This window comes from Megalobrama amblycephala, linkage group LG3 (genome assembly GCF_018812025.1).
Source record: "Megalobrama amblycephala isolate DHTTF-2021 linkage group LG3, ASM1881202v1, whole genome shotgun sequence".
NCBI lineage: Eukaryota > Metazoa > Chordata > Actinopteri > Cypriniformes > Xenocyprididae > Megalobrama > Megalobrama amblycephala.
The window spans coordinates 41,858,224-41,928,152 of NC_063046.1; the positions used below are offsets into that span (position 1 = coordinate 41,858,224).

Consider the following 69,929-nt stretch of genomic DNA (forward strand, 5'->3'; position numbering starts at 1 on the left):
AAAGGAAGCTAACGCCCCGTCCAGATAAAGATCCTTGACTGTGCGGATACCCAATTCTTTCCATTGATTAAAGGTTGTATCCAACCTTGAAGGGGGAAATGATGGGTTATTTGCAATTGGAATTAAGAGAGAGAGTGATTTTATCTTAAGGTATTCTCTTATCTGTCTCCAAACACGTAATTGATTCTTAATGACAATACTATTAACTGCTGTTTGATCTAGTATCACTGGAGAGAGTAACACCGATATCATAAGGATGACAGTAATCTCGCTCTATCTGAAGCCAATCTGGGGCAATAGCCGACTGCTCCAACCATAGTGCAAAAACTTGTAAGTGAGTAGCCCAATAGTAAAGGCGAAAATCCGGCAAAGCCAAACCCCCCTCATGTTTGGGTTTACAAAGATGATTTTTTTTTATTCTGTGACTCTTATAATTCCATAGAAATGAAAGAATGATCGAGTCTAAATGTTTAAAGAAGGACTTGGGCAAAAGTATTGGAATATTACGAAATAAATATAATATTTGAGGAAGAAATATAATTTTTATCGCATTTATTCTGCCAATTAGAGAGATTGGGAGAGTCCTCCAATACTGTATACAATTCTGTAACTTAGATAATAAGGGGTTAAAATTAGCTTTGAAGAGCAGAGAGTATTTACACGTAACCACAATTCCCAAGTATACAATTTTTTCTGTGGAAACCTTAAATGGGGAAGAATGTATTACGGACAAATCCTTTAAACCAATGGGCATGAGTTCACTTTTTTCAAAATTAACTTTAAAGCCAGAAAATTTCCCAAAGGTAGTGATAATCTTGAGTACCACAGGGAGGCTCACCTGTGGTTGAGTAATATAAAGGAAAATATCGTCCGCATACAGTGATATTTTATTAATGGTATTTGAAGTATTGAAGCCGTGTATGCAAGAGTTAGATCGAATGGTTTCTGCAAGGGGCTCTACAGTTAACGCAAACAAAAGAGGGGAGAGGGGACAACCCTGTCTAGTTCCTCTTTTAAGAAAGAAAGAGTCTGAAATTGTTTTATTTGTTAAAACCCGTGCTGATGGACTACTGTATAAAATTTTAATCCAAGTTATAAACTCATCTCCCATATCAAATTTCTCAAGGACAGCAAACAAATAACGCCACTCCACTCGGTCGAACGCCTTTTCGGCATCCAACGAGATTACAATCAAATTGTCTCGGGTTGCCTTATGATGATAAATTATATTAAATAGTTGTCTAATATTCTGCATAGTGCTTCTTCCTGGAATGAATCCATTCTGATCTGTGTTAACATATTGATTAATTAATTTACAGAGTCTATTAGCAAGTGTCTTGGATAATACTTTTTGATCAACGTTTAGTTGGGAGTTTTCCCGCTCTTCAAAGTATTTATTGTGTTCTTTAATTCCTCTAAAGTAATGTCGTTATTAAGAGATGCCCGATCTTCAGGAGATAACGTGGGGAGTTTACAATTATGTAAAAATGTGTCCATTACTTGTGGGTCCAACTCAGAGTCTGAAGAGTATAACTTTAAATAAAATTCCTTAAAACACTGGTTTATCTCTTTAGTTGCGATACAGTGTGTCCCACCTTTGGTTTTTATTTTATGAATTGTCCTTTCACTATCTATTTTACGCAATTGTCTGGCTAGTAATTTATGGGGCTTCTCTCCAAATTCAAAGTATTTCTGTTTAATGAAATGAAAAGTTCTATTAATTTTAGTAGAGACTATATTATTGTATTCGTACCTTAACTGTAAAATTTTCTTACAAGTATCTAATGAGGGGTTTAGTGCATTTTCAATATCTAGCTGATGAATTTGTTTCTCTAAATCAACTAATTTTGTTTTGTATAATTTATTCCGATACCCTTGATATGATAAAACACAACCTCTTATAAATGCTTTTAACGTTTCCCAGAGCAGTCCTGATGATGTCTCTGGCTTATCATTGCTATCGAAAAAAATTTCCAATTGCGAACTCATGAAATCAATGAATTTAGGATCGTCGATTAATTGAGGATCCATCCTCCATAAAGGGCGGATAAGAGATGTTTGATCGAAAACAACTTCAAATGAGACTGGGGCATGGTCTGAAATCAGTATATCATGAATTTTAGAGTTTAGGATATTGGAAATAAGGTTGCTGTCCACTAAAAAAAAATCAATATGGGTGTATACATTATGTACATGTGAGTGAAATGTATAATCTCTTTCGGTTGGGTACATAAGTCTCCATATGTCTACCAAATTAGAATTATTAATAAAAGCATTCAAAAAATTTCTTGAATTAGATTGCGGAGAAATTTTGAGCGATGATCTATCAAGATATGCGTCAAGGACGCAATTAAAGTCCCCACCTATAACAAGATTTGTTTGAGACAATTTAGGAATGAGAGAAAAGATCTTTCTAAAAAATTCTGGTTCGTCATAATTTGGACCGTACACATTTATTAACGTAATCGGGAAACCATAAATCTCACCAGATAGAATAATATAACGACCCTCCCTATCCGTTTTCAGAGTGTTTTGTTTAAATGGAACCCCTTTTCGAAATAAAATAGCAACCCCCCTAGATTTAACTGAAAAATTTGATTGATAGATCTGTCCTATCCAACTACCCTTTAGTTTATCTTTAGAGTCCTCTTTGAGATGAGTTTCCTGCAGAAAGATTATATCTGAGGAAAGAGATTTTAGATGTGATAATGTCTTGCTTCTCTTAACCGGATGGTTTAATCCTTTAACATTCCACGAGATGAATTTGAGACCTTTTCTGTTACTTTGAGTTGTTATTTTTTGCTTGAATAGAAATCAGGCCAATCATCTTCACTGCATGTATATTACTTTGAGGTATTTTAAACAGGCCTCCATCCCACATTCCCCAAAACGTAAACATTAATCCCGTCATCTAACCGACCAACTAGAACTTGCGGCGCGATACGAAATTACACAAAAAGTAAAGAAAAATATAATAACAAATGATATAAAAGATACAGTCAAATAAAACCTAACAGATACCTTCAAAAAGTGTCAAACCTTAAACTTCCAAAAACTCGTAACAGCACAGCTCCGTAATAAGGAGTTCAAAGGGAGCATCTCAATATAACATAACACAACAAAAGTCACTTAAAGAGTCATGTGAAGAGTCAGTGTTTAACATTAAAGATCAGCAGTCACATTATTCTTATCTTACTTGACTCAGTCCAACGACATCCTTTACACTGGTTCAGAAACTTCAAAGTTACTTTCAGCAAACCTGACCGCTTTATCTGGATCAGTAAAGTAGAACTCTTTGCTGTTGTACGAGACCCTCAGTTTAGCAGGGTATTGCAATCCGTATTTGACTCCGGGTTTATCCTTCAGCAACCCCTCGCGCGTTTGAAAAGTGCGCGTTGCTTTACCACCGCAGGCGGATAGTCCGGAAAGATGTTGATTCTTTGGCCCCTGAAGACAATCTGCTGCATCCTGGCCGCCTTTTGCATTATTTCTTCCATCTCGTGGACATAATGCAAGGGCAGAATGAAGGCACGAGGTGGTTCATCACTTCCAGGACGGGCGCGTAGAGCTCTGTGGGCTCGGTCAACGTGCGGAGGTTTCTCTAACGACAAGGCCTCTTTTAGGAGTTGGGCAACGAAATCTCTAGGCTTCACTCCGGATTCAGCGCCCTCTTTAATGTTCAGTATGCGGATATTTTGTCTTCTGCTGCGGCTTTCGAGATCTATGCATTTTTCAGTAAGTTGCTCCACGGTACGCTTTAGCTTTCCCAAATCTTGTTCTATCTTGACCACTGTGTCAGAAGAAGTGGAAGCGTAATTTTCCAGGCTTGTTAATTTCGCAGCATGGTCATCCATCGTAACCTTAATCTCTGAAATTGCTGCGCTGGCCTCATTTTTAAATGCTGACAGTTCTCCTCTGATAGCGACAGCGAGCTGTTCGATCTTTGAGTCTATAATTTCCCCAATGTCTGATTTGATTGAAATAAGTTCCGCGCGAAGGGAAGAGATCGCGTTGAGGATGGCTGAACTACCCGCCTCTGGAGCATCTTCCTCAGGCGTTTCTTCCACACTAGAGCCGGAGGCTATCACGGCCTGGTCTGGGGTTTTCCGAGATTTGGCCGGCATGTTTAGAGAACTGGACAAGTTAAATCCTGAAGTCGGCTAGTAGTTTCTAGAATGTAAGACTATAATTTTATCAGAACTCAAAATAACTGAAAAGATGTTCTGACAAAGTTATAATTAGATTTTTTACGGAGCCGTCGTCAAATGCGTGCTACTCTCTCATATCGAAACCGGAAGTCCCCGGGTTTTAACCTTTTTAAAGTGTACAGGATTAGAGCATATAGGATATAGTCTTAGTGGCGCTTATACCCATCTTGGTGAGAGAGGAGTCCATTGTGGAAGCTGGAGGAGCTGAACATGCAGTGCTAGCTGAAGCATGGGCTCTGATTCTCTGGGGTTGGTGGGGCACTATATACAAAACAACAACAACAACAAACCAACACAATACAGAAACATCACCCATGTAAGTTAGTAAGTTATACAGTAGGTGGCGGTAATACTCTTAAGGAATGAACGACCATTTAACAAGAAGAAGAAGAAGAAAATGAAACAACAGGCTTATGTTTCCACAGAATCTGCATTCATTCATTCGTTTTTTTCAGGTGAGTGGTAAAACGAACGGTGGATGTGACTCAATTTCATCTTATACTAGCTCTGATAGATGTTCATTTATTATTTCAAAATAAGCCTAGCCAAACTTGTACAGCTGATTTATTAAGATGGAATATGACATTTTTAATGTAATCTGTTGTATTTGTGAGTTTGTTATTACTCAAACTTTGATAGGGGGAGCACTGATCATTATTTTAATTTGTGTCTTATTCGTTTTATTCGTCTTATTCGTTCACAGGTGGGGTAAAATGCCCCCACTCTGTCAAAACAATTTGCTTTATACATTTACAGCAAGAGTGAGTACAGGCAGTTTTAACTTAAAGCTAAAAATACAAGCCAAAATAATAGTGGATAAATATCAATATTTATTAATGAACATTGCTGAAAGTCAGTCTGACAAACAATCAACATATAAATAGACTATTTGAAAAGTATTGTTAGCTGATGTTAGCTAACTAGCTAGTTGATGTTAATTTGAGGTAAATTTTAAATATTAAGTCCAAATACTTTTATTCAACACCACAAACAGCATTACCAGCTTCACTTATTACTAACCAGATTGACTAAATTTTGAGTTATTGTATCATTTAGGCATACAGACATCAAGAATCAGCATATGTATCTCAACAATAATGATACAAAAAAAGCTTCACACTGCAATGCATGCTGGGTATCACCATAGGACAAAACTCCCATCATGCACTGCAGTATGAATTAATGTCATCACTGTTGAGGATTGTATGCCATGTTTTCATGTCTAAGCCTGAGCAGTAATAGTTGTTCATCTTCAGCATTGGCATTTGTATAATGGATTTTTTTTGGCGCAATTTTGTAATAGCTGAATCTCCAAAAGAAACCAAAAAGAGACCTCTTTGTGATATTCATTTGAAATGGCTTTCAAACAGATCTTTTTTTCACATTGCAGCAAAACAGACTTAAAATACTCCGTCATTTTTATGTCTTTTGACATAAGTAATATATCAATTTAAACTATAGAATGTCTTATTTTATTTGTGTACACTCAGAGTAAAAACAAAATGTTGTGCTTTTTGTAAAATAAAGAAAACAAACATGATGCGTGATCTCTCGTCTCCCTCTGAACGAAGTCCAATCTGATAGTCTCAGAAAATGAAGTGTAACTTAGTTAATACTAATCACAAAAGTCAAATCAAAAACAAACATTCTATGTTTATGTAATCTGTATGAAAAGAGAGCCATGTCAGACGCCCTTGATTCAGCTCATTATCCACTAATGCGGCCATGCCCACGGAGCGAGCGCTATTAAGACGCAAATTCTCAAGTCAATACAGGCATACATCGTCTCAATCATGTATTTATTGTCTTGAAAAGTGTTTATCTGGATGTAAAAGCCATGGTTAGCGACCTCTGGAAGACATGCAGTTATGTTCTGGTGTATTTTCTTCTATAGATCAATTTCTTTAGCGCCCTCCGGCTGCAGTATGAATTGAAAACACCATTCATGGAATAGCCTCTTCTTCTTTAGATGAATTTGTGGACTAAAGGTGCACAGAGAGCGCCCTCCGACTGCAAGTATGAATTGAAAACACCAGCGCTCATAGTGATGACAATGAATATTAAATAAATATAACTCCTCTGTATAGAAAATTGACATAAACATATGAGAATCCAATATTTCTCCAAATGTGCATGCTTTTAAACTGAAAGCCTATATTCAGACTCTGTTTGCATCACAGAAATACATTATATTTTAAAGTATAATATAAAAACCATTATTTTATATTGTAATAATATTTTTCTGTATGTTTCATATACCTGTTATGGTACAGAGGGATCGGACACAGAAACAGAAGGGTGGTGAGGCTTGAGCAGTGAAACGTGGAAAGTGGGGTGAATGCGGTAACCTGGTGGAAGTTGGAGTTGGTAGGAGACCGGGTTGATCTGCTTGATGATGGGAAATGGGCCAATGAACCTGGGACTCAGCTTCCTGCAGGGCAGACGCAGCCTGATATCCCGTGTTGACAGCCAAACCTTCTGCCCAGGCTGGTAAACTGGGGGGTCGGAGCGGCGAAGGTCGGCTGTCAACCTGCGTCTGCGCAGGGCTCGTTGCAGCTGATGGTGTGCTGAGTCCCAGACCCTCTCGCTCTCTCGGAACCAGTAGTCCACCGCTGGTACGTTAGATGGTTCCCCGTCCCAGGGGAACAGTGGGGGTTGGTATCCGAGTGCGCACTGGAATGGAGTGAGGCCGGTGGTAGGTTGTCGTAGGGAGTTCTGTGCGTACTCGGCCCAACCCAAGTACTGGTTCCAAGAGTTCTGGTGGTCGTGACAGAAGGTACGGAGGAAGCGGCCGATCTCCTGGATCTTCCTTTCTGTCTGCCCGTTCGACTGTGGGTGGTATCCAGATGTTAAACTGACAGCCACACCTAGGAGCGAGTGGAAAGCCTTCCAGACATGAGAAATGAACTGCGGTCCTCTATCGGACACTATATCCTCAGGAATCCCGAAGTAACGGAACACATGGTTGAATAGCAGTTCAGCCGTTTCCATGGCAGTGGTTAGTCCTTTCAGAGGGATTAGACGACATGACTTGGAGAAACGATCGATGATAACCAGGATGCAAGTGTTCCCATCAGAAGTGGGAAGGTCGGTGATGAAATCAACTCCTAGGTGTGACCAGGGTCGATTTGGAACGGGCAGAGGAAGGAGCTTGTCGGATGGTAGATGGCGTGAGCTCTTTGAGATGGCGCACTCCCTGCAGCCCTGCACGTACCTTCTGACATCTGCCGCCATGTTTGGCCACCAGAAGCGTTCCTTCAGCAACGAGAGGGTTCCATTGACCCCCGGATGACCAGTGCCAAGTGACGTGTGAGCTGAGTGAATAGTCGGAGTGCATCATGATCGGGTGATGAAGAGCAAGCCTGGCGGGCAACCCGGCGGAGGGTTCGTGGAGGCATTGGAGGAGGGGATGGTCTCTTCTGACCACGTGATGGGACTCAAAATGAGGGAATTTGGAATGATCGGTTCAGGTTCTTCGGAACTTTCTTCTGGAGCATGAAGACGGGAGAGGGCGTCGGCTTTCATGTTCTTTGAACCTGGACGGTAGGAGATGGTATAGTGGAAGCGTGAGAAAAACATGGCCCATCGGGCTTGTCTCGGGTCTTTTGGCTGCACGGAGATATTCTAGGTTTTTATGATCAGTGAGGACCAGGAAAGGATGTTTGGCTCCCTCCAACCAATGCCTCCACTCTTCCAGGGCTAGCTCTGTCACCGATGTCATAGTTGACCTCCGCCGGGTTGAGCTTGCGGGAGAAGAAGGCACATGGATGGAGTCGGCTTGGGGTCCCCTGCTGCTGAGAAAGCACCGCTCCCACTCTGGTGGTAGAGGCGTCCACCTCCACGATGAAGGGCAGCTCTGGATCGGGGTGGACGAGGAGGGGAGCGGTGGTGAAGGCTTCCTTGAGGAGGTTGAAAGAGGTGGTGGCAGCTGGGGTCCAGGACAGAGACTTGGGCTTATGGCGTAGGAGGCTAGTGAGAGGATGAGTTATGGAACTGTAGTTTTTGATGAATCGGCGGTAAAAGTTAGCAAATCCCAGAAATCTTTGGAGATCTTTGATGGTAGAGGGTTCTGGCCAGTTCGTGATGGCAATGTTCGGCCAGGCTCCGGGAGTAGATGAGGATGTCATCGATGTCATTGACCAGGCCATACGGCATGACGAGGTACTCGTAGTGGCCGGTGGGCATGATGAAGGCGGTCTTCCACTCGTCCCCCTCGCGTATCCGGATGAGGTTGTACGCGCTGCGGAGGTCCAGCTTCGTGAACACAGTGGCACCACGGAGATGTTCCAAAGCTGCCGGGACGAGAGGAAGGGGATAACGGAATTTCACTGTTACCTTGTTTAGTGAGCGGTAATCGATGCAGGGCCTCAAGCCTCCATCCTTCTTTGCCACGAAGAAGAAGCTTGATGCAGCAGAGGACGTTGATAGACGAATATAGCCTTGACTGAGAGCCTCCTTGATGTACTCCTCCATGGCCTTCTCCTCCGGGATGGAAAGTGGGTAGATCTTACCCTTTGGCACTGGTTCACCCGGAAGCAGATCTATGGCACAGTCCCATGGCCGGTGTGGAGGCAGCTTCGAGGCTCTCTGGGGGCAGAAGACATCACTGAAGGGGGCGTAACACTTAGGGATGTCGATGGAGCGTTTCTCTACTGGACTCTCAATGGAGGTTGCACAGATTGGAAGTTCTTTGGAGGGAGCTCATGGAATGAGAAGTTCAGAGATGCATTGTGAGAAACAGGTTTCGCCCCACTTCAGGATTTCACCCGTTTTCCAGGAGATGGTGGGATTATGCTGCTCCAACCAGGGGCGCCCTAGAACCACGTCAGCGGTGGAATCCTCCAGAACCAGCAGATGAATATCCTCTCTGTGTAGAAGCCGACTTGCAGTTGGATGGGTCCTACCACACGACGGACTTGCTTAAGGCTGAGCGTTTTTCCAGTTATGGAACTGATCTGGTAGATGGTCGGAGACGGAGAGGTCTTGAGGCGGAGTTGCCAGCAGAGGGCGCCGGAGATGAAGTTGCCGGCTGACCCTGAGTCGAGGAGCGCCACCACTGTAAGCGAAGTATCAGCAGCAGTAAGATTGACAATAGTGGTGAGTGGTTTCATTTTCTGAGTTGAAGGAAGAATGGCACTAATCATGGGACGAGGTGGTCGTGTGGGGCATGCGGAGAGGACATGCCCCGGTGTACCACAATACAGGCAGAGGTTCAGGGTCAGCCGACGTTGTCGTTCCGCAGGAGAGAGACGAGAATTCTCCACCTCCATGTGTTCGTTGGCTGGTTCTGGGGAGCTGACGGGTTCGGAACGGCAGAGGAGTGAGGTGGAGAGCGACTGGCCCTGGTGTTCTTGAAGACACGCTTGCATACGAGTGGCGCAGCGGATGGATAGCTGGATGAACTTCTCTAGGCCGATGGAATCCTCGTATGCAGCGAGATGCAGCCGCACCCGAGGTTCCAGTCCTTGGTGATAGGTAGTGATCAAAGCCTGTTCATTCCATCCACTTACGGCAGCCAGCGTTCTAAATTGCAAAGCATAATCATAAATGGACATTGAACCTTGTTTGAGATTATAGAGTTTCTCACCAGCAGATGCATCAGTAACGGGTTTCCCGAAAACCTCCCGGAAGTGGGAAATGAAGGCTGAATATGACTGAGTAATAGCGCCATGTTGTGACCAGATGGAGTCAGCCCACTTTAATGCTTTGCCGCCAAGTTGAGAGATGAGGAACGCTATTTTGGCTGTGTCGTTCGGGTACAGGTGCGGCTGCATCTCCAGGACCAGTTCACACTGCAGCAGAAAACCGCTGCAATCCTCCGCCGATCCTGAGTAGGGCGCTGGTTTGGCCATGGGACTGGCGTAAACAGGTGGAGAAGGAGATGGGACCGTGTTGACGGTTGTGACTGCTGGTGCCGGTGAAGGAGAGATGTTTGTGGATGGCGGTGATGGATTGAGGGTGAGAGTGCGGCATAGTGCATCCACAAGTGCTTGAAAGGGATCCTGTTGGCTCATACTGGTTCAGCTGTTATGGTCCAGTCTTCTGTTATGGTACAGAGGGGTCGGACACAGATGTTACACAGGTAAGTAGTCTTTATTGAAACCAGTGAGCAGAGATAGTAGTGCAGGAGTGAATACGTGGATGGTAGAGATGAATGGTGATAGTTACTGTCCTTTTGTGGTTGCAGGTTGGAGAGTCTTTGGTAATGCTGGAGCTGGAGAACACAGGAGACGTAGGAGCACTCACACGGAGACGAGGAACACACTGGGAGATCGGGAAGCACAGGAGACAGGTAAGTAGCAAGCGGGGAGTCCTTGAGGTAAGCATACATGTGAGTATAGCAAAACGAGACCGGACATCGAGTGCTGGGTGTGAGTGCTCTTTATGCGGGTGTTGATGAAAGTGATAATGACGTGCAGGTGGCGGTGATCAGTATTCGGGTGATTGAGTGCGTTGGGATTGGTGCACGGTGGAGCCTGACGTGTCTGTGACAGTACCATGATGAGCTTGAGACATCACAGAAGGTTTTTTTCACAGCCTACCTGACTGAAAGGCCTCATTAATATGCAAGTCATTTCAGCTCATTATTATGCAATTCTTTTGACTTCTCAGGTGTAAATGACCCATTATTCATGGTGATTCACGCATACTGTGTTTCTTGGCAAAAAGTGTCTTACAAAAACTAAATCAATATATTGTTTTATATGAACAAGTAGGAAGGATAATTTTTACATAATTTTAAAGCAAAAATTCTAGTCTACAACATAGAATACCCTAAAGTATTATAAACACAGATTTAATATACTTTTTTTGGCCTTATTTCAGTGACTTAAGTTTTTGTTTTTTTCAATAACCACGCATAAACGTTATACCTTCAAAAACACATGTACTTACATGTTCCTCACATATTATGGTAGCCTAGTTTGAAATGTCAGGGCATGTCAAAATCCAGGCCCCAAATCAGCCTCAGACTCCAGAGAGTTAACTCAGGGATTTTGCTGTGTACAGACAGTGTTTGGGAAAAAAATATTCTAAAAATGTAAATATATTTTCCTTAAATTACATGTACTTCCTAACTACAGGCCTTAATATTCTCATAACTGTGATGTTCTGCAAAACATCAAGCTTTAAAACACTTTTCTTACTGCTGAAAATTAGATCACTTACCGTGAAATCCATTTTCTCTCAAGTACGTCGTCAGTGAAAGCTTTACAGTAAATACTTCACTCTTGTCAACGTAGTCCATAGCAACAACAAAAATGTATCTTGACTTGATCTAGTGGTTATTTTGGAAAAAACGTTTTACCACAAGGGGACGTTTTTCCCCACTCTACCCTATATCACATAATTCTGACTTTATAACATTCAATTAAATGCACTTAATATTCAGTTATATTTTGCAAAAAGGATAAAACAAGAACAGTAAATGAAATACAGAGGGCCCCAGTGAAGGTTGAAATTTATATTTAATAATAAATGGTAAGTCCATTTTCATACACTAAATTAAAATAGAACATTTTCTGTATGCTATACTGGTAAACCACTAACTTAAAACAAAAATTCAGACATCACAATAACACCAAAAGATATGACACAAAGAGTGAAAACAAAACTGAGACATTCCTTTAATCTACTGAATTCATTTCAATTCACATTTATTTGTATAGCGCTTTTCACAATACATATCGTTTCAAAGAAGCTTTACAGAGAATGCATGTCAAAATTACAATTTAAAGAAGAATGCAGTTAGCAAATAATGTAATAATTTGGGCAATTAATTTACAAACACTGTTAGCATTTAACTTTAAGATAGAAGCAATGAGCTCCTGGAAAAATGAATTAAATATTAATAATAATACTGAAGCCTTATGAAATTTCCAACCTGATCTCACAGCAATTAGTTTTTTGCTAAATCGTAAGTATTTTACAAGTTGCCAAATTCGTATGAATTCATACATATGACCTACCCCTAACCCCGCCCCTAAACCTTGGTCATGAGATACTGTTGGAAATCTCACGGGGGAGAATTCATCACTATTGCCTCAGAATCTTGGACTGAAGCAGAGTGCAGCTGACAAAGACTCTGAGCTATGTAACACGGCAGCGTACACATTGCCTCGTTTCCTCCTCTCAGGGAAGAGAACTTTGTTTCAGTACACAGCAGACCACTGCCCTAAGTTGGGGGGCTTGCTTATAACATGAAGAGTGGGCGACTGAACCTTGAGAAGCAGGGCTATATCCTGAAGGGTTGGGTGAGAGTAATGCGTACACTTAGTCGGCATGAGCCCATTACCAGAATTTCTAAGGTCCATCACTGTTAATGAGGGCAGATGGACTCATGCCGCACCGCTTCCGAGTGGGCATCACCCAGGCAGAAACACAAGGTCCAGAAGGCATCTGAAAGAAAAGTAATACTCACTGGAACGCTGCAGCAATCAAGGCCCCATCTCCTGGATGAGCGTACCTCAACGGCGAGCTGTAGATGGCTTCTTGTAGCTGAAGGAAAAGATTCTGAGGCAATGCCATTCAGCACTGCCTCATAGCGTGGGGGAGCCCATCTCAATTTCACGAGTTTAAACGCCATTGATAGTCTTTCTTAAGATTTCATAAGGCTTCAGTAGTTTCGAGGAAAGAGGTGATAACCCCAAGCGTCAGCTATGATGCAGTGTCGAGAGACAGACTCGAAAGGGAACCAAAAGTGTAAAGCAGGGGGACTTATTTCCATTATTCACAGTATTTGATCATCTTTTTTTTGGGGACATTTTCATACACTGCATCATTCTTCGATTTCTGAAAGGAAACACAAACTCAATCAGGAACCTGCTGATGTGACAGAAAATGAATAGAAGATCTTTCTCTCTGAACCTAACTTTGTTATTATTAACAACGAGACCTTATTAATCTACAAATACTGTAAAATTTGTTCTGTTTTGAAAAAATACTGCTACAGATCAGACTCTAACATGGAGCAGCTAGAGGAAATGACCTCAATCGTGACTTTTTAAACAGTTAAAACTTCAAACAGACTGTTTAAGTTCTGAAGGTTTGTCACGGCAGCCTCTGTGCTGAGAATGATTGTCTTTCACACAGAAGCAACAGCAGAGATGGAGTTGCAACACTTCTACAAAGAAACCAATGGCTGCTAAAGCTGCATTTGAGCTCAGAACAATGATGAACCGCAGAGCAGGCTTCAGCTCAGCTAACAAGAGTTTACAACTCTGTGTCCTACTTTCTTTCCAGTAAAAAATGAATAGTTTAAAATGCACGTAAACCCCTCAAAATTAGCCTATGCATGACAAAATCTAATTTATTTGCATGTATTGGTTTTCTTTTTTCCACACAGATATCTGTGCATTAAAATAAAGTCTTCTTTGTTGTCAGATAAATCCACAAGCCGCTCAAAAATGCCAGGTCAAACATCAACAGGCCCGGTTGTTTCAGTGTCCAAATTCTAAGCATACTTACAAGTTGAGAAAACTATTTTCGGTGGTATAAGTGTTTGTAAATTAATTGCCTAAATTACTACATTATTTGCTAACTGCGTTCTTTAAATTATAATGTTGCATTATTATAATGCATTCTCTGTAAAGCTGCTTTGAAACGATATGTATTGTCAAAAGCGCTATACAAATAAATGTGAATTGAATTGGTATTTTTTTAAAAGCGCGAGGAGGACAATCATTAGAGGAGGACAATCAAGCTCCCCTCATCGCACCACGGCAAACGCAAACGTCTGCTGTTTTCAGTTGGTAAAAATTGTGTAAGAAAAATAGATATCAAAGTAAAAATAGATATGAATTCAGAATATCAGTGACAGAAAGTCACCATTCTCTTTTTTGTATGGGAAAAAAGTGTAAATGGTGCTTCAGGTAACATTCAGCCTAAAACATTATTGAATGAACACTTTGGACCCACTTTATATTAAGTGGCCTTAACTAATATGTACCTACATTTAAATTAATCATTTGATACAATGCACTTATTGTGTACATACATGTTTTTACATTGTACTTATATTTTAAAAAACACCTGCATGTAAATTACATCTGTAATTAATTTCTGTAATTACATTTATAATTACACTGTTGACCCATCCCTTAACCCTTACCCCTACCCTTAAACCTACCCATACCACCAAATCTGTCCCTAACCTTACCTGTATCCAACCTCAATAGCAGCAAAAGTGTTTTGCAATTCAATATGAACCCAATAAGTACATTGTACTTATTTTTTGATGTAAGTACATAGTAGTTAAGGCCACTTAATATAAAGTGGGACCAACACTTTTATGTTTAATAATTTATCAATGATAAAATATTACTGTTACTGAAAAATGCAATTAATTATTATAATTAATTAATTAATACATCTTAAGTGATGTGTTTTTTTTTTTTTTTTTTATGTGACTGGCAAACAGCACACTATACTGCCATAAAAACACATGCTTAAATTACCTTGTTTTTGCTGGTCTATACTAAAGGTACTAATGATGACGGTTGAGTTTTTAATCCACCCACGTCTGTTCACTGACCGTCTGATGCGGCAAACTTCAATCACACTAACTGACTGCAACAACTTCTTTTAACTTCTTACCTTTTGTCGTGTTTTTGGTTTACGCAACGCTGAATCAGTTCCGTCTTCTTTCGGTCTCTGGACTGCATTTATGATAACCACAGATGTGATAAAACAACATATTTTCAATATTTGTGTCTTAGATAAAGATAATTACTTCTACAGATTAATTTCTTGCTCTCCTGACCTGTTTTTCTTTGTTTCCTGCAGATGCAGAAGATCCCAATGACAGCAGCTAGAATCAAGAGAAAACCAGAGGCAGCAGCAGAGATCAACACTATGGGCAATAAAGGTAGGCCATCTGTAATGGATGAAAGGAGACATTAGTGTGAGTGACACACTATCAAACATTAACACTGAGAGTAAATCAGTACTAATATCACACTGATTCTTGAGAAAAGGGACAAAACATGTTTTATAAATGTGTTTTTATTATTTAATGATACATTATTTCTGAAAGGTCTCAGCTAATGAACCATGTAAGGGAACAGGTTTTTTCTGAAATTGTTTTTTTTTTTTTTTCCTAAAAATGTACATTTATTCAATTCTGTACTTAATTTGTGTCAACTACGTCAGATGCATTAAAAAGCATATCCAGTTCCTAAATTCCCTAATTCTAAATAAATAAACTAGATGGCGGAGTTGACATGTTAAAGCTGTGACCGCAGAGACTTCAACATTGTTTGTATAAAATATGAAAAAAATATATAACTTCCAGGACTATGAATTATAAAAAATCCTGATGGAGTTAATGCAAAAAAATATAATATATAATATAATAATATATAATGATATATTACAGATCTCTACCATTTCAAATCAAATTTAAATTGCATTTTTAAACACTTTGTTTGGCAATTTTGCATTGTGACCTCATGCTGAAGGCAGGCTAAATTACATGTATTTCCAAGTACATAGCATGTATTTAAATTTAAATTATTTAAAAATAAAAGCAATGAATGTCCTGAGTATTCACATTTCCTTTAGATGTAACTTTTTAAGTATATTTATTTTGATGAATGTATTTTTAACATAAAGAGGGCTTTTGTGTGTAGGACATGTTTTGTCCCTTATCTCAAGAATCAGTGATCATCATACCTGCACATGTGGGACAGAGTTGAGTGATGTTCAGGTGTCTCGTATGGTTAGCGAATGAATTGTTCAGCACACAGCTGTAGGTGTTTTTATCCTGATATTCCACCTCCAGAGGTAGAGAGAGACTGATGCTGAGATCAGACACACTGATGCTGGACAGTAAACTGTTTCCTTTGTACCAGGAGAGAGTCACATGACTCACATTCACAGCTGAACACACCAATGAACAATTTGATGAAGATGATGATGATGATGAACATTGTGAAGAGTTACTGCTGATGACAGGAACAGGCAGACGAACTGGAAAACATGAATGTGGGTCAATCAACACATCAATCAATTTTTATTTTTGGGTGAAGTAACCACCTCAGTCAACAGCATGTGTTGTGCATTGATTACCACAAAAAATAATTATGACTCGCCACTTGTTTTCTTTAAAGAAAAAGGTTTCAGTGAGATGCCTACAATAGAAATCAATGGGGCCAATCTGTAAACTCTTAAATACTGTTTAGGGGCTGTGTTAAGTTAAATTCTCATTTTACAGGATGCTGATTTAGCCCATAATTTTATTTTCTGCCATAAAATACAGGGATTCTGGTGTGAGGTTTTTAAAGTGCTTTCAGATGTCCTCAATGTAAACTTTGAACCAGACCCAGAGCTCATTATTTTAGGATATGCTTACGATATATATTCGTTGAACAAAAATTTCTTACATATAGTCTGATAGCAGCCAAAAAACTGTTACAACTGTTCTGGAAAAAGGTTGACCCTCCTGTGGCTTGAGGAACTGATGTCTACTCTACACTTGGAACAAACTAGATACCTTTTGAAAGGCAACATTGGACAATTCCACACGATTTGGGACCCTTTCATCTGCTACCTCAGTAGGAATGTTATTCCTTAATGCAGTGTACTGTACGCTAACTGAAGTGTTGTGCATTAATGTCGCTCGATTGTGTATTAACAATCAGGAAACAGGGTGTTGGTTATACTTAATAGATTTAATATTTATTTATTTAATTTCTTAGTTTATTTATTTTGTGCATATAAGAAAATTAATCCTGGAATCTGTAATTATTTCAAGACTATTCAATGTTTGAATAAAAAACAAAACAAAACAAAAAAATCGTATTTTCCAGCTTGGTCGCTCGACAACATAACACAACACTAAAAGGCTGGGAAAAATTATGATTTAAACAGATTTACAGCTCAAAAATACACTAGTTTTGACAGAATATATATATATATTTTTAAATTATAAGCTTCACATTTCTACTTTTATATCTTAAAAAAACTGACCTTGTTGACTTCCACTCTTAGCGCATCGCCGTAACCTTCAAAATTATTTTTGTGGTAATCAAACTTATGCCACAAATGCTGTGGATTAAATTCATTTGTACTGAACCAATGATTCTTTTAATAAAACAAGAATATGCGATTTTGTGGACAAATGCTCTCTACTCACCATAGACAGAAACATTGAAAGTTTTTGTTGTCAGATCCACTCCTCTTATCTCTAGTTCATAACGTCCAGCATGTTCAGTTGTGATGTTTGTGATGGTCAGAGATCCAGTTTGATTGTCCAGCTTCAGTCTGTCTCTGAATCTCCCATCAGGACCATTAGATGTGATGAACAATTTATAATTTCTACTGATTTCAGCTATAATATGCTTTTCAGCTCCATATTTCCACAGTATATTGTCGCCTTTCTGTACTTCAGCAGCATCAATGTATAAAGTGACAGAATCTCCCTCCATTACTGGCACTGATTGTATTTCATTTGTTTCAGCAGCAAACACACCTGAAGAACAGATTTTACCCAGATTATTGTTGTGTGTTTAGAAAGTCTGAAATCAGCTTGTAACCTTTAACAGCAGCAAAGACACCAAACAAAAGGTGACATTCTGTATATGAAAAAACTGATGTGTGTGAATCAATAATCTTTAATGTTTTTTCTGTTTGTAGAAAAAAATAAATATGTCAAGTTGCACACAAGTTAAATACAGCCAAGTAAAACTAGTAGTTGTCTAATTACTTCAGACAGTAGCGGCATCTTTTTTTCTCCAAACGGAAATAAATGAAGATATAAAAATGCATTTATAACTTACCAACCAGACAACACAAACAGAGCAAAACAAGCGTGTGAAACATTTTCTTCTCTTGTTCAGTGAAACTCTGATCTAATAAGACTATCTGCTGATAACAATGAAGCTGGTGTGTGAATCCTCCCACGAAGAGAGTTTGACCACCCTTAGTTCACACGCACACTCTTACACGTGTTATGGATTTGATATATTGATCTGGCTCTTAAGACTTTAAATAAATGGTGGAAAATAATCTGGAAAACATTTGTTAAAAATATAACATTTATAGTTTCTGAAAGGCAGTTTTTGACTGTGTCAAATAGGGTGAATTCAGGTTGATTGGGACACTTTTTCCCCAATCAATCTTAATTCACCCTATGAAGAAGTAGAAGAGTGGTAAATTGGATTAGTCAATCTAAATGTAATGATAACATAAATGCAAATGTTGCTGTTTCACATTATTGCTAGTCTTACTGAAGTGTGACTCGACTCGTGAGCAGCTCCATTTTGGGGTCAAACTGCTGCGGTCGTTTTACTGCAGAAACCTGATGCGAACAGTTGGGTAGACAATTAGCTTGTGCATGATAACGGACCATCTGTTTGATGTATGTTTAGTTTGTAGGTGAAGGGCTTCTTCCTGCCCTGCTGTCATGAACTTGACTCATCTGACTTATCTCCTTCACAGAACACAGTGTTACTTTATCATTTAGTTACGATTCTAAATATATAGTCTTGTAATTTGGTAGAGATGTCTAATATAATGGTTTGTTAAAGGGATCGTTCACCCAAAAATGGAAATTCTGTCATCATTTACTCTGCCTAGTAGTTCCAAGCCTGTATGAATTTCTTTATGTTGAACACAAAGGAAGATATTTAGAAGAACAAAGAGATTCATACAGGTTTGAATAGTCGAGTAAATGATGACAGAATTTTCATTTTTGGGTGAACTATCCCAAAAATCCTAAAAAGGATGTGATGAATAATGCAAGATTTGCTCACTGATTCATTGTTACCCTTTCTGCAGGTTACACAGTTACACCAGTAGGTGGCGACAAATGAGCATCTTATCTTATGAAACCATACGCCCTTGCGATCTTCTCAGAGTCTGCATTTAATTTCACTTATTTATGCCCTTCCCTTGCTAATTTCCCTTCATCTTGTTCATTTATGTTGTGCGAGTGCCCACTACTGGCGGAGAGTACATTTACGTGACGAAGATATACTAAAAACAGAAATGGTTACACAAAATGTAATGTATTATGCTGCCAGGCCAGTAGTTGGTGATGACACTTTGTAAAAAAACACCTAAAGACTGAACAAGTAATACGCATGTGCTTCTCCGTCTTCGCAAATTTGCATTTTTCAGTTTACACAGTGACAGTATCAATTTGAAAACATGCACTTTAAAACACTTTTTCTAAAGTTTGCTTTTTTAGGCCTCTGAAATGCCATTGTTATGTAAATTAATGGCCTTCTTTCATCCACTTGATGAAATTCAAACACTTCAGAATGGCGGCAGGGATTCCCCTGAGGGAAACTGCTTAGGAAAGTTCACAAGTTTCTAAAAGTGGAGTTAAGCGCAGCCCATGTCCACACTTTCATGAGGTAATGCTGTTTTGACTGTCAGGTAGAAGTCTGCTGCATAGCTCTCTTTAGTTTGACCTCTGCAAGTGTATGCATCAAGGAAGCATATTGGTTGCAAAGGGGGCGCTCACGAGCACCCTTTTGTAACCTAAAATGACCAAAAGGACACATTACGTTCCTGTGGACTTGTGCTCATCCACAAAAACTTAAGTGTGCATAAAGTGTCATTTGGGACAAGGTCTTTGTCCCTTTATGGCCTTCCCATATATAATGATGATCAAAATTTTAATTATTGCTTTTGTTTTTTTACATTTCAAATGCTCACCCATCTGACATGACGTGTGAATAAAGTTAATATTTTAAAAATCCTAGATTGCGTTGAAGTGAGTTAGAATAATTTACGTTAATGTCTGGTGCTGAGGAAATGCAAGATCTATTATGTGAATACAGTCTATTGAATTCAGTTCACATTCAAACTGGCAAACATAAAACGGGTCAAAAATGAAAGCTGTGTATATTTTGACCCTATTTAAAAAGGAATAACCTCCCTCAGAGGTTGGTAGGAGCTTTCATCACTGGGTATATCAAACCGCATAAGTTCATAGAGGAAATAAGTCCTATATTAACCGTGCAGTTACAACATGAAATAATATTGAAACCAGTGGCGATTTCTTTAAGACTGCAAGGGAAGCTCGGCTTCCCTTATAATGTCACAAAATTAATGGTCAAATATGTACTATTGTATTAACATTTTATTGACTAAAAATGCGTTAGAAAACGTTCATCTCAAAGACGAGTTCGTTCAGAATCAGTTACATATAGCAGGTCGGCTGACTCGATTTCCTTCTCATACATTCCCGCAGCGTCACAGTGCATTTCCCTATTGAAGCCCAGCGTCCATTGACTTCAATGGGGCTGCTTTGAACGGTTTTTTTCAGCGCTTCGAAACTAGACGGTCATTGGATAAACGCTGCGATTATGTCCCGCCCACGGACGCTCAGCGTCTCTGGGGTTGAATGGGGAGTGGGCTGGCCCGGACTCCGAGCTTCTGCGTGATGATTGGAGGGTCTGTCGAAAGACTGCATCTCCTTTTGACTGACAGCGATTCTGTACTATAAGGAATCACTGAAGCTATTCGCGCTCAGTCCCATCGCGGATTTCTCAAGTTCAGTCGAAATAAAAACTGCTGCAACCTATTTCTTTGATATTTGCTTGGCGAAATTGCTTGATTTTCATCATACATTTCACACAATTATACACCACATTCCTTGTTTCAGTTTTACAGAGTTTAATTTTTTTTTTTAGATCGTTCATTCATTCATTCCTTCATTCATTCATTCATTCATTCATTCATTAAGCAGCCTAGCTCTGCTGGCCATTGAGAGGACACTGGTCAAGTCACTTGAAAAGACTCCTAGTTGGTACGACAGGGTCACAGACCATTTTCTTGAAAAGGAACGTAGGGCAGAATTTACTTTTAAATAAATAGACAATTTTATGATGTAGGCCGAAAATGAGCTTCCCCTCTCTGACAGACCAGTAGCCGCCACTGATTGAAACCTCTAACAATTTACATAGACTAAATTGTATAGCTTTTGTATTTTATTGTGAGAAAGTAGTCAAACCCGGACTAATTAATGTGTTTTGTGCCCTTGCCACTGACAGGTAGTACTATGGTCCGTAAAACACAAAAATCATTTGACTATATTTCTAGTCAATGTACTGGACATGGTAGGGTGACTATATTTTGATTACCAAAAACCAGGACACTCAGCCCGGCAATGAGATACTCAAATGACACGCGAAGTTTACTCAAAGATGCCTTATAATTTCAATACATTTAAAGTAGTTCTATACCTCCTCTGTATGTATAGAAAATTTTTATATTACAAAATACTATCTATAACCAAAGACACAAATTCAGACAGGCTTCTCAGAGGTTACTTAACATGTTTTATTATGACAAGTTTCAAAAATAACAAATTAAATAATGATAGAAATAATGTATCTTCTGTAAAGATATAGATAGTTTTTGTTAGTTAGTTTTTGTAGGTTTGTGAGAGCTATTTTTGTTCAATTTGGATTTCTAATATAGCAGAGGTATTTTTTTTAGTTATTTATTAGTTATTTATTTTTCTAATACTTTTCTTCTTCATCCTGTTTTTCTTCCTCATCCTCCTTGTTTGCCCATCTATATTTTGCTGTAGAGCTGATCTTTCCCAGCAGTTTTTTGTTGCTTAAAGGTGCTCTAAGTGATGTCACTTGTTTTTAGGCCAAAACATTTTTTGTCACATACAGCAAACATCTCCTCACTATCCGCTAGCTGCCTGTCCCCTGAACACACTGTAAAAAAAACGCGGTCTCTGTAGTCGCCACAAGCTCCGAAAACGGCAATAAAAACAAACTGATGCAGCCTGGACCACGAATCATAATAACGACAAGAATGATTTTAAATGCGCGTTCATGACTGTTTCAGGAAGCACGGATGGGAGGAGGAGGAGGGCGGGTCTAGCTGAGTCATGTTTATTTACAACTGTACATTTGACATGTCAATATTGAAACAGAAAGGGCTTTCGTTCCCACAGAATCGGCATTTGTTTTTCAGAGAAACTGTGATGAATCTCTTCATTTTCCTCCTAGTGTGGGTTTTCCAGCTTGGTAAGTCCTTTTTTGTTTCTGGTGAAAGATAATGTTGAATGTGACTCGATTTCATAAAGCACAAACTTAAAGTCCAAATCGTCAAATGAGACGAGCTGGATTAAAAAAAGAGTTATTAATAGTGTTTTAAACCGCGAATAAGATAAATATATTAGCTCGTTCTCTGGCAGCTGTCTGTGCGCGCCAGTGTTGCCATGTCCGTGGTTTTCCCGCGGAATTGGGCTACTTTAACACTGATGCCGCGGGTTGAAGCAACCCCAAATAACATGATAGACCCTGGAATGCGAATTGTACCTGGGGACCCCCCTGAAACGCGTTTGGATTAGTTTTGGACTAGTTTTGAGTAGCAGTTGGGCGGGTTTTGTTGTGAAAATCTGGCAACCCTGGGCGCACCCCAAAATAAACAAAGTCAGCGAGCTTCGGGCGTGCCTAAGGTCAAATATACACAAAATATGTCAACCTTCCAGGCTCTGTTCACGTAAACAGGCAAGAAGCTGAACACTTTTTTAAGAGTTAAGATACTTTATTCTATTCATATCTTTACTGACACAATAAGGCGTTTTGGTAAATGTCCTCAAACTGTTTATACCCTATCTCTGTTGAAATATTTCTCTATTCAAATACGTATTTTGTGCAACGACTGTTGGTTTTCGAAACACTGACAAAATAGAGGTGCAGAACTACAAGATTTATAGAGAAAAAGCCATATTTTGTTTTGCTATTATAGGCTAATATATTTATTTTCTAGGTAGTTTATTTTATACATTTATGGCCAAAACTTTTTTTTCCCCATATCTTGGTTTTTACCATGGTTTAAAAATGCTTTTTGTTCCTGCACTTACAGTTCCCTCTTGATGTCAGTGACCCTTTGATGATGTTTATACTGTAGGCCTATTGTTCATGCTGTGTTCATTGTTGAAACTGCAACCTTGTGATCATGCATAAAGGGATTCAAACACTTTTACCGTTCTTGTACATCCTACTTTTTTGAAGTGATTCTATTCATTTTTTTTTTTTTTTTTTTTCAGGTATGTCCGGTGTTGACAAAGACAGAGTGTCAGTGTCAGTGATGGAAGGAGATTCAGTCACTCTGAACACAAATGTTAAAACAAACCAACAAGAAAAGATTAAATGGTTTTTCAATCACACTTGTATAGCTCAAATCAGTGATTATCTTAGTAAGACCTGTACAGATGTTCAGTGTAATGAAGGCACTGAGAGATTCAGAGACAGACTGAAGCTGGATCATCAGACTGGATCTCTGACCATCACAATAATCATATCCACAGACTCCGGACTGTATAAACTACAGATCATCAGCAGCAACAGCATCAGTGAAAAGATCTTTATTATCACTGTCTATGGTGAGTCATTAATGAATGTTTAAAGACTAAGGTTATACATGCTTAGTCACAGTGTGTTTATTTTTACAGCAGTGACTTGCATTATAATATTTGGTTTCAGTTTCAGTTTCTCATTTTATTGTGTATAGTTGCCCTCAGTATTATTTTGAAATAAAAATTTAAAATGGAACTTGGGGTAAGGTGCTTCTCAGTTGGCATGTTGTTGCTGATGTTTTTGTTATAGTTATCTATCTTTTTCATATTTCCATAGTATAATTTCAAATATCTCCATTTTAACCTGTAATCCAATCGTTTTTCAGATCCACGCTTTTGTTTTTCTTGTTCCATGTTGTTGCTATTTTTCAATGGCACGAAAAGCAGCAGATGTTTATTTGTGTTTCAGATGTTCCTGCTGCTGAGCGTGATGCAATGAAGAGAAAGTCAGTGAAGGAAGGTGAATCTGTCACTTTTGATCCTGGTGTAATATACAAAGCGAGGGGTTTGATGAGATGGTATTTTAATGACACTCTCATCGCTGAAATCACTGGAGATCAGAGTAAGATCTGTACAGATGTTCAGTGTGATGAGAGATTCAGAGACAGACTGAAGCTGGACAATCAGACTGGATCTCTGACCATCACAAACACCAGAAACACAGACTCTGGAGAATATAATCTTGAGATCATCACCAACAGCAACAGCATCCGCCGTCAGCACAGCATCAGCATTATCAGTGAAAAGAGCCAAGGTAAGTATCTGTCATTCAGTTAATTTTCCCTTGAGCAGTATTAGAATATAATTCAGTGGTCTTATGTTTTAACTAGGGTTGTCGATTTAATGCATTAATTAGATTATTTAGTTACGGTAAAAAAATAACGCGTTAATATTTGTAGCGCATTTAATGCACTTGCCCCACCCCAGACCAATGTAGTTCATCTGACATTACAAGGACAACAACTCACTGCGTGATGGAGCCAAGAATGCAGTCAAAAATGCCCCTGTTTGAGTTTTTGTTTCATATTTAGATCATATTTTGAGCAATATCCCACGAGTAACGAGTGCAATATTACACAAGTGTTTTTGTCCCACAGCCTATATAATGAGTGCAAATGCAATATTGATTTTATACAAAAATTCAGTAAATAAGAAGTTAATATTGTGTTATTTATTTAGACACAATATTGTCTATTTTGTTTAATTTTGCTAATGAAAATTTAAAGACAAAGCAAAGAATCCGCGTTTTGAAAGAACCGAGTGAAAGACTTATTGGACTTGAAGCGGCACTTCACAGACCGAACGGTGTATGATATCAAAGTACAGCGAGAGCAATTCAAAAGCATACGGAGCCGTCTGCTCTTGCAGTACTTTACTACTTTGATGTCATACATGTCATTTGTTAAAATTAAATGTTAAATGTATAGTTCACCCAAAAATTAAAATTCAGTCATCATTTACTCAACCTCGTGGTCCAAAAGTTCATGTGTAAAAAATGTCTTTGTTGAATCGAACAGAATATTTCTTTCTGAAGCTACTTTTTTGTAATATGTATTTGTTGCTTTACACAATAATGACTTAAAATTATCTTTTGGGGGTAATTACTTTGACAGCCCTAGTTTTAAGGCCTTCCTGGTCTCTTTCACTGTGACATGTCAAGTGTCACAATGCAAAATACCATCACTGTAAATATGTTTGTAGGTGATAAACACTAGATGGTGCCATTTCTGTTCATTCAAAATCATATAACTGATGAAGGTGGGAAGGAATATCAGTCAAAGTTATCTAAAAAGTCAATTGTCTAGCAAAAAATCTAAATCATAAAAAAGTCAGTTGTTGATCTCTATTAATAATCTGTCTAATAATAATGACTGTCTTTTTCATTACAGATTGGATTGTGTATTTATGTATAGGAGGATTATGTGTTGGTGTTCTGCTGGTGATTGCAGGTGTAACTGGTGAGAATTTCTGGTTGTGTGTTTTCTGTGTGTTTGTGTGATGTGTTTTTTAATGGGGTCATGACATTAACTTTTTTAACTTATACTATGGGGCTGTTGAATGCTCGAATTTGATTGGTTGATCAACTTTCTAAATTGCAATTATTTTCAGGGAAACGCAGAGCTAAAGTAGTTCTTGGCAAGTCTTGACCACATTACAGTTCCATATCACTTCGCAAAATGATTTCAGTTATTTCAAAATGTCCTTACAGCCTATAACAGCAAAAGTAATTAAACCCACAACGACACCAACCAAGCAAATAAATATAGTAAACTATAGGATGAAAACTACAAATTAGTGTCATGTGTTCATGTCATTTGCCACAAAATATGTTTTATTGTGTCCTGAAAGTGCATCCTCTCTCTTGCTCTCTCTCTATCTCTCAGCAGTAAATCACGCACAAAACTTGCATTTGTGGAATTGCATTCTCAAGCTAATTTGCCCCGTTTAGTAAATCTGGCCCAAAGCATAATGACATCATTTACTCACCGTTTGTGCTGCAGCTGCTGTCAGATCCAGTACAGTTGCTGCTTCATCCAACAAAAGTTTCATTGCGAACTCTGCATTACACTGGGCCCCTTTTACAAAGTAAAATGCTCTGAACAAACATAATACTCTGACGTGATCTGGGACATCATTAAAATAAACCATTCACTTGTGTCTGACACTGGGATTTTTCTGAAGTCTGTACAGAGACACAAACAAGCTGTTTAATATGGATGTGTCAAAGCAAATATTCTCTCAATCTTCATTTGTCCTGTTGTTGTCAGAAACTCAATGCTGTATCATCTGTATACTGTATCCAGTGTAGACAGCGTCACTGATTATAATGGCTTCTATTTACTTTTGATGTGGCGCTCACATCCAGTCTAGGCAAATGTCAGCTGTAAAGCAACTGAATGCCACTGGGCGGGGCCTGTTGTGTGATGATGTATAACTATTGGTTGATGTCTTTCTGGAGGCAGTCATATGCAAATGTTTTGACAGTGTGACATCACAGATCCCACAACATCAAAATGAGGAGGTTGATTAAATGATTGGTTTATAAAAATTAGAGCGTTTTAAGATAGGAAACTAGCAGGACCTCATATATGTCAAAAGATCAAGGCAACTTTGATTTGTCATGTCATGACCCCTTTAACCGCAAAAACTAGATGTTTCACTCACAAAGTCACATGATGCTGTTTTATTCTTTTCAGTCATTTTATAGAAACATCCAAATTCATACTGATTCAGTCAATATTATCAGATTAAATCGACGGAAGTATCTTTGTGTCTGTGTGTAAATGGAACATCAATCATGTTCATTTCTTTTAACTTCTGTCAATTTGTTTTTTTTTTCTTATAGGAGAGTATCGTAGAAAATTGCCTTGCATAGGGCGTCCGGTGTCCCTCGCTAAATGATCAATCAACTGGCTTTTAATTGCTCAGAGGAACATACAGTGTCATTTACAGTACTATAATTTTGATTGTGAAAGACGGTAAAAACCTGTTAATTGGCTAACAGTAAGTTCCCTTACTATATGTGCAAAATGTAATACAGCTAACCTTATATTTAATTTAACTGTCCAGTTTTTTTTTTTTCCCTTTTTGCAAGTAAAATGAACAAATAATCTTATACACTGCGTTCCAAATTATTATGCAATTGACAAATCAGTAAGATTTCAATACAATAAACATTCAGATTTTAGTTTTTCTAAGAAAATGTTTGTTTGTTTATTTATCCATGTCTTTTTAGATAACTGGTATCAATCTCAGACAAAATAATTTGCCAGATCTATGGAAACCCTACTTAGAGGTTGTTCCACATTATTAAGCAAGTCACAGTTCTGATGCAATATGGGGAGGAAGAAAGATCTTTCTGAAGATGAAAAGCATGAAATGGTGCAATGTTGTGCAAAAGGCATGAAAACAACTAATATTGTGTGAAACTGAATGGAGATTATCGAATTATCATGAGATTTGTGAGTGATTTAGAGCACAGCAGAACTCGGTCAGATAAAGACTTAATGAAAGTTCCTGTCAAAAAAATTAATTGTATTAAAAGGGCAGCTATAAAAAAAGCCAGTGTTGAGCAGCAAACAGGTATTTGAAGCTGCTGGTGTCTCTGGAGTCTCAAGAAGCTCTCCATGCAGGCTGGCAGTTGTGCGTAAAGATGCATTTCAGCCACTCCAAACCAAACCTCACAAAGAGAAACATTAACATTGGACCATTTCATGCTTTTCATCTTCAGACAGATTTTTCTTCCTCCCATATTGCATGAGAACTGTGATTTGCTTAATAATGTGGAACAACCTCTAAGTAGGGTTTCCATAGACCTGGCAAATTATTTTGTCTGAGATTGATACCAGTTATCTAAAAAGACATGGATAAATAAACAAACAAACATTTTCTTAGAAAAACTAAAACCTGAATGTTTATTGTACTGAAATCTTACTGATATGTCAATTGCATAATAATTTGGAACGCAGTGTAATGTACAGTGAAAAACCATGAAGTGACATTCCCAGAATTCCCTGTATACTTTTTCTTACCAGTTAAGCACATTATGGTTTTATGGAACATCCTATGTTGTTAAATGCATGTTTATTGCATTATTTTAGTCATGTTTGTTAACATAATGTCTTGTGTTTGTATGTATGCACTGATGCACTTTCCATATATTGGTATTTCTTGTGGAAAACTTTGATTCATAATGTGGCAATTTCTCTTTTGCACCAAACAAAACAGAGCTTAGTTTGGCATGTCTTTGCGAATTCAGAAGAGAAGGGCTGTTAGATTTATTGGTTTTAAAATGTAACCGTTTTGAAAAATTACAGTTTTATTTTGTAATAGGAGCAGGTTGTTAGCAGAGGGTCCAACCTCACTGAGAGTCTGCAAACATCAAATTAGACATAAACACTGGTCTGAATATGTTAACAGCCTAGATCTCACAAGTGTCTCTGCTACATTTGCTCATTCTCTTACAGCACAACTCTCACTTACCTGGTCTAGTCCCACAGTAAGAGCAGCACAATCGTCACTGATGACAGCTGGGTCTCACGGCTTATCTGAAAATAAGAAATAAAGCTTTATATACAATCACTTCACCTAAGAGTTACAAACCTTCAGTATATATGAAATATATCAAAGGGATAATGTACAGTCAGACAGTGATTAATGCAAATTAAACATGGACAGGATGATCAGTGTCCCCCATTCACAGCTACTGATCAATAAATATGTGCACATGAAATATTGGTTTGAGATCATATACAAGATCACAAAATAGATCCATTTCAAATCAATATTTCAATATTTAAAAACCCATGGTAATGTTCATTACATTATGTGTGTGTGTTCATCACAGTATGTCAGGTTGTGTGTAGCTTTACAACTGTTTTATGAGGACACGTGTTTTATGAGGACATCATGAGAACATGTTCTTCATGTTTGACTTGACTGAAGAATCTCAGTGTGTTGTTAGATTGACAGAAGCCTGGTCTATGAGGACACTAGTTTTACCGGGACACTGATAACTAGATACATTTGGATGGCGCCCTGAGTTCAGGGTTAGGGTTAGGGGTTAGGGTTAGGTTAGGGGGGTATGATAGTGGTGAAACGAGGTGTGCTAGTTGTACAGTAAGTGATCATGACTCACTTTTCACACACACAATCATAATTCAGTGACTGATAACTGTGGCAAACAATCTGCTTCTTAGAAACACTGAAATCTGTTCTATTCTTTAAAAGGTGCTAAAGAGGATCTTTTCGTCGACTGAGAAACCAAAGACTGTTACTGAGTTTTTGAAATGAGCGCATGCGTAAGAACAACCCCCCTCCTTCACAGCTCATTTCGAGGGAACGCCTCCCAAAACTTGTGCACAAGTATAGGAACACGAGTGTTTACCGCCGGCATTCGCTGTGTCGTGTTAGTGGATTCATTATGTCAGACTCACCGCAGGTAACTCATAATCTGCAGTTGTTACTCCTGTCTCCTGACAAAAACATTGCATGCAGCGCCTGTGGAGTGTGGAAAGTTACTGGAGCGCGCAGCCACGCTCGTCTCTCACAAGGAACGTCACGGCAGTGATTGACAAGCCAGAGGGCCAATCGTTTACGCGATTGGCTGATGTTTTTAAGGCCCTACCTCGTGCACAGATGTTGTATATATATTGTATAATATTATTACTTTCAGTGCACCTAATAAATAGTGTTTTATCAGTTAGTAAACACAGTTTCAAGTAATATTGCAAAAATGTATAAAACAAAACATCCTCTTTAGCACCTTTAAGGACTAACTCAATTATTACTTTACTTTATTTGATACCTTTATTGTTGCTGTATCTTATTCTTCTGAATCTGATTCTTCTCAGTTACCATCTGAAAATAAGAAAGAAAAGCAAATACAAATCAAATCAAAATAAAGAAAAACAATTATTCATTGCAGTATTACTCATTGAAAGTCAATTTCAACTGAGGGTGCTACTTTTTACCTACTTCTAAAATGATTATATCTAAACTAACAAACGCAATTATGAGTTTTCAATATTGACATTTGCTACAGTGAGCTGTGAATTATGGGTTATCAGTATCGATCCCAATCTTCCATATGGGTGCACCCCAGAGTCCCGGTAAAACTAGTGTCCTCATAGACCAGGCTTGTGTCAATCTAACAACACACTGAGATTCTTCAGTCAAGTCAAACATGAAGAACATGTTCTCATGATGTCCTCATAAAACACGTGTCCTCATAAAACAGGTGTAAAGCTACACACAACCTGACATACTGCCATGAACACGCATGTAATGTGATGCATATTAGGGCTGCACGATATATCGCATGTGATTGTCACGCGCATTTCGTCAGTAAAGCCGGTTCCCTGATTACTGCTAAATCGCCATCACCTGCTTTCAAATGGAGCGGCATTTAATAGACAGAGCCGTAGATCACTGACAAGCTACGCAATATCGCGTTCATATCGCAGATGAATTGCCTTCGATAATGAACGCGATATTGCGTGGCTTTTCAGTGATCTACGGCTCTGTCTATTAAATGCCGCTCCATTTGAAAGCAGGTGATGGCGATTTAGCAGTAATCAGGGAACCGGCTTTACTGACGAAATGCGCGTGACAATCACATGCGATATATTGTGCAACCCTAATGCATATATAAAGCCATGTAGGGCTGCACAATATATAGTTTTGTCACTGATACCTATCTGTGGGTGTGACATTGCAGTATAAATGAAGTCAAGTAGGCTATAGGGATCATAGTTGATCTGCGATCCATACGGACTAGGGCTGCATGATGTATGGTTTTAGCATTGTATCCCGATGTGTGCATCCACAAAAGTCACATCACAGGATGTGCAATGTCAAGTGTAGGGATCGTAGTTGATCCGAACGGTCCAGCTGCCCCCCGGTTAAGAGCGCATGTGATTCACGTATTAACTGCAAAGTTTATCCATCATAGAGTGAAAGCTTATCATTTGCTTGTGTTTTTAAGTCCTGTCAATTTAAACATCAAACACAATATGAACTTGCACAGAGTTCAGTTCTCTTTCTCTTATCTTTGAGCTTGAACAAACACTCTCAGCGAAAACAGTCGGTTCTGTATTGTAAACAATTAAGAAAACGGATGCATATAATATTGGACCCATACATGCTTTCCTCAATGTGTGTACCTGAATACAGTTAGATTAACCTGAAAAACATAAAGCACTGCTTATTTTAATTTGTATCTTATTTTTATTGTGTTTATCTAAGCTTGTAATTCGTTTATTATTCCCTAAGCAGATGCACTACCCTACAAAATTATCCCAATCATCCTAGAATGATTAATTATTTTCAAATAGAGCTATTCAATTCATCTGGTGGAACTGTTTTCATATTGCAATATATAAATTGCAGAAAAACTAAATATTGCAATGTCAGATTTTCTGCAATATTGTGTAGCCCTATTTCCCTGAGTAACATTTAACCTTTAATAATAAAACAAGTAAAATCATGACTGTAAATAACATATAATATACCTGACACAGGTGAAATCATCTTCCTCCAGAGATTGGGCTTTCTCCATCACTGTTTCACTTCAGCATGATCTGATGTGTCTTCTGTCATCTTCTGTTTTTAGTATAAACATCAAAAGATAAATTATAGTAAACAGCAAGTTATTTTCATACTTTATTGTATGATATTTAAGAATTATGTATAATTGAGGATCAATATTCCTTCATAAATTTTCACAATTGATAAATTATAGACAATAATACTGACAGTATTAATTTGACTTAATAAGACTGACAGTTCTGATACATCTTATCATAGCCAGTAAATCTTTGTTTCTTAATGTCTTTAAATCAAGCAGAACTGTAGTAATATTTACAGTAGGCTAGTATGTGAGGATACTGTACTGGGTGAAATGCCGACTGTAGTCATGACAACGCCTTATTATGATGGCTTGGCTAGGTTATTGCATGCGATCAGAAAATGATGCAGTTACAATTATAGTTAAATCGAAAACCAGTTTAAAATGACAAGCATCGCTGATTCCCTCCTGACAGTCTTTAAACACAATCACAATCTCGCTAGCGCCGTTAGCATCGCGAGCTAGCTGTTTTATAACTGTAAAACGAGCTGCAAAGAGCTTACAAAACATGAACAAACAAGCCAAACGGACCCACAAGCATTTAAAAAGCAGAAGAACTTACCTTTAAAATAACAGTAGCCTCCATCAGGTGCTCAGATGTCTTCTCAGGTGCAGCTTCTATCCGGGCCAAACAGGAAATGAACGCGAAGACTCTTATTATAAACCATACTTAATATAATATACGCGGGATTAAAATAATAATAATAAATATATGTGATGTGAGCGCACGAGTTAATGTGTGGTTGTGTTTACATGAATAGCATATGCTAACGAGATAAATAAACTGTATAAATACTGAGTAAACAGCGTTCAAGTTACTTTTATACTTTATTACATGACATTTAAGGGATATTTTTAATCGAGGATCACTATTTATTCATATATTTAATTCACAAATTAAAAATTATAGGCAATAACACTTAAATAATTAGTATTTTGCATTAACTCGCTTGTTATACAGACCTATGCTGAAGCTGAAGCTGAATGAGGCTCCGCCCACCGGCGCCATCTTGTCTCGCTTGTTGTTCATTGCGTATGCAACCAATAGGGGCTGCGGAATTAGGCTCCGCCCGTCGGCGCCATCTTGTTTTCGTGATTTCCCGCCTACCAGTACCGATCTGACCAATCACAGGCCTCAATACTTACACTTGTGTGAAAAATGCAAATTTTCGATGACGCCGGTACAGTACCAGGACCCGGCTGCAGGGGCGCACTCTCGTACACAGAGGATACACAGTGTATGGTATAAAATCAGGTTTTTGTGGTATATAAGGACATGCCGCGAAAATTGGAGAGGGTGCTTCTGGGACATAGAGAAAGGCATCTACATTGCCGGAATTACAAGGACATGGCCTGTGTCCTCATAAACCCAAATGTCCCCGTAATGCCGGTGCGTATTCAGGTCAAAAGTCCTCGTAAACCACAAAAACCAACACACACTCTCACACACACACAAGAGTTAGACTGAGGGAGTGAGGAGGGAGTGAGGGGCGAGGGGGAGGTGGAGGGGGGGTACCACAGAGAGGGAGAGAGAGGGTGAAAAAATTCACATTCAAACCAAAATATCGGACTTCCTGTTGGTCAGAGCTAATGACTTTAAATTAGAAAGTTGTCCGGCTTAATGAGACCAATGTGTGTACCAAGTCTGGTGACTGTAGGTTAAACTAACACCCCACTTTTTTCAAAAGGTGGCGCTATAGAGGCCCTCCTTCCTGCCCGTTTTTGAGGCTTTGCCCATGTCTGCTGGATGACAATCCTGACATATCAGTCGAGTTTCATGCAATTTGAAGCATGCTTAGTGTCTCAAACCCATCCAAAACAAATATTGAAGTTTGATCTGTTGCTATGGCAACAGTGTTTGAAAAATATTCAAACTGTTTTTACAGGTCTTCATTCGTTATGTCTTGACATTATTCTAATGAAGTTTGAAGCAAATTCGGTAAAAATTAGAGGGTGATCTTAAAGCATTTTGAAAATGACACACTTCCTGCTGCCAGTTGATGGCGCTATAACTTGAACTCACAATAGTCACATCCATGTGATCGGCTTCCTTCAATGAGCACACAGCTGAAGTTTCATAAACATCAATCAATGTATGCAGAGGTTATAACACATTTCCTGTTTACCTTTTCTTGCCATAAATTTGTTGCCTCGGCACAGCCAAACCGTTTGAGATATCAAAAATCTGCTCACAATTTTACATCCTCAATGTCTTGACTTCATTCTGACCGAGTTTGGTGGTGATCGGATTAATCGCCTAGAAGGAGTATATCAAATTCCAGAGCATGCATTTTTCAAACAACCCATAATAGCTGACTTCCTGTTGAGCCGGTGGATAACTTAGAGCATGAAAGTTGTTCAGCCCAATGAGGTCTATATTAGTACAGTGTTTCATACAAATACATGCAAGCGTGTTTGATATATGGACCAAGTTTTTGGACACCATTCAAGGGGGCGCTGTCAAGCCCCCCTGCCACGCCCGGGTCCCATCCTTTGCGGCATCCTAATGGCCACAGATTCCATTGTGTGTGCCAATTTTCAAGAGTTTTTGAGCACGTTAAGGCCCCCAAAAAGCCCCGGATGATGGAAAAAAAATAATTCTCCTTAGAAAAACAAAAGGGCCCTTTATGGAAGTAATTTAATGCCAAATGTTTTCGAAATAAAAAGCTTGTTGAATTGCACTAATTGAAAAAAAAAAAAATGCATTACATTAGCTGTGCTTGCATTTTGATGCATTTTATTTTTAAGGCTTGAATTTTTATGGGCGAAATTCAACATGGTTGTATATTTAAGCTGTGAATATTTCAATTAAAAATATTTCACACACATTTTCATTATTAAAAATTCAATCATTTATATTCACCTTTCAGATTTCATTTCAAAATATTCTTTCTGTTTAAAAAATACAACCTATAAAATTCGACTAACAATTTTCAGTCCATTTTATTTCACTTTACAAATTCGCTTCCACAAATTCAGTGGTTAAAATTCGGCAGAAAATTCAACGTTTCACATCCGGGAACTGCAGGAAAAGCAGTAGAGTGCCGATGCATGATGTCTATCTGCTGTTAGTCTTCTTCACCAGCAGGTGTCGCTAGCGGCTGTTTAAGACCAGATCACGGCTAGTAAGTCATCATTCATTCATAAAAACGGATTTACAGAAATGGAGCAAGCGGTAAGTGAATGTGTGATGATTATCAGGGCCAGTATAAATGCAGAAAAGCTGATAAAGACACAAAAGCTGCATTTGTGTTTAACCCTCTATGGTACGGTGTTGCCTCCAGGCAACATGGTCTATTTTAGTTTGTTTTTAATAAAATAAAGCACAAATTGATTGATCAAGCATATCTCAGGACAGAATAACTCAAATACTAATCAATAAAAGTGCAAAAAAGACCAAAACATGACCAACAGGGGTCCATTTTGTGTCCTGTTTCAGCACATGTGCACATGTCACATGACTCCATATTTTCTCCATTGAAAAGTGTTTTTTCACTTGTTTGTAACCATTTAATCACCCAAAAAAAATATGAGTCACCTTCACTGGCAAGTAAAGAAGTATTTTTAAGTAATTTACATTATATATCATCAAATGTTTTAGAGAAAATTACAAAAAACTGTGTGTTGCCTCAAGGCAACATTGTACCATAATGGAATCGCATAAGGCCATACAGCCATAATAGGTTTCAATACAAAAGTATCATATTTGTAAGGAAAAGAGTTAGAATTATCTAAATATGTTGGCATTTTCACATGATTTTGTAATGTTCTTATAAGAATACTAATTCACATACTATATCTGCATATATTATGATCTGCACATTTTCTATAGCACTTCAGAAATGTATAAAACACAGGTAACACTGGCAGCTGATGAGGGTGAGTATGAGGAGTTAATGAGGGGTCATACTGTAATGAGGAAGATGAAATCATAGTGACAATCCGTCAGGGAGATGCTGAGGGTGAGAGAGAAGATGGAGATGAGGATGAAGATGGATATGATAATTTAATATAATAACATAAAAATATGATGGTTTGGTAATACTTGCGTTCCACGATGGTACAATGTTGCCTGAGGGCAACAGCTGGATATAAAATGTTACTTTTTATTAAATATGAAACTTTTAATACATTAAAAACTAGATAAATGTGTTTGTTTAAGTGTCTAGTTAAAGAAATTAATGTTTTCAATAAATACATTTCTTTTTTTTTATATGAAAATGCCAAATTTTTAAATTTTTCCATTGTGGTACAATGTTGCCTCGAGGCAACAAACTTATAAAAATTAAATAAATTAAAAAATTATGAAAATGTTTATTGATATTGTTAAAGTGTCCAATTTTAAGCAGGAAAAACAACACAAATAATTTTTTCCTCATTGATATCATATTGCGTACCATAGAGGGTTAATTCAGTGTCTTTATGGTTACCTGTGTAGGCTACATAAGCAGCTTTCTCTCCAGTGAACGAGATTATAACGTTATTCCCCGATGCTGGTGTACAGATCAAATGTTAAATCTTAGGTAGACATATATTTCTCTCTGTTGTTTAGTTTCCTCAACTTTATATAGCGGCGCTGTGTTGTAATACTAGGGTTTCCCTCATCCGTCATGGATTCCCCTGCCATCAGGTATATAAAAAGCTTAAAAGAGCTTAATGGACTCGTACAGTGATATAAAACACCAAACTCGCACCTCATTTGTGATGTAGGTTATACTATATAGGTTCCAAGAAAGCAGATACTCGCATAAAGTTGTTTTGACGCTGAACGTTTGATATTCGCAAATTTAGGGACCGTCTCTAAAGTTACAACATTGGTATTCATGTTTCTACCTTCAATAGCGTTTAAAGAGAATGATTTACAGTCACAAAACCAACTGTAAAGTGTTCATCTAGGTCTCAGGTATAATGCAAACCTTTTAGATTTTTGATGTTTATTAAAATAAAATGTAACACTTTATATTAACTAGTTAATATGATCTAACAATGAACTGCACTCCTACAGCACTTATTAATCTTTGTTAATGATATTAATTCCAGCATTTACTAATACATTATTAAAATAAAGAGTTGTATTTGTTAACATTATGCACTGTGAACTAACATGAACGATGAACTGCTGCATTAGTAACAAATGTATTGCTCATGGATAGTTCACGTTAGTTAATACATTATCAACCTTATTGTAAAGTGTTTCCAAATAAACTGTCAAATAATTTGTAAATATTGCTATGTATTTCACTACTGTATGGGATCATACAAAAAAATGCCATAATTTAAATCTCAATAGCATGTGATGAGAATGATTTACAGTCACAAAACCAGCTGTAAAGTGTTCATTGGTGTCAGGTCGAACAGTGATGCGCCCTACTCTCTCTCTCTCTCTCTCTCTCTCTCACACACACACACACACACACACACACACACACACACATATTCAAACACACACAACTTAAAATACTTTTTACTTTTTTCTTTTTTTTACACATTCATCACACAATTTGTTCTACTTTGTTAATTTTATTTTTCCTGCTCATATGCTTTAGCAACACAACGTAAAATTTGTATAAGCAGATATGAGCAGGAAAATAAAAATGAACCAAGTTGAACGAACTGTGTGATGAATGTCTAAAAAAAATAAAATAAATAAAAAAAAGGATATGTGTATGTAGGCTACTTTGAGTGGGGTGTGTTTAAATATGTATGTGTATGTGCGTTTACAAGAGTTTGTGTGAGTTCAGGTGTGTGTGTGTGTGTGTGTGAGAGAGAGAGAGAGAGAGAGAGAGAGAGAGAGAGAGAGTAGGGCACATCACTGTTCGACCTGAGACCTAGATGAACACTTTACAGTTGGTTTTGTGACTGTAAATCATTCTCTTTAAACGCTATTGAAGGTAGAAACGTGAATACCAATGTTGTAACTTTAGAGACGGTCCCTAAATTTGCGAATATCAAACGTTCAGCGTCAAAACAACTTTATGCGAGTATCTGCTTTCTTGGAACCTATATAGTATAACCTACATCACAAATGAGGTGCGAGTTTGGTGTTTTATATCACTGTACGAGTCCATTAAGCTCTTTTAAGCTTTTTATATGTCCTGATGGCAGGGGAATCCATGACGGATGAGGGAAACCCTAGTATTACAACACAGCGCCGCTATATAAAGTTGAGGAAACTAAACAACAGAGAGAAATATATGTCTACCTCATAGACTGTAAAAAAATATGGACGTAGCGTCCGTGACGTCACCCATAGAGTTCTGAACAGCAGTTTTGACGCCTAAATGAGGCCGCGGCCATCTTAGCTGCGCGTCACCGCACGTCACTCCCGGATAACTGAAAATGGGCAAAGAGGCGGGGAGGTGGTTTGGGCTGATATGACTGGTTGCTGAAACCACGCCCGCCTAGCTCGACGTGACCATGTTAGCAGCAAAGGAGCTATATATCTATCTAAGATACGATCTAAAATATTAATGAAGATAAGTTTTATCATCAGAACGTTCTAAAGGTTTACTGTCAATCTACGGTGTTTTTTAAGATATAGATGCTCCAACACCAGTAGTGTTGGTTGTGCAAATAACAACATGGAAAATCAAATGGGACTTCATACCTTTATAATGAAATAGAGATCGCGAGATGAATCCAATCCGTGGCACTTGGGTAAAATATGAATGTCCATTGCAAAACAAAAAAACATGTCACATTTCTTCTGAATGATCCGCTCTCTGTCATCGTTCTTCAAGAAAGGATGCAATCTGAGCAGCGATCGTATCTAACAAACAAATGAGCCCGTGTCCAAAGTATATTTTTTTCAAAATAGTGCAGCAGTTTTAGTTATAATATCCAAGCAGTGCTGTCGGATTTTGATATCCTCCCGCCATTGTCATTGCAGTAAATCTCACAACCAAAACTTTCAGCCAATGCCACGATCCAACAACGTGTGTTCTGTGTCTCTTCCCCATGCATGCACATCTACACAGACACACATCAGTCTCGAATATTATGCAGCAAGCCATATTTTATAATTGTATAAAATAATCGAGCACAAATACGGCTGAGATGCCAAATTCAGTGGCAGCTGAAGTAATGACGGCTCACAGACAGCAGCGCAATCTACCTGTCACTCAAGTGACCACGCCCTTAATTATGCAGAACTTTAAGGCTTAATATAATTTAAACGGATAAGTTATAAAAAAATTCACCCCCCTCAGAGTTGTCATGAAGGGCAAAAATAGCAGTATAGACCAAAACCACAATTAGAACCAACTTGTAAACATGTTTTTTTCTGCTATAAACTTGGTCAATTTAACATGGGACTCTATGAGATTCTGCTCTCTTTTGGAGCCTGTCCCTAGCGGCCAGTCGATGAATCGCAGTTTAAGTTACTTCCGTATTGGCTTCACGAGAGAAAGGGGGAGGTTGCCGCTTGGTCTACCTAAGATTTAACATTTGATCTGTACACCAGCATCGGGGAATAACGTTATAATCTCGTTCACGGGAGAGAAAGCTGCTTATGTAGCCTACACAGGTAACCATAAAGACACTGAATTAATCACAAATGCAGCTTTTGTGTCTTTATCAGCTTTTCTGCATTCATACTGGCCCTGATAATCATCACACATTCACTTACCGCTTGCTCCATTTCTGTAAATCCGTTTTTATGAATGAATGATGACTTACTAGCCGTGATCTCGTCTTAAACAGCCGCTAGCGACACCTGCTGGTGAAGAAGACTAACAGCAGATAGAGATCATGCATCGGCACTCTACTGCTTTTCCTGCAGTTCCCGGATGTGAAATGTTGAATTTTCTGCCGAATTTTAACCACTGAATTTGTGGAAGCGAATTTGTAAAGCGAAATAAAATGGACTGAAAATTGCTAGTCGAATTTTATAGGTTGTATTTTTAAACAGAATAAATATTTTGGAAGTGAAATCTGAAAGGTGAAAATAAATTATTGAATTTTTAATAATGAAAATGTGTGTGAAATATTTTTAATTGAAATATTCACAGCTTAAATATACAACCATGTTGAATTTCAGCCCATAAAAACTCAAGCCTTAAAATACAATGTATCAAAATGCAAGCACAGCTAATGTAATACATATTTTTTTTCAATTAGTGCAATTCAACAAGCTTTTTATTTCAAAAACATTTGGCATTAAATTACTTCCATAGGCCCTTCGCCATTACATTGGCTTGGGCCCTAAATATGATAAAGAAGCAGAAACAGATAGTTGCAGTAAAATAAGATATCTCAGTAATACTAGCAGAAGTGGGAGGGGTAACTCGATTTGCGCTTTGCCGTTATGTGTGTATACATTAGGTGTGTTCGACATCAGCTGCGGCTGGATGTAACCGATCGGCGAGATTAGCCGTGTACAGGCGGGGAGGAGCTGAAAATGGAGACGTGAAGTCGGACACTTTCTACTTCCCGTAGTGACGCTCGCGCTGCGTTTGCATCGGTTTGCATACTTTATCACAGCTGAAGTGAAATAAATGCAATATTTGACTAATACACTGATGTTTCAGAGACCTTTTCATTCAAAACTTTATGTACTGCTTACAGCGTCTGTTTTTACAAGAATAAAGTTCAACATAAGCATATGTTATTTAAATAACAATGTAGTGGGGCCTTTGTTTTTTATCTGTTTTATTTTGATAAACATGACACAATACAACATCGCGACTACATGAAAAGAGCTTTAACTGTTATAAAAACACCGATTTTTGAGCGTTAGTGGAGCTGAAGGCGTGACAATAAACACGAAACACACGTGATCGTTGTCATGCGGTGAATCCGGCCAATCATGAAACAGCTGTATCGTCTTCAGCGCTCGTGCAGCTCCTCTTGAGAAACTGTGCTGGCTAACTCAGGCGGCTGATCTCGAATCACTCTCGCGGTACTTTAAAGCCATACGTCACAGTCACATGACGTCAGCGCTGTCTCAAGTCGGACAACATTTCTTACCGGCATGTACTGCTTCAAGTCAGCCGCCGATCGGTCTTTGTGGCGCTGCATCAAGTCGAACAAGCCTATTGCTTCCTGATATCACGTGCACAAACACAAATAACAGTTATTATGTCCGGTCGAACAATGTATGTATTAAATTCAGATTGGATTGTGTTGGTAATAGGCACTTAACGTTGCCTAACGCTAAAAGTAAGTTTCGTGCATTGAGCGCATTCTAACAAGTGCTTTCGAACTTCTTTCTGATCTGAATAGTAGTTATGTGGAAAACACTTGCGAGGTCCAACGGTTAAGCAGAGCGGTTAAGATAAAGGGGCTTGAATAATTAATAATCAATATAACCTGACGAAAAGATATTTATTAAATGTTATCCACATTATATTTCATCTGCAACATCATTGTGAACTTTTATAACGATGCGTTTGGTCATTAACTTTTAAATGCATCATTATGCAAAGATGACGAGAGTTCTCTGCATGAAAGACCCATGACTGGCAGATAAACTTGCGACTACATTTCTCTCCGAAATGTTAGAAAAATAAATTTAATTCAATGTGGAGGATTTTAACTGTGACAAGATGACTGACAGGGTAGTTTAAACAGTTATAGCTTGTGTAAATAAGGACAGAACGTCCGTTAAAGACGCAGTTATGACGAGGTAGTATGACCCAAAGCTTGTCTACTCTTCTGCTACACACTCAAAAGTATGTACTTTTTCTTTACAAAAACAGTAAATGCTTTTAGGACGTAGTATAAGTATAATTAGCGAATTGGGACGCATCTTAGGAGTACGACTGGTCTAAGATGGCGGCCGCAAATCTCAGCGCCCAGCGGCCAACAGGGCGTCTACCTATATGATGTCTATATCCACAAGTTTCCTACGCCCCATGAGGCTTTGCGTCAAACGTGGGAGCGTCTTCCGGTTCGAAGTAAACAAGCTGGACATGACGCTCATTCATTCAACAGTTGACAGTAATTCAAGATTTAACGATCCAAACTTGCGAACGTTTGTTTTTTACTTAAAAATTTAAGATTCCAGCATCAATATTTGAACAATGTTTTACAATAAAAAATGTTACAGTAATAGTAATTTATTAATTTATGTCAGGAGTGCACATCAATCATGCTAAATCTAACTAATATTTATACTGACATAAAAAGAAAACACATACCTATTCAGTTGCGCCTGCTTCCATTTATTTACGATCACAAGAATGCACAAAACAACTCCAAGGCTTTTAAATCCAAAGGCTTACACATTTAGAAATATATTGATAACATACCCTATGTTTACATCACTTTTCTGAGCATTTCTATTGATTTTCCTCTAAATTATGCGATGATTGCAATCCGAGGACGTTTGCGCGATCTCCGTCTATCTATCCTGATCCTTTCAGCCAAAGCAACAGAGGGAGCTCATGAGAAGACAACAGTTATGAGTTATACGAGTTAACCGGAGTGTGTGAATCTGTGAAAGATATGCATTTGTCAGGAATCAACAGGCACAGGGAAGAGACAGATAAAACATTAAACCAAATAAATACACGATTATAATCATATAAGAATTGTCTTCGTTCCTCAAGCAGTCTGTATTTATCGCAATGGTTAACATAAGTAGCCTTTAGCATCGTATATATGACAGTGGAAACGTGACTGGCTCTGGCACGCACGACACGTTAGGAGTAAAATATAACATCATATGGCTTTGGTGCATCAGTGACAGGTGAAGTACAGACAGCGGGTTGTTCATGTATTGCAGGGTCAGGATGTTCTAGTCATGCAGCAGCACTTTTGTGGAAGGTCAGTAAAGTAAAGGGCAATTAAGGGCACGAAAACTGTTTATTGTATTGTGATATTATTAACTTATAAATGTACTAAACTGAAATGTTGTCCCTGAGCGCCGTAACGACCATTGGTATGCTACTTCCGCCTAGCCTGGTAATACCAGACTCTGCTACTTCACTTTGCTTCGTAGACAGAGTCTGGAATGGCATAATAGAGAAGTGTTTTCTCTCTCGCTAGGGGGCGCTTGTCTGAAGTTTAAAATCATTGGTTACCCGTAAGCCAATCAGATACGTTTAGTTATGACGTATGTTATGGGCCTGTACAGCCGCATCGAAGCACAGACATCATGCATCGAACTCAAATCTATGATTGAACTTCCACTGTAAACCTGTTGTAAACACATGATGATGCGAGCGAAATACCGGAGTGAACATGGCTGTAAACGACTTTTGCAGATTATGCGAAGTTAATGCATCCCGAAGTTTGCATCCCGTGTCTCGTTTCCCATTTCCGCGGTCGTTTCGGTTTTCGATTTCTCTAACCTACAATGTAAAACTCGGCGCTTAGCATTACGTCACGGCTCTCAGCCCGCCCTCTGTTCGTTGATTGGCCCGGCTGTTTCCAGACCAGTGGCAAACACAAAGCTCTGACGCTGTATCAGACTGAGTACAGAAGCGAAATGAAATTGAGCGGAAGTAGGAAGTCTGACGTAGTCAGGCTAACTTCCGCCGCCTTACCAGAAGTTGTACCCACGTTCTCTTTTACAGTAGCGCCCCGCGGAAACAGGTGATGAGATTGACATTTGAAATGAGTGCGCGCCTTCACGGAGAGAAGACAGATTCATGGATTTCATGGATTAATAAATTAAATTCCGCTCTGTACCCTATAAAAACTATTACCGCCAGAGAGGACTGTGACTGCAATTGCAACTCATCATCATTTGAACTACTTTTGGTACCACTTTTGACATTTTCGCAAAAAATAAAAGATTGTGATTAACGTTACGCTTGTTTGTCTGTTATTCATTTATTTATAATAGTATATAGTTTTAAGAAATGGTTATGGGTAGGTGTAGGATTAGTGGGTCAAAATATCGTTTTAATGTTATATTTTTACTAAAATTGTCATTTCTGTCCATTATGTTTTATTCTTTTAACATTCTGTATAAAATGGGTAGGTTTAGGTTAGGGGTGGGGTTTAGGGATCTTACATTTATCTAAAAAATGATTAAAAAAAGGGAAAATATACATATATTTTATGACATGAAAGATTTGTAAATATTTTACATTTTATTTGCTGTAAAAACGTAGGTATTTTTATGTTTTGGTGCCATAATTACGTCAGTATTGTACATTTTAGCACCTTTCAAAATGTACAAAAATGTACGTTTTGTGTCTTTTAAAGTTACATATTAACTACGTATTAACAATGAGACCAGGCTGTTTTATCATAGGAAGTTGAACCCCCCACAATACTTTTAATTGCCGAATAAATAAATCATGAGTGCTGAACATACCAAATTTAGTGGTATCTGAGATTTCTTCTGCAAACCAGAACACACAGGAGAGGGTCTGAAATCACTCTCAAACTCAACAAACAGACAGACATCACAAACCATGATATGTTGACTACACCCATGAAGAAATTCACACAGATGATCAGTATGAAAGGTAAGTACAGCATAACAAAGGAAAGAATGGCAACGGTGAACACTGAACATGCATTTTGTCTGACAGGAGTGGGAGGAGCTGTACAGATGATTACACATGTTGTAGCCAAATAGCTCAGCGATGCCAAAATGTTGGCAAGACTGAACAAGGAAGGAGCAAATATAAGATTGTATGCAGTTAATGTACTCACTATGGAAAATACAAGCACAAGGATAGAGATTATGATGTAACAGGGGAGTGAGAGAATATTAGTAGAACGCAGTGGATATTTCGCTGTCAAAACCCCCTCTAGAGCCACCAGCTGATGCAGGTGAAAACCACACAAATGTAAGCCTGACCAAAACTGTAAAATCATGTCAGAGTTCCAGTATGTACATTTTCTGAGTAGTTGTGTCACCGTATATAGATTTAGGAGGAGTTGTATCAGGTCACTGAGTAGGAGGAGGAAGATGAAGGCTGAGATTTGTCCTATGATCTTTCTGTGAAGGTTCAGAAGATGAAAAGCCCAAATGAGAGCTGGCAGACCCACACAAACACTAGTGATGAGGAAGACAGACAGTCTGATTTCTGAACCTGATGAAAATGGGTTTAGATGAAAATCCATTTCTTTTATATTTAAATCTTCAGCAGTTAGTAATTAAAGTTAGTAATACAGCAGTTAGTAATTTCAGCAGCTGTGTTAGAAATTTCAAGATCACTGTAGTTGTATTTGTCTTCTGTGATCACTTTGAGTGGCTGAAAGACAAAATAATGGTAAAGACAAGAGTGAGTGACTGACTGCTTTTATATAAAATATAATACATTTGAATTATCAGCAACAATACTGTGATCAATCACATTATGGTAACATTATTGTTTTCTATCTTTCTGATGCTGAATATCTGGGCTTCAACTTCAACTCTCTCACAGGGGCCCAGAAAACCAGGACATCTTCCCAAGCAATTGTATGATTTAAAAGTCATTTGTAATTTAAAAGTAGTAATTTTACAAGTTTGATACCAGATGGGCAAGTGTGTGGGCTTTGCCTTATAAGATTTTCATTGATTTATCCTAAAACCCCACACTTCACACTCATAACACTATATCTCATGTTTAATACTACACACACTAGAGCTCATGATGATGCATTACAATTTTACTAATCTAATAATGTGACAGAGAAATTAACTGAAGCTATTAACTGAATTTGGATTGGAAAGTTTGCTTTAAAAAGATGTGAAATAATTAAGTGAAGAAATTGGAACAGGAATGTATTACTGTTTTACTTTTCATTGTTTTATATTATAGTATAATTTATTAAAGATGAAGTAAGATGGTGTTACATCAGTAAAAATAAAGAATGTGGGAAATAGACTTGTAATACTGCCGCATAGGGAACATGTTTTAACCACTCTGTATATAACTGTATATTTGTGTATCAGAGTTTGTCCATTTTACTCCTCTTTAAAATGTGTGTGTTTGTCTTTAAGAACTGAGACTCCAACTGTCATGTGAGCAATGAAAAGAGCCTCAGATGGAGGCCTAAAAACACGTAGGTCAAATTAAACCACTGCCTGGATTGTGAAGTACCTTACTTGTTAACACTTTCCACTCCAGGACTTCATTCTTGCACTTACACTTTAGATTATTGCACATTGGATTGTATATACATGGGTGGACATATTGGACCATCAACACACAGAGCTTCCTATGGACTGTTTTATGGTATGGAAATGATAGACTCTGCTTTTACCAGCCTAAGGATTCTTTATATACAAACCCAATTCCAAAAAAGTTGGGACACTGTACAAATTGTGAATAAAAAAGGAATGCAATAATTTACAAATCTCATAAACTTATATTTTATTCACAATAGAATATAGACAACATATCAAATGTTGAAAGTGAGACATTTTGAAATGTCATGCCAAATATTGGCTCATTTTGGATTTCATGAGAGCTATACATTCCAAAAAAGTTGGGACAGGTAGCAACAAGAGGCCAGAAAAGTTAAATGTACATATAAGGAACAGCTGGAGGACCCATTTGCAACTTATTAGGTCAATTGGCAACATGATTGGGTATAAAAAGAGCCTCTCAGAGTGGCAGTGTCTCTCAGAAGTCAAGATGGGCAGAGGATCACCAATTCCCCCAATGCTGTGGCAAAAAAATAGTGGAGCAATATCAGAAAGGAGTTTCTCAGAGAAAAATTGCAAAGAGTTTGAAGTTATCATCATCTACAGTGCATAATATCATCCAAAGATTCAGAGAATCTGGAACAATCTCTGTGCGTAAGGATCAAGGCCGGAAAACCATACTGGATGCCCGTGATCTTTGGGCCCTTAGATGGCACTGCATTACATACAGGAATGCTACTGTAATGGAAATCACAACATAGGCTCAGGAATACTTGTCGGTGAACACAATCCACCGTGCCATTCGCTTTTGCTGGCTAAAACTCTATAGGTCAAAAAAGAAGCCATATCTAAACATGATCCAGAAGTACAGGCGTTTTCTCTGGGCCAAGGCTCATTTAAAATGGACTGTGGCAAAGTGGAAAACTGTTCTGTGGTCAGGCGAATCAAAATTTGAAGTTATTTTTGGAAAACTGGGACACCATGTCATCTGGACTAAAGAGGACAAGGACAACCCAAGTTGTTATCAGCGCTCAGTTCAGAAGCCTGCATCTCTGATGGTATGGGGTTGCATGAGTGCGTGTGGCATGGGCAGCTTACACATCTGGAAAGGCACCATCAATGCTGAAAAGTATATCCAAGTTCTAGAACAACATATGCTCCCATCCAGACGTCGTCTCTTTCAGGGAAGACCTTGCATTTTCCAACATGACAATGCCAGACCACATACTGCATCAATTACAACATCATGGCTCTGTAGAAGAAGGATCCTGGTACTGAAATGGCCAGCCTGCAGTCCAGATCTTTCACCCATAGAAAACATTTGGCGCATCATAAAGAGGAAGATGCGACAAAGAAGACCTAAGACAGTTGAACAACTAGAAGCCTGTATTAGACAAGAATGGGACAATATTCCTATTCCTAAACTTGAGCAACTTGTCTCCTCAGTCCCCAGAAGTTTGCAGACTGTTATAAAAAGAAGAGGGGATGCCACACAATGGTAAACATGGCCTTGTCCCAACTTTTTTGAGATGTGTTGATGCCATGAAATTTAAAATCAACTTATTTTTCCCTTAAAATTATACATTTTCTCAGTTTAAACATTTGATATGTCATCTAGGTTGTATTCTGAATAAAATATTGAAATTCGAAACTTCCACATTATTGCATTCTGTTTTTATTCACAATTTGTACAGTGTCCCAACTTTTTTACAATCGGGTTTGTATCTTGTGGTTTTTTTAGTCCAGAGTTGGTGTAGATACATATCTGTATCTGCTGTTTTCTTGTCTTCATTTTTAAACTCAACGTACAAGTATTTTAAACAATTCTCTTTTTAATTGTATTTCCTCTGCCAGTAAGGCTGAGTGTTAAAGACTCAGGAAGACATGTCATATTTCATATTTTTTCAAAATCAATGTGTCTGTTCGATCGATCGATCAATCAATCAATCAATCAAAAAATAAATAAAATAAATAAAATAAAAAAGCTATTTTTATATGTTTGCCCCTGTGAAAAAGAAGTGCCCTCCTCAACCCTCCTCACTTGAAGTGTACTTCAGATCTTTAAAGTATATATACAGTATATATATATATATATATATATATATATATATATATATATATATATATATATATATATATATATATATATATATATATATATATATAATTTTAAATCTGTACTTTTAAAAGTGCACTTTGTAGTAGTCAAAATAAACATTTTACTTTGAAGTATTTAAAATCATGTTTTAATAAACGTTTGTCATGCTTTAAAGGAGTACACTTTTTATGTATTGACTATGTACAGCACATGTGAAGTATACTCGATTATAATTTTTGTGCATTATTATTAGTGTGCATCTGCAGTGTTGTTCAATATTACATTTAAAGTTAATATATTTTAAATGTACTTAATGTGTAATCACAAATATATTTAAATAAGTTTTAATAGAAACAACAAAGTATATTTTAGTTTACCATAAATGTTTGTCAGTAATTCAGCAGTAAACTTTAAAAACATTCTAACATAAACATATTCCTCCATTTTAAACATAAGTGGGTAAAAAACACTCAAATTTTTTAGTCAGCATAATGAAAATTCTTTTATTTATTAAACTGCTCTTTACTTGATTCTGATAGTAGAATAATATACTATACTTCTATAGTAGTGCAAGTGTTGTAACCTCTACACTCAAAAACACCCTAAAGACACTAAAGAAAGATGCTTTTATTTCTCATTATATTTCAAATGCATCCTCCACACACACATGTGTATATATATATATCTTACATTTGACTATATTGTTTTATTCATATTTACAGTTTATTTATTGTTTGCCATATTGTCAATATCTGAGCCACACCTGAGATTTATATTACATCTTGCCTCAATATATCCTCATAATATATCCTCTTTAAGATAATGTACAGGTAAGATTAAAATAGACTCATTTAAGTCCACGTAATTGAGTAGCAGTAAGTCCTGATCACCATAGTTTATTTGGCAATAATGACAGGCTGATTGTATATTATCCCTTAGATATTAAAACACATACATACCTGTTCTCTTGTTTTTGTCTTTCCAGTCATGCTAATGTAATGTTGGTGAAATTGCATGCAATGTCTCTGAAAGTTGCTAGATTTGAGCACTGAAATTCCACTGAATTGTTCATTTAAATATGCAGTTATAAAGCTACTGGCATTAAAAAAAAAAAAACCTATCACAAGAGATCTGTTAGGGAGGCATCAGGGGTAGCCAACCAGATTACAGTGAGGTGTGGTGCAACCATGTAGCTCCTCCATGCGTCTTCCAGTTCTGGGACTGATGACAGAGTAATCTTTGAACAGCTTGCAGTTTAAAAGCAGCCACTTTAGACCTAATGTCCATAAGACCTTCTTCATGTACCTGCAGATACAAAACTCTCATAGCCAGTGCTGTCCAGACTAGAAAAAAAAATTCAATACATTTTTGGATTCCTCTAATAAATTATTCTTGTGGATTCAATACATTTAATTTATGCCATAGGATAGAGGTGGCAAGATTATTAACCAGCACTCTTCCCCTATAGGATAGTTGAGGCAAAATCCAATTCAGTTTTGTAAAACCTGGCACTTTGTCATTTACACCTTCCAAGTTAGTTTTTTTTTTTTTTTCTTTGATAGTTTCAGAACCATATTTTTTTTTCTACTTAACATTTCCAAGAATAACTGGTAAAGGCATTGTTGTTTTATCATTACACCAAAATGCTTCAGTTTTACCTTTGAGTTTTGCAGATATTAGAAAGTATAATAATTAGTAGTGTTAATAGTAATATTAATATTTTGGTTTCTGACCAAAATGGAAGCCGTTGTAATATACTAATAATGTTGTAATACACTGTGATACACATCCTGTATCAGTGTGTTCCTTTTTATACAGTTCTGAATAAAAAAAATAAAAAATAAAAAACCTGCAATTTTTTTGCATTTGTCTTGAATCAGAAGTCTTTAATCTGTAGTACATTTCATTTTGTTGCTTTGAGACTTTTTCTAATGAATGATTGAACAAACAAACGAATGGGAGCATCCATATCATAAAACAAGTTCTTATTAGGGCACCTTTTTAGGCTGAACCTGCAATAAAGTTTGATAATCTTGTTTCTTTTCAGATAAATTTCCATCTAATGATGAATCTGAATGTTGAGTCATTCCAGATGTAATCTGAAAGATCTCTGGTTAAAAAAAAAAAAAAAACCACACCCATGTGCTTTTATTTTTTCGCTAAATGATTTTTGTTTTGAAAATTACATCATAACCAACAATCCTGAGCATTCAAAACTGATTTAACAAATGTCTTACCATTAGGGAAGTATTTTACAATATCAACATTTCTCCCTTTAGTTTGATGCAGAAATTATTTAATTCTTCCACAGATTCTTCAATTTCAGAAACCTTTGAGCAACTATCACATTCCTCCATCTGTGCCCCATCGCTATCTTCATTCTCTAGCAAAGTAGACTGCAAACCACTAACACTATCAACCTCATCACCTGTACCATGTTCATTATCACTGACAGAATCAACTACATCCTTCAAAACATTTGGGCCTACTTTGTTTTCACCATCTCGCTTAGATGAATTAAAAGCACAGTACGTCAGTGTAACGCCCGGAAGAAACTAATCTAACTTCGGTCAGACATCAAATTCTGGTTGAAAATGAAAATCAGATTGATATCTAAACTTTGTTTGACGTCAAGCTCCAACATCAGACAGACGTCAAATTTTGGTTGGAATAAGCACCACACTGTAAAAAAAAAAAAAAAAAAAATGATGAATGGCAGCACATTAAATCTCTAAATTTCAGCAGAGGAGGATAAAATAACTCCACAACTCCACAAACAGCATTACCAGCTTCACTTACCAGACTGACTTTATTTCTGTCATATGTCTACAAAACGTCTTTTTGAGAGTTAACAGAGGTTTAGATGTTGATGATTTGTTTAAATGATTTGAAGTCACTATTATGGTAGTCAGCATTTGCTTTAGTTGGGCTGTTTGACTTGACTTTTTAACATTAGCTTTTCTCTGGCTGCTGTAACTGTGTTTGTTATGGCAAGAAAAGCAAGAGAAGATGATACATTATCGTTTTGTATTATTAAATATAGCAAGCCTGTAATTCATCAACATGAAATGTTTTAAGGATTTTTTTTTTTTTTTTTTTTTTTTTTTAATTTCATTGTACACTAAACATTTTGAACTCCAAAATCAATTTTGTCTCACAGACATCAATAATCAGTATATGAATCTCACAATGTTTCATGCTGCAATGCATTCTGGGAGTCTTAGACGAGTTTTGTATGATGCATTCAGAATGCATTACAACATGAAGCACTTCACCGTTATTGAGATTCATATACTGATTCTTTGTGTATCTTTAAAACTTTTTGGTGCACAATCCCTCAGATTAAAAGACTGCTGGACAGCAATGACAGGACTATTGTAATCAATAATGTTAAATAATAACATGACATCTATATAATCAAAGAATAGACTCTGAATATGATCAGTAAATCAGACCACTACATGATGATAATATTTTTATCGTCATCAAGTAGCCAACATCATCACATTTTCTCTTGTTGTTTTAAAAATTTAAATCGGGTTGACGTCTAAACCCAAGGCAATGTTTGTTTTGTTTAGATGCTTGCTTGCTTTAGTTGTTTTTGTTTTGTGCAGTGTCACTCTTAATAAATACATTTAAAAAAAATCGTGTCATTAAAGTGTTTTTAATGAGTTTGAGTAATGGGTTTAGACGTCAACCCGATTTAAATTTTGAAAACAACGTCTGACCGACATTGAATTGAAATAATATCTTTTACAATTTTAGGTCTTTTTTCTTTATCAGGGATTTCAGTATTCTCAGTTTGATCTACATGCTCTTCATTACTTCCTTTGTTCACTTCATTTTTCATCTGTTTTTTTATGCAGGCAAGTAAATTTCTTATGCCCTAAATCATTCAAAATGACACATTCTATCTCAGTGGTTCCCAACCTTCTGTCCATGAAGCCCCCCCTCCATACATATAAGAAACCCTGAGAAGCAAAAACTCACTTCATTCATTTTGATTTTATATTTTTCAGAAAACAAGACAAAAATGTATGTAATTTTATTTTTTTATTTATCTAGTAAAAACACCTTGATTTAAGAATTCTTAGATATTTAGACTAAACAAGACAAAATACTAAATAAGAAAATAATTTTTGCAGTGTAGAGTTTCCTTTGGTTACCTCTGTAAACAAAGCAGCACCCGCGTTGCACTTATATAAACACTACTTTAATAGGCATCATACGGAGGTAAGATTAAGGGGCCGTTCATATATAGCATCTAAAAACGCGTGGAAAGCGCGGCCGCACTGCTTTCTCCTTCTTTTCAAAGCGCTTGCGCTCCCTTGGTGTCTGTCGATGCTATGCATCCATGAACTGTGCTCTCCATGAGGAGTAGAAAGTTTCAGCAAAGGATAACATGATTTCTAGCCCTTGCATTAACTTTACTACTATATATATATTTATGGAGATGAGCTATAAAAACCACCTTATACAGCTGTGATCAGCTGTTCAGCTGAGATTTCGATGTTTTGTTACCGAAAGGCCGAAGCTGATTGGTTGGTTCTTGTAAGTCAGTTCCTTCAGAAATGCATTCATATAAATGCATCGTTTATGTGATCAGCAAGCTGAGAGACCACATATAGAATCGATATATATATATATAAACTAACATTAACGAAGATTAGTAAATACAGTAACAAATGTATTGTTCATGGTTAGTTAATGTTAGTTAATACATTAACTAATGTTTAACTAATTAACCTTATTGTAAAGTGTTAACAAAAAGATATCTAAGAAATATCTAATAAAGAAATAAAAATAAATATTGGACCTTGAACAAATTCAATCATGCTGATCTCACACCCCACAACACACTCTCACATCCCAACATGCAACAGATGCCAGAAAGAGAGAGAGAGAGAGAGAGAATGAGAGTAGAAAGAGAAGAAAGAAAGAGACCCAAGACTAGCTAGAGAAAGAGAAGAGAGCCAAAGAGAAGGAGAAAAAAAATAGCCAAAGACAGAGCAACAGTTACAACCTTCTTTTATCCCTTTTTTGACCATGTGACTAAAACCCAATGCAAGTCATTCAAACTGACCAATCAGCAGATTACAGCTTCTCCTACGTAATAAAGGTGTGACAATTAGCAGACCCCTGATGTACACTCATCTTAGCCCACAGGCCTTGATCACTATCAGCACCTCTTTTGGAACCCCAAATAACCCTGTTGGTAAGAAAGACGGGTTAGAACAAGAAAACAATGTTGTTGTTGATTTTCAAGCCTACAGAAGTGAACAGAGATACACTGATGATGATATACAGGGGAATCATTAGGTCTAATATTGATTATGGACGTCTGGCATATGGGTCAGCAACATCATATGTTTTAAAGAAACTGGAAGTTGTTCAGGCTAAGGCATTAAGAATATGTTTGGTGATGCAGTGTGACCCAGGCAGACAGGCAATGATTATGTCAAATATCAAATTTTGAATAAGGAATAACAAATTGCATTAAATAAAATGTAAAATTATAAAAAGAAGATATTTGCAGAATGAAAAGAGAGACAAGAAAGAAGCCCAGAGCCTTCTGAAACTAAACATTATATGTGTTTATATCTGTGCTTTCATAACAGGAAGGAAAGTACAATTCTTGGTACTTGTTTTGCAACCATTTAAGGATCCACTTAAGACAAGCTGTACCTAGAAGATCTGATTAGGTCACCACGTTCTAGTAATATTAGCAGATCTTTCATTATCTCATGTCTGCACTCTGCAGAGATGAAAACAGATGCATTTTGATAACATAGTGCATGCAATCAATTCTGAACGAAAAATATACTCAAAAAAATCAATAACATACTCAGGGGAAATCGTGTAACATGATGTATATCCTATCTTATGCATGCTGTTCACTTTTCATAATCAAATAGATGAAATTAAAAAATAACATTAATAGGCCTATTTAAATATAAATATGAAACTAAATACATTTTCTTTAATGGCTACCAATACGTATAGTACAGTACAGAGAAATTTCATGTCGTGAGCAAGAGCGGATAATGAGTCACAAGTCGGATCAAGCATAATTTATTTTTTGACTTATTTGTTGGCCAGTTGTGGTCTGTGGAATAAATATTAAAAGTTCTAAACCATCTATTGTGTTTTATTGTTCCACTATAGTAATGATAATATTTACAATATATTGAATTTGATATGTGTCTCTGACATTGTCCCACAGCAACATTAAAATAGTTTAGATTAGTGTACAATGTTTTATAATAATAATTTATTCTATTTAGTGTCCATTTCATTAACTTAACATATTTATTATTGGGGGCATCCAAGTTATTTGACATATTTGAAAAAAATAAAATAAAAAGTAATGCAATAGTTACTTTCCCTGGTAATTAGTTACTCTTAGAATGATGCAACTCAGTTAATAACTCAGTTACTATTTTTGAGAAGCAACTAGTAACTATAACTAATTACTTTTTTAAAGTAATGTCCCTAACACTGAACATAAGGCATAAAAAGTATCTGAATTCATAAAGAAAAGTTTAATAAGATTCATAACAAGGAAAAAATTGATAGAAGAAATGATGTTAAGAAATCAGACCTCAGTGTAAAGTGTTAAGCCTTTTCTTAATACTTTTAGGCCTAGTTTCACAGACAGGGCTTGGATTAAGCCAGGATTAGGCCTTTGTTCAGTTAGGATGTTTAAGTAGCTTTTATAAATGTGCCTTAGAAAAAAAGAAAAGAAAAGAAAAAACATTACTGGTGTGCATCTCGAGCCCAAACAATGATAGCGACATAATTTCAGCAAAATTTGCTTTCAGTTAAAACAGATCAAATGTGCATTTTAGTCTGGGTTTATGCTTAAGCCTTCTCTGTGAAACTGTGTGTTTAACATTATGGTTTAAGTAAAGCTTATTTGTGCTTATTACTGAAACCACAGTCAAATATAAGAGATATAAGATATAAGAGCTGAGATCAAACCACCATATAAACCAACAACCAGAAACCAGCAGTAGAATGTTTGCTTAAGTCTGGAGCACAGCGGTGTATATGAATATATCTAGGTAAGACATGGTTGTTGATTCACTTTAAATGATTAAATATGAACTGACTAATCTTTTCGGCCTGATAATTCTGAGTTGTATGCTTATGCCATTATGAGCTTTGTGACTTCTGGAAGTTCATAAGCATTTATTCAGCACAGATATTATTTTTTCACTTATTTATACACTCACATATTTTCAGCCGGATATCGCAGAGATCAAAGAGAGAGTACAATATGGAATATGATCCATTTTACTGGAAGCAAGGGGCTAAAGAACTGGAGATGAAGGTCAGATTTTCCATCTTCACCATCATTTGTGTGTGCGCATGTCTTCCAGCTCTTGCCTGGTCTGTCAGCGATCTAATTCATCACAGAAAGAATGGACACCGTATTTCAGCCTTCATCATCCTCCTCCTCCTCACTGACTTTTTTGAGCTTCTCTTGAGTCCCTACATACTGATAAAATATCTCTTAAATGAGATCTCCTGGTCTACAGATTGGGCATGGAGGATTGTGTATTCTTTATGGTCTTCGTTATGTGACTATGGTCTCCTCTTAAACCAGCTGGTGGCGTTAGAGGGAATTCTCTCAGTGAGATTTCCACTGTATACTGCTGCTGTTTTCTCTTCACCTTGTTTGATCATTTTCTACATACTCGTGTTTCTCTGTATCATTATTGTTGAGATTTTGTTTATGCAGGAACATTTCTTTATTGATCTTTATATGTTCATTGTGTCATTGATCACAGGGATAATATCTTGTGGAGCTTCATTTTCTGCTGTTTGTCACTCTCACACATCGAGGAAACCAGATCATCATATTTTGGTTGTTTTCATATTCAATCTGCTGGTGATTTATCTGCCCTTAAATCTTTTTAGTTTTTTTTCATACTATACTCCATATTTAGTAAAGCTTCTTCCTGTTTGGCATATTCCTTGGTTCTTAGTGAGTGTGAGACTGATTTCAGACCCTCTCCTGTGTGTGCTGGTCTGCAGGCAGAATCTCAGTATTCAGACATCACAAACACCTGAACGGACTAGTTTAGTCTGAGGAGGTCCGATAAGATGGGCTGTTTGTGATGTCATGACATTTTGACTATAAAATTAGATATTTTGAAATGACTGCTGTCAATTGATCAAACAAATTATCTAATTAATCACAATTTTTTTTCTGTACAATTTACAATTTCATTAGAATCTCCAAATTAATGCAGCTTAAGACATTAAGTATTATATTAAATGGATTTTTATTTTTCAATTTCTAGAGGTGAAATTGGTAATTATAGCAATTCAACATTTAAGGAAAATTGATCATTATCATTTAATAGGCCTAAAATGATCGATTTATCATTAATTAACAATTTGTCACTTGTCTGCTGTTTTGTGTTTTGTGGGAATTATCAAAATTCTGACAGCACATGAAGGCAGCATTAGTTTGACCTAGTTTTTGTCTGTCAGTCTTTTAATTATGTAATTAGTTTCCACTTGTGATCATTAACTCAGTCATTAGTTCCTTTGTTTGGTCAGTGTATTTTTACCTTGTGTTCTCCCTCAGTCTTTGTCCATTCTCGTTAATGTAACTTATATGTATTTTTCCTGTGTTTATCATGTTCCTGCATTTTTGCTATTAAATATATCTCCTAATATTATTCCTCTTTGTGCGATTTACTACTACCACATTACGTAACACAATTACAAAACATTAAAAATAGTATAACAACTTTAACTTAACTTAACTTACAATGCCATTTCTAGAAAAGCTGGGACATTTTGTAAAATGCAATACAATCAAGAATCTGTGATTTAATAAGTGTGACTTAATTCTCTTGAACCTTTATTTAACTGATAAAAGTACAAAGAAAAAATTTCCAATGTTTGCACTGACCAACTTAATTATATTTTGAAAATATAAACACATTTTTATTTTGATGGCTGCAACACACTCCACCAAATTTGGGACAGAGGCATGTTTATCACTGGTAAACAGAGTCATGTTTACCAGTTTTGCAAGTTGAATTTTTTGCCTAATCTTACCTGATACAAGAAGCTGCTCAACAGTCCATGATTATCATTGTCTGATTCTACCTTTCATGATGGGCCATACATTTTCAATAAGAGACAGATCTGGACAGCAGGTGTTGAGTGTCTATAAAACCACTATATTGTAGCATGTGTAGAATGAGGACTTGCATTGTCATGCTCTGATAATTATAGACTTTCCAGTAAAGATGTCATCTTTATGGCAGTGTCTCTGTACAATTCCAATATACGCCTCCACATCAATGGTACCTTCATACAAGTCATTTATGCCGTTTGCATTGATGCACCCCCATACCATGACAAAGGTTTGCTTTTGCACCTGTCTCTGATGAAAGTCTGGATGGTCCCTCTTGTCCTTATGACTGAGAACTTAATATCCATTTTTTTCAATATCTGACCACAGCACACATTTCCACAGTCTTTTGGATCATCTGAGTTTGGGCCCAGAGAACTCGGTGGAATCTCTGCATAGAATTAAAGGTTTGATTCACCCAAAAATAAAAATTCTGTCATTAATTACTCACCCTCATGTTGTTCCACACCCATAAGACCTTTGTTCATCTTCAGAACACAAATTAAGATATTTTTCATAAAATCCGATGGCTCAGTAAGGCCTGCATTGCCAGCAACAATTAACACTTTCAAAGCCCAGAAAGCTACTAAAGACGTATTTAAAACTGTTCATGTGACTACAGTGGTTCAACCTTAATGTTATGAAGCAACGAGAATACTTTTTGTGCACCAACAAAATAACGACTTTATTCAACAATATCTAGTGATGGGCGATTTCAAAACACTGCTTTACGAATCTTTTGTTTTGAATCAGTGGTTCAGAGCCTGCATCAAACTGCTAAAGTCACATGATTTCAGTAAAAGAAATCATGTTATGTCATAAGCGTTTCAAAATTTCAGCGGTTCACTATTGGTTCAGAGGGGCATGACTTTGGCAGTTTGATACACGCTCCGAATCACTGATTCAAAACAAAAGATTCATAAAGCTTTGAAACTTCATGAAGCAGTGTTTTAAAATTACCCATCACTAGATATTGTTGAATACTTGTTTGTTCAAAGACAACTTTACATTGCTCATGTTTTGTTATTTTATATGCCTTTTTAAAGACTACAACTGAAAAAATGTATAGCCTATATATTATATATTAAATTCAATCTGCAAAGGTGGTTAGTAGAAGTGAATGTGTTAAACACCACTGCTGAAATCCACCCGCATTTGGTGGGTCGGCGGGTGTTAAGGTCAAGCCCCGATTATTGCTATTTCTTCTTTACCATCTTCCGCCATGTTTCTTTACTCTAAAGTCACGTTTCACCGTGAGAGATTTTGCAAGAGTTTACCGTGTTCGCAGTCAAGAATCTCGTTGTTTGTGAATAGAATTTGTTAGTGTGTGGTGTGCTGTCTAGGTCAGATCGAGGCACTCAGGAACACCTTCATGTTTGGGTTCTCTCGCATTTGGAACTTCTGATAAACATTTAAAATTTTTTTTAGTGTGGGCCAACCTTGAGCCTGATGACCTATAACATAAGAGTGTGCTCCACCTGTACGGAGGCTTGAACATGTGCCTTTTCCTCTCAGCTCTCCAACTGCAAGATTAAAAACCACCATGCTCTCTTTCTGATGTAAAACGTGTGAAAACCACAAGTGAGTCATAAGTTGTTTTAACAGACGTGAGAAGATGTACAACTGAGACTGAGCACTGAGACACTCTTCACTTTTGCAGTACTTGCATACACAAAACTTTACTGTTTTATTCTTAAAAATAAAACTGTTGACTATTTTCTGGTTTATGAGGTGACAAAGATAACCCTAACCCTGACAGAATAAAACAAAAAAAAGAAAAAATCCCTAGTGTAAAAACCTTTGACTCTAATATGTCAACAAAATACAACACAAAATTTGAACCTGGCTTTATCCAATGTTCAGATTTATGTTCTGGTAATGTATGCAAATGACACACACACACACACAAATAATAAAATAAAATAAAATAAAATAAAATAAAATAAAATAAAATAAAATAAAATAAAATAAAATAAAATAAAATAAAATAAAATAAAATAAAATAAAATAAAATAAAATAAAATAAAATAAAATAAAATAAAATAAAATAAAATAAAATAAAATAAAACAAAACAAAATAAAATAAAATAAAATAAAATAAAATAAATATGTGTGCAATTCTTAATGTAATCAACTACACAGTAAAATCGGCAGTGTTAATTAGGCAGTGTTACTCTACATTTACTCTTAAGGAGTTAACTTAACAACAAATAGTGAAAGATACCCTCTAGTGTTGGTGAAAATTATCAGAGTTAATTCTGCCTCGTTAACTTTACTCTGTTAAGCTCCGCCCCTCAAGCTAACGTCAAGGATTTGAACAGAAGTTTCTGGTCGTCGTCGCAACCGCCATTTTCTTTCACCTCGCACCAAAAGGTAAGCTCTTTTAAGTAACGTATTAAAACATCACTTTTGAATAAATGTGCTAATATTACAGCATACATGTAGGTTGTAATTTGATGAACTTTGTCCAATTCGGTAGGGTCAAACTCCGAATAGAACTTGCAACTTCGCAGTATGGTGGAGAATTAACTTTTTGTCACAGTGTAATGATGAATCTTAAATTATGTCAATGATCGTATTTAATTTGTATTTCTGTTGTAGTTAGCTTTGTTATATCCTGCTAATTAAGTTGGCTTTGAAAAAGCCAACTTACTGATCTACTATTTAAGCTTATTATTATTATTCTTCTTCTTAGACTAAAATTTCTAATTGCTACTCCTCCTAGTCTGTTCAAGCTACAACCACCAAACTCGGCCCAGACCTTCAGACTGTTCTGACTTACGGTTTTCCTAAAAATGCTGATTAAAACTTGGAAAAATCCCATTGACTTTCATTGAACTGCCTTGGCTGATCTGAACATTCCGTCCAACTGTCAAAATTCAAATTAAAACACACAGACTCAATTAAACTGCCATTCCTATTTCCAAGCCATTTAAACTCATTCAAACTCATTCAATCTATCTATCTGACTATTTCTATCTATCTGACTATTTCTATCTATCTATTAAACTAAATCTATCTATCTTCTATCTATCTATCTATTAAACTAAATCTATCTATCTATTAAACTAAATCTATCTATCTATCTTCTATCTATGTATCTATCTATCAAACTAAATCTATCTGACTATTTCTATCTATCTATCTATCAAACTAAATCTATCTATCTATCTATCTATCTATTAAACTAAATCTATCTTCTATCTATCTATCTATCTATCTATCTATCTATCTATCTATCTATCTATCTATCTATCTATTAAACTAAATCTATCTACTATCTATCTATCTATCTATCTATCTGACTATTTCTATCTATCTATTAAACTAAATCTATCTATCTTCTATCTATCTATCTATTAAACTAAATCTATCTATCTTCTATCTATCTATCTATTAAACTAAATCTATCTATCTATCTTCTATCTATCTATCTATTAAACTAAATCTATCTATCTTCTATCTATCTATCTGACTATTTCTATCTATCTGACTATTTCTATCTATCTATCTATTAAACTAAATCTATCTATCTTCTATCTATCTATCTATTAAACTAAATCTATCTATCTTCTATCTATCTATCTGACTATTTCTATCTATCTGACTATTTCTATCTATCTATTAAACTAAATCTATCTATCTGACTATTTCTATCTATCTATCTATTAAACTAAATATATCTATCTATCTGACTATTTCTATCTATCTATCTATTAAACTAAATCTATCTATCTTCTATCTATCTATCTATCTAAGGTGCTGCTGATTAACACTTACGAGGAGTACAGTGTAAGTGCAGCTCCAGCCATGGACATCGGTGCTGAAAAGCTCCCTATCTCATGAAACTCAAAAGCATTATGTGTATATCTAAGTAATGATCAGTTGAGGGATGAAATTGATGAGCTTAGTGAGGTATGAGGGTTTCACGTAGTGATGGTAAGGCGTCGCAGTTGTTCAAAATTGGCTGTGAAATCCCTGATGTTAATACACTTTATTCTCATTGGTCAGATTCTGCGATGACAAGGATGACGTGTTATATGTTTTTCTTTGACAACTTCCTGTATTTATCTTGATAAAAATCTATCTATCTATCTATCTATCTATCTATCTATCTATTAAACTACTAAACTAAAACTTAAACTTCAAACTTCAAACTTTTAAAACTGTTTCAAACTTTCTGGCTAGGCTTTTTCAAGCCAACTTAAAGTTTGTCTCGACGAACTTTTTTATCTTTTGTATATTGTTAGTTGTAAACGTCAAATTATCCAACGTCACAGTGGAGCATTAACAGTTAAGGTTAGCCGCTAAGTTTTTCATTAACATTAGATAGTCGAAATTGCAGTGTTCATATTCAAAGACTTAGTTAAAAGTGATGACTATGCAAACTATTGCAACAATTTCGGTATCTAACCTTTTTCCACTGTCATGTGTGTAAAACTAGGTCACCTAAGGTTAGGCCTACAGAACATGCTGCTTAAGGTGAAACTTGGGGATGCTCAGAAATTTGTTAAAATAACCGAGCTGAACCTGAAGGAGTTTTTGTCTGCTGGTAAGAAAAAAATAATACTTTTTAACTTTTTAGTATTTTATTTTAGGTTTAAAAATCATATTTCAATTACTTGTTTGTTATTACAGTTGCATTTGTGACTGAAAATAGATGTGTGCGAACTGTAAAATTTATTTTGGAGCACCTGTACGAATAAAAAAAAATCCCTGCGATCAGTTTTCTTGAATGTAATATCATAAAATGTCTTCAATACCTTAAATGGCATAACAAACGTCTTAATAGTCATTTTAAGGCGACTTATATTTTGGGAATGGAAAGATAAGCCATAAATTGCGTTACTGCCTAATGTGAATATTAAACTTCTAAAGGCTATTTGATTGCATTAAATCAATGTGAGCACTTAACGTTTAAAAGCCTGAACGCGGCGCTGTTGTGCGTTCGACATGCTGGCTCAGCATGCTCAGAATTAGTTATCAATCAATGACGCACATTTATGCCAAGCGATTGCTTATGAACTAATGCTGATCAATTATAACAATGTTTACGTCACAGTGTTTATATTGTAATATATTGTATACGGTTGTAAGAATGCATACTTTATCTCCCTCTGAATTTGATTGAGCAACCTGCAGTAATAAAGCATAGACATTTCAAAATAAGAGTCCCAGTGTATTTCGTGCTTGTTTATAAACAAAAGTTTGGCAGTTTGTCCAGTTTCCACGCGGTTATGTGGAACGATATGAGGGTGAGTAAATAATGACACAATTTGTATTTTTGTCTGAAGTAACCCTTTACGTTTCACCAAACTAAAACTGAAACAAAAATGAACAAAAACTAATAAAAATGACTAAAACAACAACATTATTAAAACTTCTAACTAAAAATTAAAATGAAAGCTTCAAAGCAGAAATAGTTTTGCCCCTAAAGTTTCTAAATGCAACTGAGAAGCACAGGTGCTCCTTGGGGAAAAGTAAGTGTCAAGCCCTGTATATACTGTCACATGCTGGTAACTCTGAACATCAGAGCAAATGCAAAAAGTAACTGATCAACATTTTAATATGTAATGCCTTTTCTCATTTAGTTGCATATCTCTTTCCAGCTTTTTTAAAGTTCGGTGTCCCAACTGTACCCGAGAATGTGATGGTTGTTGATGAATCAGGGACGGAGGTGGATGATGATGTTTTTGAGGATGTAGTTAAAGATCCATCAGTTGGAGTTCTCACCATAAAACATGGTGCAGGTTTGTATTTATTACATTACTTGCTAGAAATTTTCTTAGTGCTTATTTTTTAGGATTGTGAAGATTTTCCCCTCCCCCCCATTTATGGAACTAGACTTGGAACCTGCCTCTCCACATGCCTCTCCACCAGCCTCTCCTGTGCAGTTAAATCGGTCCCTGTCTTCATCTATTGACTCCACTGATTCACAGGACACAGTGATTATTGAAGAAAGCTCTTCAAGTAAAAGAATGAGGCTAGATCAAGAAGCTAAAAAGGTGAGCATCAAAAAAAAAAAACATTAAAAAAAAAAAATTAAGTTAATGCTTTGTTCTTAAAATGCCATATTCATGCTTTGTTTTGTTTTGTTTATTTATTTATTTATTTTTTTATTATTATGAAGTTGGTAGAATCCATTCTTGTCCAGAAACCTGGTGGGGAGCATGTAATAAATGAATACAACCGAACTAAAACTTTGGGGGATGAAACGAGAAGGAAAATGGTGAACATCCTGGCAGCTGACATGACAGAAAAGAATGGGTAATCTGCATATCATTAACTGGTGTATATATGATCTCTCAGTGTAGTTCTATCACCTTTTGCTTTTTGAACCTGGGCTAAAGAGAAGTGGATTTTTTTTTTTTTTTAATTATACAGTACATCACCACCACGGCAGGTTAAAGAAAAATACGCCAGAGGAATTGTGGCTTTGTTCCCTTACCTCAGTGACCCCTTCTCCAAAAATGGCTATGTAAGTATCACACTGTTTTTGAATTTAATTTCTGTGTTGACGTCTTAAATGCTGATCACACACCCATAATACAGGTGGTGAATTTTGCTATTTATTTAACTTTTTTTTTTTTTTTTTTTTTTTTTTTCCTCTTTCTGTATTTTTGTCTTTCTAAGGAGCATTACTATGATAGTGAGAGTGGCACTGGGTACTTGGCGTGGCGAATCAAGACTATACAGAGAGGCTTGGCTAAAGAACGACGAGCATCATTTGAAGGTACAGAATGAAATCGCCTGGTTTATTCGTTATTTTTCATAGCTCATTGTGCCATATTTCACAGCAGTTTTGTTGCTACTGAGTTGCCTTTAAGTTGTAGTTCACCCAAAAATGAAAATTTTATGTTTATTTGCTTAGTCCCAGAGCATCCAAGATGTAGGTGACTTTGTTTCTTCAGTAGAACACAAATGATGATTTTTAACTCCAACCGCTGCCGTCTGTCAGTCAAATAATGCATTGAAATGGTAACACAATCTATAAGAGTAAAAAAAACATGCACAGACAAATCCAAAGTAAACTCTGCGGCTCGTGATGACACACTGATGTCCTAAGACACGAAACGATCAGTTTGTGTGAGAAACTGAACGGTATTTATATCATTTTTTAAGCTCTAAAACACCACTATGTCCACAAACCGATCGTTTCCCATTGACACACATTATACGACTGACAGACCGTAACGGTTGGAGTTAAAAATCATCATTTGTGTTCGACTGAAGAAACAAAGTCACCTACATCTTGGATGCCCTGGGGGTAAGCAGATAAACATCAAATTTTCATTTTTGGGTGAACTATCCCTTTAACTGAGGCATTTTTATTTATAAAAAGATGAGCTTCCCCTTTTGTTTAAGTATTAACCGCATATGGCATTCTCTAAGCAGTTTTGAAGCTAGTAAGATGCTTTATTCATCAGGACAAGGATCACCTTCTGAGGGGATGTCTGGTGGACCAACTGTAAGACGGGAGTCAGAGTTTACTCCAGAGATTGTCTTGAGTGAGGATGAATGCAAGGAAGCAATTGCGTTTATGAAACATTCTGCTGATGAGGACACAGTCAAGAAGAAGAGGAAATTGACATTTGACTATCGCCGCAAATTGGTTCTGGACCCTATGCAGTCAAGCGATATATTGACAGTCTTTCCACGTTTCAAAGACGTTAAAGGCTTGGTAAAGTGTTTATGATCATTTTTAAGGATTTAAATAATGCATTATTGTTGTCTAAAATAAGTTTGTTCAGTGCTTGCAGGGGTTTATATTTAATAATAATTCCTTTTCTTAGATTGAGCAAGACTTTGTTCTGATGTTTGGAGAAGAAGTGTCAGGCAAGCTACTGGAGAAGTGGACAACTGCATTCAAGAAAAAAGTGATTCAGCAGTCCAGAAAGCTTCCAACCACCAGTGATGTAGAAGAACTCCTGCTAGCAGCTCAATTTCCTGATGACTCAGAAGAGGGTGTTAATTTTGGTAAGATGTTTCAGATTAATTTAATATTACTAATTTTAATAATGTTTATGTAAGATTTTATGGAACATAAGGGGGAAATATTTAGTTCCCATTCATTTTTTCATATTTATTTAGTTTCAGTTTTCATTATTGACGTTTTACTAACATATACTGTCTAAACAGTTTGGGACTCTGACCTCTCTTCTATACTACTGCTGTTGCATCTGATCCCACCTTCTGCCCAAGGCCGAAAGAGACCAGGAAAGGTGTCTGCCTCTCAAGCAGAGAAACATCTTGTTGTCTTTAAGAAGGTTTGTTTTAGTTTTTTTTTTCGTTGTAATTTTCTATTGTTTAACATATCAGTGATGGTTTTGTACAATTTGCTTTGTCTTCTCAGAGTGGAACAAACATTGAGGAGCATCTTTGAAACATCACTGCTAGTGCTCAGCCTTATCTCCTGGCCGTGGGACCTCAGAAGAATGCAGTTCACCAGTTCTTCATCGTTCTCGATCAGCATGCCATTCCATGCAAGTCGACCTCTTCTCTTGGTGCCTTTGACGAACTGTTTAAGGCACACTTTGTGTTTGGCACATCTTACAATACTATGCTACACAACATGTACACTTTTATTCAGACCACTGTGTACAACATAGATGTTGGCAAAGTGAAAGAGAGTCCTCGTGTTGCTGAGGTCAGAGCAAGGTTGCTTAGCTAGGTCCCTTAAGATTTTCTGTCCTCATGAAGTGTTATGTTTGTCAGGCTGAGTTAAATGGTTCAAAAATACTTCTTAGGCACTTCAGATTAGTTCATGGTTTAGTTCCTGGAAAGAATCTTCACCTTAAGTGTATAGAGTCAGGTTGTGGTTCTGTGTTTGGTACTTTTTCAGGTTTTCGGAAACATGTGCACACAAAACATGCTGAGCAAAATGTCAGTGAGCAGAATTTTGACACCACTGATAGCCAGGAGACTGCCAAGGCAGATGGACAAAGTAATGCTGAAGTACTTGATCAGATTGGCAGTGCTGAAGAGGTGGCCACTACATCTGAACTGTTAAAGTCAAATAAGAGCACTTTCGATATGTGTGCATCTGCTGTTGCACAACTAAAAGTTGCTGGTTTAAGTCAGTCTGCTATAAGTGGTTTTGTTTCATCTATGGAAGAAATGTTTTTTGAGATTCATAGTCAGGTCCAGGATGCAGCTTTGCTCTGTTTGTCTTCACAGGACACTGCTACTAAAAGAAAGATAGAAAATTCATTTCAAAACTTGGAAAATCCATTTACTATGTTAAATTCTGAAGCCAAACGAAAGAGACTCTTTACGGAAAAATGGGGAATTGTTGAACCAAGCGAAATAGTGCTTGGCACAAGATTTGACAGCAGGAGAAATAAAACCACAGGTTTGTTCGATCAAGTTGTTGTAACTGATAAATTTGCTTATATTCCCATTTTAGAAACATTAAAGGCAATTTTACAAAATCCGCTACTTATTGATTTGTTTAAACCCAGGCATGTTCCAAAGGAAGGCATTTATGTTGACTTAAGTGATGCGGCTTATTTTAAAAGTAATCCCCTATTTTATACAGAAAATGATGCCTTACAAATTCAGTTATTTTATGACGATTTTGAGACCGCTAATCCTTTGGGATCCAAAAAAGGTATACACAAATTAGGTGCAATCTATTTTACATTAAGGAATTTCCCCCCAGTTTTTAACTCCTCATTGGTGAATATTCATCTGTGTGCCCTCTTTCATGCACAGGATATTAGGCGCTATGGTTTTAATTCTATACTTGAGCCTCTAGTAAATGATTTGAAAGTGCTTGAGATTGAAGGGGTTAAGAATCCAGTGTCTGGAAATTGTATTAGGGGTACATTTATTCAAGTCACTGGGGATAATCTTGGCTTGCATAGCTTGTTTGGGTTTCTTGAGTCATTTGGGGCTCAATATAGCTGTCGTTTCTGTCTTCTTGAGAAACATCACTTTCAGTCAGTGTTCTGTGAAGACAACCCTGAGGTTGTACTAAGAACAGCTGAGATGCATGCTCTGCACTGTGAAACTTTAAAAACTGATTGTACACTACCTCATGTTTATGGTGTCAAACGTACGTGTTTGTTGAATTCACTCAAGTATTTCAACACAGCCAATAATTTCGCTGTGGATATAATGCACGACATTCTAGAAGGAGTTGCTCAGCTAGAGGTAAAACTTGTTCTGCAGTACATTCAGCATAATTTTCTGAGCACTGATGATCTTGCTGGTAGGGTACATGCTTTTGACTATGGTTACAATCAGCAGAGGAACCGTCCTCCAATGGTCAAATTGTTTGATGGAAGCAACGATTTGGGTTTAAATGCCATCCAATCTTGGTGCTTGTTGCGTAACATGCCCCTATTATTTGGTGATTTAGTGCAAAGAGATGATAAACACTGGCATCTTTTGATTTTACTTTTGCAAATTGTGAACATCGTATTTTCACCAGTCTTAACAGAAGGCATGACCATTTATCTTAAACATTTAATAATTGAACATCACCAGCTATTCAAAAAATTATTTCCTGAAAGAAGTCTTTTGCCAAAGCATCATATAATGATCCATTACCCACAGTGTATAAGAAAAATTGGACCAATTCTGCACATGTGGTGTATGCGTTATGAAGCTAAGCATAAATTTTTTAAAGCACAATTAAAAAGTTTCAAAAACATCACCAAAACACTAGCCAAAAAGCACCAATTTTGTACTGCGATGCACTGGGAGTCTTTTAGCCAGTACAGATTGTCTCTTGGCCCAGGGAAGATGGTAGAACTCAATGAACTAAAAGGTGGCCAAGAAATTGCTTCCAAACTAGGAGTGGTAATGTCAGATGTTGTCTATTCTGTAAAGTGGATCAAACACCATGGCACAGAGTTTCGCCCTGACTTTATTATCTGTATAGAAGTAGCATGTGAGATGCCAGTGTTTTGTAAGATCAAGACTATTGCTGTGAAAGATGAAAATGTGCTGTTGTGTGGAACACTGATGGAAACTGTATGTTTTGATGACCATTACTATGCTTTTACAGTCAGACTGCATCCAGACAGAGTTTTTAAGGTAGTGAATGTTAATGAGCTGTGTTATTTCAAACCATTTGATCTTCAGATGAAATATGGTACAACAGATTCTGCACTGCATGTAGTGCCATATTGCCATTTAATGCAGACGTGATGTATTTTTGTGTATTTGAATGTTTCCTGAGCCTGACTCTTGTTTTAATAAATGTTTTAAATGTGACATTGTTGAAGTTGTTTTCTTTGTTTTGAAAACATGTTTTAAGAATTCATTTGACATTGTAGAAGAGTAATTGTTTTACTGTACTTGGACCACAAAGAGAAATACTGACACTTATTAACCTGTTGCAACACCAAATGGGTTTTAAGAATTTTACTCTGAGAGAATTTTTCAATATTAAAGTTGTAAGTAAACTCTGTTAGTGAAATTTTAACACCTAATAAGAGTTAATTTCCCCTTAGTGTTAAACTGAGGTAACACAGTTCAGTGTCGACCAGTGTTAAATTTTTACTCAAAATAGAGTTAATTTTACTCTGAAAATTTAACACTATGACAAGAGTAATTTAAATATTAACACCTAATAAGAGTTAATTTCCCCTTAGTGTTAAATCATAGTAACACCAAACAGAGTTAATTTCCCCTTAGTGTTAAACTGAGGTAACACTGTTCAGTGTTGACCAGTGTTAAATTTTTACTCAAAATAGAGTTAATTTTACTCTGAAAATTTAACACTATGACAAGAGTAAATTAATCACCAATTCTGAGTGGGACCAAATACACTCGGACCCAGTGTTAAATTTGACTCTGAAAAATGTCCAAGTGATAGTAATATTCAAAAATGTCCTAAATTGACTGCTTTCTAAATAGTTTGCTTGCTTTCTGTAATCATGTTCAATTTTCTGACATGAAATAAAAAAATGATCATTCTTACTTTTTATGGAATATTGCAGTATTATTATGATTTATCCATGCACATTATTAGGGCCCGAGCACTGGTGGTGCGAGGACCCAATTGTAATTGCTCAGTCAATTATTATTCTTCTCCTAAATGATCCGAAAATTGCATTTTTGAGGGCCTAAACATGCTCGAAAACTCATAAAACTTTGCACACGCATCAGAAGTGGTGAAAATGTATGTCTGATATGGGTTTCAGAATTAGGTGTGGCAAAATGGCTCAATAGCACCACCTACAAAATTTCAATTAAGCGCCTTTCACACTTCGTTTCACGTACAGGTATGAAATTCGGTAGACACGTGCAACAGCCCAATACCTACAAAAAAAGTCTCCAAAAAAAAGAGTGCAAAATCTGAAAACCCAACAGCAAGTCAGATATTTTGAATTTTCTCTGCAGCAGGAAGTGTGGTGCATCAAAATGACTTATTTCTCCTCTATTTATCTTAAATGAATATCACCCACTGTTCCGGGTGCGAGGGCTCTTTCATCGCTGCTTGTAGCTTTAATTATTATTATTTATGTGTCCTTTTAAACTTTAATCAAAATAACTTCCCCTCCCTCTTATGCTTCTTCCTGGACAGCCTGTCACTCCAATGTAATCCAATGCAAAACCTCAACCACCCAATCATTTCCCCATGGACAAAATCAAGTCAGTTTTTTTCTTGATCCAGAAGCATTTCACTCAGATATATGTTACAATAGGGAAGAAAAGACTATTGCAACTTCAGTTTCATGCCAACTTTTGTTTCCTCAAAACTAGTGCTCTTAGGTAGTTAAATCCATATTGCTCTACTCTCAAACATAAAATTTTGATCATGTCTATTAAAGAGACACCCCATCCCACTCAAAAATAAAAATTAAAACAAAAATTAAGATTTTTAGAAAAATAATCTGTGAATCCATATAATGCAAGTGCATCAGTAACACAAAAAGATGATTCAAAAACCATGCAAAATAATGAACACGACGGTAACCAATACAACCATAATCTATAGCCTTGACGTAAACGTTAG

The 69,929-nt window shown here is 36.9% G+C and overlaps 3 protein-coding genes and 1 long non-coding RNA gene across 6 annotated transcripts; 2 read left to right on the forward strand and 2 right to left on the reverse strand.

Annotated features, from left to right (window-relative positions):
- Positions 1-11,925: 11,925 nt before the first annotated feature.
- LOC125265333 (T-cell surface antigen CD2-like) lies at positions 11,926-18,074 on the reverse strand. Its single transcript, XM_048185472.1, has 6 exons — positions 17,984-18,074; positions 17,341-17,676; positions 15,879-16,175; positions 14,968-15,081; positions 14,802-14,863; positions 11,926-12,998 (listed from the first exon to the last, which is right to left on the reverse strand). Exons 1-6 carry the CDS (start codon positions 18,024-18,026, stop codon positions 12,933-12,935), a joined length of 918 nt encoding a protein of 305 aa, XP_048041429.1. The 5' UTR covers positions 18,027-18,074; the 3' UTR covers positions 11,926-12,932.
- A 3,966-nt stretch (positions 18,075-22,040) lies between these two features.
- LOC125265334 lies at positions 22,041-27,198 on the forward strand. Its single transcript, XM_048185473.1, has 5 exons — positions 22,041-22,201; positions 23,230-23,565; positions 23,948-24,292; positions 25,428-25,496; positions 26,885-27,198. The coding sequence occupies exons 1-5, from the start codon at positions 22,063-22,065 to the stop codon at positions 26,938-26,940; spliced, it is 945 nt and encodes a 314-aa protein (XP_048041430.1). The 5' UTR covers positions 22,041-22,062; the 3' UTR covers positions 26,941-27,198.
- A 1,185-nt stretch (positions 27,199-28,383) lies between these two features.
- LOC125265335 lies at positions 28,384-33,128 on the reverse strand. 2 transcript variants are annotated; one of them, XR_007184245.1, is made up of 6 exons: positions 32,630-33,128; positions 32,229-32,284; positions 31,551-31,641; positions 29,846-29,898; positions 28,522-28,586; positions 28,384-28,410 (listed from the first exon to the last, which is right to left on the reverse strand). It is a non-coding gene; the product is annotated as an uncharacterized LOC125265335 (long non-coding RNA). The 2 variants fall into 2 exon arrangements; XR_007184244.1 differs by lacking the exon at positions 32,630-33,128 and having other exon boundaries at positions 32,229-32,578.
- Positions 33,129-59,101: 25,973 nt separating this feature from the next.
- Positions 59,102-66,035, forward strand: LOC125265336. 2 transcript variants are annotated; one of them, XM_048185476.1, is made up of 11 exons: positions 59,102-59,332; positions 61,404-61,511; positions 62,569-62,709; positions 62,804-62,964; positions 63,090-63,226; positions 63,344-63,437; positions 63,593-63,692; positions 64,387-64,640; positions 64,753-64,936; positions 65,099-65,226; positions 65,313-66,035. In XM_048185476.1, the coding sequence occupies exons 2-11, from the start codon at positions 61,430-61,432 to the stop codon at positions 65,340-65,342; spliced, it is 1,311 nt and encodes a 436-aa protein (XP_048041433.1). In that variant the 5' UTR covers positions 59,102-59,332; positions 61,404-61,429; the 3' UTR covers positions 65,343-66,035. The 2 variants fall into 2 exon arrangements, with proteins under 2 accessions (XP_048041433.1, XP_048041432.1); XM_048185475.1 differs by lacking the exon at positions 59,102-59,332 and having other exon boundaries at positions 61,201-61,511.
- Positions 66,036-69,929: the final 3,894 nt, after the last annotated feature.

Bases quoted from the DNA above. Each gene is read 5' to 3' on its own strand.
- LOC125265333 (XM_048185472.1), bottom strand. From the start codon at position 18,026: ATGTTTCACACGCTTGTTTTGCTCTGTTTGTGTTGTCTGGTTG. The intron at 15,082-15,878 runs GTATGATGATCA...CATCCATTACAG, and splicing joins ACTCTGTCCCACATGTGCAG to ATGGCCTACCTTTATTGCCC. The intron at 14,864-14,967 runs GTCAGGAGAGCA...TCATAAATGCAG, and splicing joins CAGGAAACAAAGAAAAACAG to TCCAGAGACCGAAAGAAGAC.
- LOC125265334 (XM_048185473.1), top strand. From the start codon at position 22,063: ATGTTTATTTACAACTGTACATTTGACATGTCAATATTGAAACAGAAA. The intron at 22,202-23,229 runs GTAAGTCCTTTT...TTTTTTTTTCAG, and splicing joins AGTGTGGGTTTTCCAGCTTG to GTATGTCCGGTGTTGACAAA. The intron at 24,293-25,427 runs GTAAGTATCTGT...TTTTCATTACAG, and splicing joins TATCAGTGAAAAGAGCCAAG to ATTGGATTGTGTATTTATGT.
- LOC125265336 (XM_048185475.1), top strand. From the start codon at position 61,388: ATGTGTGTAAAACTAGGTCACCTAAGGTTAGGCCTACAGAACATGCTG. The intron at 63,227-63,343 runs GTAATCTGCATA...TTAATTATACAG, and splicing joins GACATGACAGAAAAGAATGG to TACATCACCACCACGGCAGG. The intron at 64,937-65,098 runs GTAAGATGTTTC...CTGTCTAAACAG, and splicing joins AGAAGAGGGTGTTAATTTTG to TTTGGGACTCTGACCTCTCT.